General features: G+C 38.5%; 3 protein-coding genes and 2 pseudogenes across 3 annotated transcripts; 1 reads left to right on the top strand and 4 right to left on the bottom strand.

Moving 5' to 3' along the window:
- Nucleotides 1–1,751: 1,751 nt before the first annotated feature.
- LOC104417660 lies at nt 1,752–4,808 on the bottom strand (annotated as a pseudogene).
- A 12,457-nt stretch (nt 4,809–17,265) lies between these two features.
- On the bottom strand, nt 17,266–20,384 carry LOC104417659 (calcium-transporting ATPase 12, plasma membrane-type). The gene is given in 2 exon segments (XM_010028897.2): nt 17,266–18,362; nt 18,365–20,384. Coding segments are annotated over 2 exon segments (3,117 nt in total).
- Nucleotides 20,385–25,066: 4,682 nt separating this feature from the next.
- LOC104417658 lies at nt 25,067–38,131 on the bottom strand (annotated as a pseudogene).
- An 11,995-nt stretch (nt 38,132–50,126) lies between these two features.
- Nucleotides 50,127–52,521, bottom strand: LOC104417656 (neo-calmodulin-like). Its single transcript, XM_010028895.3, has 4 exons — nt 52,434–52,521; nt 51,340–51,497; nt 51,156–51,236; nt 50,127–50,349 (listed from the first exon to the last, which is right to left on the bottom strand). Exons 1-4 carry the CDS (start codon nt 52,519–52,521, stop codon nt 50,215–50,217), a joined length of 462 nt encoding a protein of 153 aa, XP_010027197.2. The 3' UTR covers nt 50,127–50,214.
- Nucleotides 52,522–62,202: 9,681 nt separating this feature from the next.
- LOC104417655 (calcium-transporting ATPase 12, plasma membrane-type-like) lies at nt 62,203–65,706 on the top strand. Its single transcript, XM_039299480.1, has 2 exons — nt 62,203–63,013; nt 63,062–65,706. The coding sequence occupies exon 2, from the start codon at nt 63,460–63,462 to the stop codon at nt 65,536–65,538; it is 2,079 nt and encodes a 692-aa protein (XP_039155414.1). The 5' UTR covers nt 62,203–63,013; nt 63,062–63,459; the 3' UTR covers nt 65,539–65,706.
- The last annotated feature ends 6,383 nt before the right edge of the window (nt 65,707–72,089 follow it).

Genomic DNA, 72,089 nt, shown 5'->3' with positions numbered 1-72,089 from the left:
ATTTCCATCCCGAAGCGTCCGATGGCAACGTTTCTCAAAATTTCGGCCAAAAATAGATTACAAAACATCAACAATGATAAAAAAAAACATGAACAATATCGCTCTAATACCAATGTCGAAAACATATTCCTAAAATTGAATTGATACTCGAATGAACAAATACTGAAAATGAATGCGGAAACGTGCTCGGGAAAACATGTTGCACCCATCAAAAGATATATCATGAAGACGGACATACCTTGTTTGCCATAGATTAAGTATCGTTACAATCTCAGAAGAATGAATCAAGGCCCTGGAATTCCGTTCGTTAAGAGAGAAAACATTGTTAGCCAAGGAGGGAACAATACATTATGTTTTTCTTCACACTGTTTCATATCCAACGTTCTCCTTTTTATATTTATACAATACTAACTACACTTTCTCTTATGGGCTCTTCACTTACGGGTCGGGTTTGATCCAATCTAGACGAACAAGCTTGACTTGGTCTATCAAATAAATAAATAAATAATCATCACCCCAGATACGGACAACGCCCTTCTCACCGCTCTTGGGATGCCATGCCCTTGTCCCAGGGTATGCTGTCGTCCCTGATGGTGGCTAGGGCCTCCTCTTTGGAGGCCAGCATCTTCCTTCTTAGGAACCTAGTGACTTGGTCGTCATCAGGTCATATTTCTTTTTAGCAACTGCCATCTTTTCATATCTGGTAGCTAAAGAAGATAACCACTTCTTTTATTATTCCTAAAATTAGCAAGATAAAGCTGTGCCAGGAAAGTGGAACTGAGAAAATATTGGCTGGAACTGAGATTCCAACGTGTCAACCTACTAGTCCACTTACCAGACGACACATGTCATCCAGGCCCCACCGCGTCAGAACCTGACACATACTCCTCTCACCTCTGTCGCCACTCTCTCTTCCTCTTTCTTTTTTTTCTTTTATTTCTTCTTCTTCCTCCTCCCTCTGCTCACGGTGGGGATCCCTGTCACCGCCAACCCACTCGCTCCACCGTTCGCCCTTCCTCCTCCCCCTGCTTCTTCTACAAGATCAAGCTCAAGAGCTTCCCCCTCTAGATAGCCCTCGTCCCGTACCTCCCACCGCCGCCGTGTACCCCCTCTATGGCGTCGCCGCCGCTGGCGCCACCTTCCACCTCAGCAAGTCCGACCTCGACAGGCTCGCCGGGAAGTCCATCTTCTCCGGCAAGGTCTGCTTGAAGGTCTCCATCTACATGGGCCGGCGTGGGGCGGCCTGCGAGGTGAGCTCCAAGAGGCTGCTTGGGAAGGTCTCGGTGCCCCTGGACCTCGCGGTGGTGAGTCCAAGGTTTGCGTGCTCCGCAGCAAATTGAAAGGGAAGGCCAGAGGGAAGAAGGAGACTAAGAAGAAATGAAAGAAAAAAGAAAAGAGGGAAGAGAGAGAGGCGACAGAGTTGAGAGAAGTGTGGGTCAGAGATTCTGACGCCGTGAGACCCGGGCAACACGTGTCGCATTATGAATATAATGGACTCGTAAGTTGACACGCTGGTATCCCAGCTTCAGCCAATATTTTTGCAGTGGAACTAGGAATGAGAACTGTTGATTTGCTTCAGCAGCCAATGGTAATTTGACACGTCACGGAGAAAGATACTTGCCATGCATAAAATCTAGAAGTGGAACTTACAATGCAGATACTCTGAAATTTAAAAAACAGTTTCCTAAGCCCTAACCATTTTTATAGTAAAAGACAAGATTCTCTTCGAGGCGTTTAACGTTGTGCTCAGTTCAGGATGATTCTTCTCTGCGGGAAAAGAACAATATTTTGCCCGAGACTGGAATGCACTTAACAAGCCAACCAATTGGCCAAGACAAAGCTGCGAGTCCGATGCAACCACCCCATTGTCCCCAGTCCAGCCTCTCAGTGTTGGCAAACCTCTTCAGAAACTCAACTATCACCACCTGAAGAATTATCGTCATGCTAAGGATGCCCAAGAACAACTTGTTCTTGTGTATTTCTTTAAACACATTCTTGTCCTCCAGCTTCCTGGCATTGAAAACGTTGAAGACCTGGCAGAGGACGAAGCAGTTGAAAATAATTGTGTTCCTCACTTTCTCGTCCACCCTATAGATGGAACTCCCCTTGAATTGCAGTGTCAGGAGGACGATAACTTGGTACGAGGCCTGAGATACGAGATTCCTCCACATGACTCTGCTTATAAGGGGCTCCATTCGTCCAACCAGTGGCTTTAGCATGAGATCATTTGTAGGTTGCTCTGTCGCCAATGCCAAAGCTCCCAGGGTGTCCATAATCAAGTTCACCCAAAGAAGCTGGACAGCCGTCAAAGGGACATTGCCAGAAGAGACCGCAGCAACGAAGTTGATGACGAGTGCAGCCACATTCACAGTGAGCTGAAACTGGATGAACTTTTGGATGTTGTTGAAGACGCACCGTCCCCACCTCAGCGCAGTCACCACGGAGGCAAAATTATCATCAAGGATGACGATATCTGAGCTCTCCTTTGCCACCTCAGTGCCTTGGATTCCCATGTAGAGGCCGATATCCGCTTTTTTAGGGCTGGCACGTCATTCATGCCATCGCCAGTGACTGCCACCACATGCCCTTTCTGCTTCAAGCACTGCACCATCAAAAACTTATCGAATGGGGATGATCTAGCCATTACCCGGATTTTCTCGATTGCTGCCGCTCTCTGTTCAGGCGAGTAGTTGCGAAACTGCACGCCCTCCACTATGGCTTCATGTTCGAGATCTTCCTCCGGATTGAATATCCCGCATTCCAAGGCTATATCTCTTGCAGTGTGCATGTTGTCTCCTGTGATCATCTTGATGTTCACCCCAGCGCTTCTACAAGACACCACTGCCCTTCTGCATGGGTCCTTTATCCCCACTATCCCCAGCAGGGTAAGTCCATCTTCCTCAAGTTTCCCATTAAATTGAGCAAGTGACCCATCGAACTTTTTGTAGGCGAATGCGATGCAGCGCAGGCTTTTGTCTGCCATATTTTTAATTACTGTCCCGAAATTAGACCTTGCTTCATCAGTCATGACATTCACCTTCCCACTTTGGCTATAATAATCTGAATACATTCGCGAGATCATCTCAGCAGCTCCCTTCCAGTGTATGTGAACTGCCTGTGATCCTCTCCTCCTCACAGCGACCCCACTTCTCGTTTTCTCAGAATTGAATGCATCGACTTGGACTATCTCCCATTCTTGCTTCAGCTCATCCATCGTCATACCCAATTTGGATACACCCCAAGAAAGTATCGCCTTTTCAGTTGGGCAGTCTAAAATTTCAGGAACAGATTCAGAAGGTCGCATGTGGACAGTACCTGTCGTGTTCAGTCCGATTCCTTGTAGTAGGACTTCAACGATGCTGGTGGCTATTTCTTTGGATGCATCTACACTCACATGTTCTTTTCCCATTCATAACTCTGTCACTCTCATCTCGTTTGAAGTGAGAGTCCCTGTGTTTTCCACGCAGATCGTTGTGGCAGAACCCATGGTTTCACAGGCGGAGAGCTTCTGGACCATGGCCTTGTCACCCATCATGCGGTTCATGGAGTAGAACAGTGTCACCTTGACGGCCAAAGGCAAGCCCTCAGGTATAGCCACCACCACAACGGTCACTGCTGCAGCAACTATGCGCACAACGGCGTCCATCCCGTCCCCAGACTTGGTCTTCCCGCTGGTGAATTCTCTGTTTCCAACATCATCTTGGGTGTGTCCAGTGAAGCTGCAGATCATCAAGACGAGAAGTACCAGCACAGCCACCGACACCCCGACCTTCTTGATGAAGAAAGTTAACTTGTTTAGACGAGCTTGGAGCGGGGTCTCTTCATCTAAATCATGGCTCACGGAGCTCATCATCTCGGACCATGCAGTGTTCTTGCCGACAGAAGCAACCATCATCTGACCATCGCCATCTATCACATTGGTGCCAGAGAGCAAGAAAGGCTTCTCGTTATTGACTTCAATGTAATCGCTTTCACCAGTCATGCTAGACTCGTCAACTCTCAGGGAATGGCCATTAACAAACAATCCATCAGCCGGAACCTGGTCGCCAATCTTCAGATACACGACATCCCCTACGACAATATCAAATATGGAAATCGGTTGCCTTCTGCCATCTCTTACTGCCTCCACTCTTGAAAGTTTCCAGAACTGCCTTCCTTGCTTATAGTTGCTGACAGCAGAGACGATGACGGCTAAAAAGATGGCCATGATTAAACTCCCACCATCATACCAACTTTCTTCAAGGCCGTGCTCTTTGATACCCACTGCTAGAGAGAGAGCATCGGATGCAATGGCAATGATCATGATCAAATCTTTGAACGGAGCAAGCGTGAAACTCAGAAAGCTCTTTGCCAGCGGCTTATTGTACTCGTTTGCACCAAAAACAGTGGTTCGAAGCTTCAGGACGGTTTCATCCCCGCTCAAGCCATTTTCAAGATTCGTCTTGAGAACTGAAGCGACTTGTTCAATGCCACCAAGTTTATAAAGAGATTCGAAATTTTTCTCTCTTATCAGGTTACTCAGGATCTTCGGGTCGACGTCTTGAAGCAAAGGGCAATCTCCTTCACGTGGATTGTTGCTGCTCTCGACGTCGACATTGATGACGACATGGGGGGGGCGTTTGCAACAGGTCCGTCTTCTTCCCGAGGACTTGTTTCGACGGACGCTTGAGAACCCTCAGGCAGTATATGACCGTGAAAGCCAGGTCCCATCTTCGTCTGTGGATGATATTTGTCGGGCTATTGCAGCAGAAGAGCACCGCATCGGTTGCTGCTTCTTCGCTAGGTTTAAGGAGCCTCAACAACGACATGGATGAACAACAGAGAGGGAGAAGACAAAAGGGTGTGCTTGGATCAGCAAAACGAGTCGGGTTGAGAGGACGAAGATGAGTCTAAGGGAATCAAAACACTGATTGACTTGGGTAAAATTGATGAATTCGGTTATGAGATTATATAGCGCAGTGTAACGAGATTTTTCATTGCGCGGGAAATTCCTGGAAAGTTCCCGGTAGCTTCTTGGATGATATCTCCACGAAGTCGTTTCCAGATTTGTAATCAAGTTGCCCAAAATTTAATGGGAATTTGCTTAATGGTGCCGTTGTAATTTTGGTAAATTATTTAATATTTCCACTTCATTAATTATAACTCACCTTCTCAGAAATTACCACTGATTCAGTGCTCGGCAAAAGATTCGAAAAAATGTGTTGCCCTTCTGAATTTCTTCAAAACCTTTATAACAAATGAAATTTGAAAAGAGCTGTCTGGAAACTTTTTCCTGCAGTAACTAATTTTTATTTTTTGTCCCTCCTCTACATCTACTTTAACTCATACTTTCAAAAAGTGAGAATTCAAACCTCCCATCTCCCTTTTCCCATAGGACAAATCCCAACAATTTATTAATCTCCTTACACAATTAGCTACTACAACAATAATCGAGCAATAAATATATAAATTTAGACGAAGAATCAAATGAATTTTGAGGTGCTTTCTTCAATGTGTGTTTGGTCTACACAAGTCAATCATTACATGTCAAGTATTAATTTCTTACTTAATTTTGTTTCAGAATATTAAATATAATAAGAATGCATAGGAAATCGTCATATACTACAAGAAAAAGCAGACACTTAAATAAATCACATTCAATATTTGCTAAAGTTAAAATTATCACATTTAAAAAAAAAAATTAGTTAATCTTTATCTACCTACAATTACTTATGGATATAATATAATTCATGTTATCTCCATAGACAAAGAGTGAAGAAGAGTTGACTTGGTTTCCCACTCCTTAAGTTAGTGTTCTAAATTAGTTTAAGGACGAAAGATCCACTAGCAAACTTTACATGTGTTAATAGCGGATATGCATGACTTCTCTCTTGTGTGTCACCTTTAGTGTCACAAAATCAGTCATTCGATCCCTTTCAGCTGCATTCTTGAAAAATACTCGCTGAGATCACGGCAAGTCCAACCAAGCATGATCACAGCCATTTGATTTTGTGAAATTTACATACAATACATGCGATGGGCAGATGTGATTGATTCGGTTTATATGCATATAAGTCTAGACAAGAATTTTTCGCGAAAATCTCTACGCGTAAAAGTTCAGTCACAAGGATCTCATTTTCCCTTGCAAATGACGCTTGGATGGCAAACCCACACAAAGCGTGAACGTAGGGCATGAAAACGTTCCCGTGTAACCAACTGAATTATTTCTGGTTTTCTTTGTTGGCTGCCTTTCAGTTTTCATTTTTTGCCATTGGAGATCTCAATATTTAATTATGAGAAGCGAGTGTTCTGACTGAATCAGAAGACAAACATTTATCATCAGGCCTTTACCAAAAAAAAAAACATTTATCATCAGGCAAATAATTTCTATTTTTGTTGTTGTTGCATTATTATCATTTACCATTAAAAAAAAGATTAATTCTACTTATACTTCCACTACTTTCACAATTTTATGGAATTCCTTTCACCTTTTGGTAATTTGTGCTGTTTCCTCTCCATTACTTTGCTCTTGCTTTGATCCATGCGGTACCGCGTGGCTTCTTTCCTGGACCATTGTTGAACAACAATGTGTTTAACAGTTTCACCGCAACCTCGGATACTCTTTCTGGGGTTTTTCTTTGTGTATGGACAATCTTAGATTCAAAGGAAACTCTCCAATGAATCTGATTCCAAAGCATAAAAGATTAGGTCGGGATGACTAACATGCAAAGAAGGTAGGGATAAACCCTTTAATAAGTGATTTTAGATTGCGAAAGGCAAGTTATATTAGTGACACCGACTTAATATTTCATATGTGATTGTGCAATTAAAGAAATTTGAATAGTTTGCTTTGCGGCCACAGAAATTCCCAATTCCCTCACAATTACATTTTCCTACATTGGCGCCAGGTTACATTGATACCATCACCTAAGAACCCTCCGTCTTAAAAGTAATTTTGTTAAATTTACTCCGTCAATTTACACATCTATATCATACTTTCTTTTGTAGCGCAACGGATCTAAAACTTCAAGTTGATCTCAAAAGGAGGAAGAGAGTCGGTAAAAAGTTTAGCACAATAGAACAAGGTAAGTAGATTAAAAAAATTTACTAGAGGTGTTTATGGCTGGCAATTATCAAAACAATCTTCAATTGGATCCAGTGAAGTTGTGAACTATTATCACATGCCATTTTCATGGCCTAATTCCCTAAGAAAAACCCAACTTTAGGTGTAGTTCCAATTTTTCCATGAATTTTGTTATCTATAATAAAAACCTCAAACTTTAATACATTCCAAATGTGCTCAAATTTTTCTCTGTCTAAAAAAAAACCTAACTTTAAATTTAATCCTAAATCTACCCTCAAAATTTTTTTTGTTTAAAAGAAAAATCATCAATTTTTACTATGATCTCAAATATAGCCCCATTAGTCCTCCTCCATCCAAAAAACCTCATTAGTTATCTCCAATTTTCATATCCTAGAAATGGTTTTATTTTTTAAGATAATTTTTCATGTCATCTTGCTGATGTAGATTTCTTATTGACGTAAAAATGCCACATCAAGTTGGGTGATAAATGGAAAATTTATGATTTTTTAACGAAACAAAATTTGAGGCATATTTGGAATTTGACCTTAAGTTTGAAGTTTTTTTTTTAGAAAAAAATGATGATGATTTAAAACTGAATCTAAAATTTAGAATTTTTTTCGAGATAAAAAATTTAAAATAAAATTGAAATTGAATCATGGGAGTTGCTAGAAAAGTAGGGCCCCTTTACATAGAAAACGATGAGGTCCTTTCGAGTCATAAATTAAAAACCGAATGGAGGGCCCTGCTCTCTCACCTGAAGACCTTTGAAAGTAAAACCATGGGGTCCAATTATTATTTCCGAGTGAGTACATGTCACTAAATTTTCGTTTAGTGTGGGCCAATTTTATTTAATCTTTTCTGGCAGCAAAAGTCTAAAAATTGAATCGCGAGTCTTTAACAATTCGTCAACCGAAGAACCAGTTGATCGCAACTATAAACTTCAGGGGTGAGCACGATAAACTGTCCAAACTGAGAATCATCCGGACCGTACTGAATTGGTCAATTTAGTCCAATTCCAGATTCAATAAAAATGAAACCGGTGATTATCGGTCCGGTTTTCAGTTCAAGAGGGAACCGGACAAGACCGAACCGGAACCAGATAGGATTGGATCAAACCGACCTCTTTTTAAAAAAATATTTTTAAATAATAAAACTTAAAAATAGTAACAATTCTTGTATTTTTCTTAATTTTTCAATTTTTTTGCTAAGTAATCGATTTCATGGGACTAGATCAGACCGATTTCCAATCCTAGGTCGGTCCGGTCTGATTCTCGATTCTTAAGTAGAGTCGAATCGGACCGAGAATCAATTATTTCTAATAAATTTTGGGATAATAAGCCGTTCTACTATGATTATTTCTTTTGCCGATGAGGGACGTACACCGTCGTGCACGCCACGTCTCAGTCTTGGTTTAGTCTTTTCAGATGAATATGGAGGCATTTGCTTTGACGGAGAAAGTGCGCCAAAGAGGACATAATGTATGGAATAGTTCATTTAGTCAAATACTCGAGGCATGTTCCGCTATTATAAGCCACTTGTCGACCTTGCAAGCAAACCCAAGTGACTTGCCCTTTTTCTTTCGACCTTAACTTGAATAGACACGACTAAATGCAGTAATATTTATTTATGATATATCGTCCTCCTTAGAAAGAAGGTTTCTCATTTTCTTTTAATTATTTATCGATAAATTACTGAGTTCACTCCACCTATGAATTTAAATTTTTAGAATGAACAGTATCGGATTCTGGTTTTGTTTCCATTTATTGGCATATGCAATTGTTAAATTTAATTCTTCTTATACATGAGATAAAGTATTCAAATATTTCATATCTCTCTTGTGGTTCTGTATACACTTTATACATGTATGGTCAACCTCAATTATTAATCTTAATCATTTGCATTGGACATTCTAACAAGTTATGTTATTTCCCAAACACTTTGACATTAATAAAAGGGAACAAGAATATTCACGAGAAAAATAATGCCGGATTGGGAAGTTGTAATCCGCGTCAATTTAAAAGGATAATGAAGGTGCCTTAGAAATAAATACAAATTTATGTGGGTTGAGATTTATCGAGACATCCAAGAAAAATAAGAAGGAACATTTCCAAGAAAAAAATATTGATAAAATAAGGCAAGGAACCTTGATTTCTCAGGGGGGGGAAGAAAATATTGATTGGAAAATATTTTGTCTAGTGTTCACGTCAAGATCAAACGACTTATCACACACCATTAATCTTTTAGGTGAAGAAGGAGATGTAAAGAATCAACAAATGTATATGCAATTAGTTGTTCTTTTCAAAATTGACTACTGAATATTAAGTCAACATAGTAACTCAAAGGAGTCAAATTTATTGTCCAAATAGCATCTCGACCTTCAAATCATGTGAGAATCACCATCACTAATTATCGTGTTGACGTATTTCATTGTAAACCTAGTCCACATAATCAATTCACGAGAAATAGTCTACTTTAATGAATACGAAACCCGTCTCAGATAGAAGTTGTAAAAACATTATGAACCAAATATGGAAAAAGCCTGATGTGGCTCATTGGGCTTGTGTCTCATAATGGGATCAATCACTTTATGGTGGAGAGAATTTCAACTTCATAGAGAAGACAAAAAGCGTTATGTCTTGCTAAAATTGAAGACGTGCACTAAATTTGCTTCTTCACTAGTTTACAACCACCTGAAACTGCTTCGAGTTATTCGTTTACGTTATTATAACATAAAGTAAAAAGATCCTTCTAATTTCAAGGTATCTCAGTCATTTTTTCTTCCTCCAAACATACTTGGCTATTTATTTACGAAAATTGTCCCCACGAAAGAATTGTGTAAATTCATCATTTTCCAACATTAGAATCGGACATTATTGGCTGCATTTGAGAACTGCATTCTCAATAGGTTTTGGGTTCCAAAGTCCCTTGGGCAATGCAAATACCGTTTGACAATTTTTTTAATATTATTTTGGAAAGATGCAATTGGATTTCGAAAGCTCTCAAAAGGCCTTTAGGCTTTTAGCTCAAGGTCGATCCAGAAGTACTTTGAACTTTGAGCATTTTCTAAATACAAAATAAGCTTTTTTCCCTTCCAACATTGCCCCCGCTATACTTTCATAATTACGGAAATGTCCTCCAAAATCTTAACGTTGTCAGTGAAGGCCTTAGCAACTAGCAATCGGCTGGCGAAGGCGTCGCTGCCCAACCTTATGTGAGGCCTAGGTCGCATGACTCAAGTGAGGTTGGTCAATGGCTAGATCTAGCCACCGATAGTCGATTTCGCTCGCCAGTGGCTTGAATTCCATTGACAATGTTTGAAACTTTTATTTTTTTTTTTAAAAAAAACTAGGTATTTTTATCCAAATATTATTTACATCAAAATTGTTTTTGCATGTGTTTTTAAATTATATTTTACCAAATATTATTTGCATTTTGAAAAATCATTTCACCTAAAGTCGTTTGCATTTTCCCTTTCCTCAAAGTGTTTCTAAACACACCCATTATCCTACAACAACCTTCTTAACAAGTTTTCAAATCACAAATAATTCTCTTTTCATAGATACAATTTATTTTATTGTATATTTTATATCAATATTATTATCCCATTGTTTAATGATTCAAATATTATGTAACAAACTTACTCTTTCATATATCAATATCTTGCGCACACAACACGTGTGCATATTTGCTAATTCTACACATGGAGTGCAATTGAGCAAAAACTATAAGCATCACAGATTTTTATTGTAATCATCTCTTATAAATTAAAAAAAAATGTCATATATTATAGTAAAATTGACTTTTTCCCCTTATATGTATTCATATTTCATAAAAATGATTATTTTTTCTCCCAATAAAAGTCGAAGAGCTTTGTCTAGAAAAAGTGACAGTCAAGTGGGAAAATCTCTCCATAATATATTTTAAATATCGCATCTAATAAGTTATGCATTCAAAGTACAAAATGATTAAATTCACTTTACGGGAATGAAAAACTATTAATGATTGTAAATTCAAGTAAAGTAGACTCTATCATGCACTCCAAATTCAAGAAAAAAATATTGTGTGCATAAGATTTGTCAACGCAACAAATTGAGAAGAGTCTGAAATTGCGACATAAGTATTCTTACCAACTAAGTTAAAATTTTAAAATTCAATACATCCACGTCGTAAATGTTTTTAAGGCCCTTGATCCAAAGTTCCTTACACATCACCAAAATTGCATCGATGAATAAAAAAAAAAAAATCCTTAGGAAGCTTCTACACAGGTCAGTGGAATTTCTTTGAAGGCTCGTGAAGTTCGAAAGAAGTGAGGCAGATATTCGAGTATTTCGAGTATTGACAGAAGCCATTACCTGGACTTTGATCCTTTCTCTCCCTTCTTCATGTTAATTTCGGTGTATAAGGTTAATGTTCGCTTCTCATATTAGTCTAATCCCAAAGATGGAAGATAAGTAAAAAGATTTGCAACTTTTAGACAGAAAACCAAGACTAAGTGGATTGTTGTTGAAAGATCCTACATAAGACAGAGACATCAAGCAAAATAAACTAACCCCAGAAAGGTCGTTCAATAAAAGTTGAGTGACTAGAGAAGAGAAGAAAAGCACTGAGAGAAAAGAAATGGCTCATTCTTGGGATTTTATTGATAGTATTGTATTACCAATGAGCCTATTGACACCTAAATTTTAATTAATAATTTAGTAATTAATTGCATTAAAAATTAGAGATTAATCTTTAATCCCTAAACAAAAATAGCAAAATTGCATTTGCATTAGACCGGCGGATGTGTTTGAATTAATACTTTTGATTTTTAATTTAGTAAGTTGGGCTAAGCCCATAGTGAGAGAGAATTTGGCCAAGCCCATCACTCTTTAAATGCTGAAACTTAACTTGTGAGATGTACAAAGTTGGAAAATTTGTTAATTTCAAAATAAGATTAGTATTATTCTTCCGAAATTCGGTTATAGGAATAGGCAAGATTCGGTGGAAAACTCAGCCAACAAAATGGGAGGGGAAAGATATTGGGAGCAGGAATTTCTGGAAAAAAAAAAAAAAAAAAAAGAGAGAGAGATATTTGGATGCATAGCAATAACCAGCCATATTCTCATAAAAAGGAAATAGAAGATAGCTAGCAATATCGAAGAATGTGGAGATTATTAAAAAAATATCTCAAGTTTGAACTCGTCAAAGAAAACCAAACTGAAGAGAACATGTGAACTCCACCATGTGCGAGTCAAAAAAATTGGCATACGAGAATTGATCATCCGAAATTGTCGGAAGAAGAAGATTTCATGTGGATTTCATGAACCACAAGCGTGAAGGGATTAATCACGCGGGGTTCCTTTTGTTGTCTTCTGCTCATCTCCTTGGATTTGGGAAATGATTATTTATTTGTCATAATTGGGCGAAGCTCACTTTAACATACAAATGAGAGAAAGTCAAAGAAAGAGAAAAGAAGAGTCTATGTACGTCTATTTTGTTCTCTCCCTCATTAATGCATTCACATGAATGCACATAAGTTTAGGGGGGCATTGGTGCTGATTGAGGGCGCCTGTGCCGCCAATTAATGAGTTCACATTTGCCATTGTCCTGACTGCCTGAGCGCCGCCACGTCAAACCGAGACCATCGCGGCGTCACCACTGCCGTCGCACCCTCCGCGATGAGCCGCTGCTGCTTTGCTTGCTGTCCCGACTGCCGGAGCTTGAAGTGGGCTGCTGCGCCACGCCTGCTGCCCTACGACGCCTTCGCCGGCCAACGCGAGTCACCATACTGAGTTTTGCCGCTGCTCGCCGCCTGCACCGGCGACGACGAAGCTGCTCTGTTCCGTTCTCCAGTCGGTCTCAGGTTCTCCAGCGCCAACACAGCCCCCAACGTGCTGGATTTTCTCCTCTGCTGGTCGTCCATAGCTTCCAACACGTGAGCGACACCACCACAGGCTACCACAATCTCGTGCACCACCCAACCGCAATTGATGAAATGGCAAGCGGTGATTACTTGGATTATTCGACGGTTTGGTCAAAGTAAAAGTCAAAGCTTTGAGTGGAGGTCACGCTGAAAATCCTCTCATACGTTCTGGCTATTGTCCGACGCCCAGTAATTCACACCGGGCTTCGATATTTCATCGACCATTCCTTCAAAGCCGAAAACCACCTCCACCGCCACCGCGCACCATCGCCAATCACCATCCGACCCGCTATCCACTGGTTCGAGTTTGGGAACAAATTCTCCAAATTAGACAATAATAGTTATCCCATTCCATTGAATATCTTACTGTCCAATTTGATCATTGCATCCAAATAATATATATTTTTGAGTGATAAGCTTATCCCCAAATTAGGATGTTTTTCCTAATTCGTAGCCGCAAAAAATCTTTGATTCTATTTATAAGGCTTTAGATGAAATTGTTGATTTCATGAGTATCCTTAAAATTTATATTTTGATTTTTAGGACTTGAGATTAATTTGTTGATTTTATTCACGAAATTTCAAGTCGATGATTAGATGTTAGTTCCGTATTTGAATCGATTGGATGATACCTTTATGGATTGACTGGTTTGAATATTTTAATTTAATTGCTTTCCTTGTCTAGAAAATATAAAAAGATTGCATTGCATATCATGTAGATTAATTAGGTCATATTGCATGTTTAAATAGATTTTATAATATTCCAGATAAAATTCTAATTTAAATTAGGAATTAACACAGTTCAATACCTAAATTGAATTAGATATTATCTTTGTTCTGGATAGTTAATTTCCCTCATTTTTAATTACGAATTTAGAAAAAAATAAAAAATATATATCATGTGTATGTCATGTAGAGTATTTACATATTAATCATTGCCCGTCATTAAAGTTAGGCCATTTAATTAAAATAGTGTGCCATAAAGTTCGCACATTAGGATTATTTACTTAAAAGTCGCATGTCATATAAACTATTTTTGTACGTCATAGTCTAGCTTTTATTTAAATAAATGAAAATCCTAAAAAAATGCTGAGTGAATTCCATGATAATTAGAAATCATATTTAGGTTGAATATGTAATTCTATGTATTTCTAATTTTAATATTTGTTGCAGTTGCTTGTGTTGCATCTAGGTAAGTTTTTCTCTCTACTTGCAATTTATTCATCGCTTCGATTATTGAGTCTTGGATGCACACCTACATGACCATCTTGCCGATTAGAGATAGCTTAAAATCAATTAAAGCTACTTGAAAAATATTTTTTGAAAATAAAAGAAAAAAAGTACCGAAAGGGCATTAAAATAATCTAGTATAATCGAGTCCTTGAACTCATTTAATCTCTAGTTCGTCGAAATAAGTTATTCCTCCCAATGCTTTACTTGGTGTATGATCGATCCATCATAAACCGATTAGTAGCAACTCCTTGATAAGTTGCGAATTGATATGCACTTGGTTGAGCCCTAAGTAAGTTAAGAATTAGTATTTCATTAGCCGAACTCTTAGATAGTGGACAGTAAGGGTATGTCACGATAGCTTAGCAAAGCCCTATCTTGATTGATATGAGACTACTTATTATGTACTTATGAGCTAGGTAATGAAGTTAAACCCTATACAATCAAATGATGCTACCTGAAGCATTTTATTTTCTGTGGCTTAATAAGCTATTCAAGTAAGTTTTTTTTTTTTGGGTAAAGGTAAGAGCTATTCAAGTAAGTTCTCGGCCAAGTATCGGAGAAAAAAAAGATTAACATGTCTATGCCTTGAGGATGGAGCCGATGGTGGTTTCTGTCACAATCTAACATAGGAATTTTGACTACCTCATTCTATTTCATTCCATTCCATTATGTTCTTCAGTTCCATTTTCACTCGTTCCACACATTCTTTTTCTGGGAAAACATGCCCTTGGAGATCGGGTATGTAAACATGCCCGCCAGCCCAAACCGGCCCAATTGTCCATCATTGGCACCACCCCTTCATAGGCCCAATCCCCACTGCCCGAAGCCCATATCAATCAACGGGTCGAAGGCTCAAAGCCCATTCTCGTTCGGAAAACCCGTTTTCTTCGCAGAAGAAGATTTTCTTGGAAAGCGCAGACGCAAGTCCACCATTTTCGCAGCGCTTCAGCTAACAAGCAGAACTGGAATAAAGCGGAAAAGCAAAAATTGGGTCCCTCTCTCGCCAACCCCGAAAGCCAGATTCAGTGCACCTTTGACAGTGAAACGAGAGAGATGGGTCAGCATGTTTCTCTCTCTAAAAGCCAGGTGTGTACGGATTGCTTGTTCTCCGCAATTCGGACAAATTTTGTTTTTATGGGTCTTCCGATGTTTATTGTTCTAAAAGACGAGCTGGGTTCTTGTTTTTTGCTTTTTTTGTCTCCCAATGTCATTATCCTAGAAGACGAGCTGGGTTCTCTCCCTCTGTACTTGCTGGTTGGTACGTGAGATAAAGATGGAATAGAAGTTCAGATCAGTGAAGTCTGGTCTATTTAATAAGGGAGCCCCACATTTGACATTCATCGTTGAAAATTTTTAATTTAAGTTTTTACGGGTAATCGGAACGTGTTTTTTCTTGGCTCTGTTCTTTTATAATCTCAAGTTTGTTTTTCTTGGTCTTTTTTCTGGTTGCCCTATTTGTTTATTCATGGAAGTACTACTGTTTGATTACTTTATATTTGCTACATTGCTGAGAAATTATGGTAATGAATGAACTTAAAATTACCGCTGCAATCTGAGAAACCCTTTTCTGGGAAAGTCAGTTGATTGTATGAATTGAGAAGAAGCTAATTGAACATTTTTAAGGTAGTCTAAATGAGGTAAACCGTACGAGAATTTGACTATTGTATTTCACATTGGCAATGCCTTGCCTCGCCTTTAATCAGGTCTCCTGCTGGCCAGCACAAATCAGGTTTGGAAGTTTGTTTTCCACTTGTCAACCAAAGTCTTTGTTACTTTTTGTCTCTATCCTTTTTCCATAGTCTATCGCCTTTTTTTGGTTGTTGCGTTTGTGACATGAAAAGAATCGGCTAATACTGGTGATGCTTAGGTATGAAAGCATTGGAAATCGATATGCTTGTGTAAGTTTCTTTTTGTGAGTCTTGTTATTACTTTGTCAACATGGTCATATAAATCGAATATAATCTATAAGGGTTTTGCCCATGGAGTGAGGTGAAGGATTGAACGCAAGATGTGTGCAGACAAGTTGTGATGTTGATTAAAGACAGTTATTCGCATTGATAGGTGAATTGGGTTGTCAACTCGGGATCCTCCTATGAAAATTTATTTTCTTCATCCAAAGAATCATGTCATATTGTTTTTTCCTTTTTCAAAGTGGTGCTGTTTTGCTGCTTCTAGGCAATCAGATTTATGTACTTATAAGACAGCTACAGCCATCTTATGATTTGCAGGGACAATCCTTAGAATATTAGCCTCTAAAAGATGTCACATTTCCATTGAAATCTTTATCCTATTTATGCAAAGCAAGCTCCATCACGTAATGATGTACTGCATTGCTTCTGTCAACTTTTTCCTTCGGGTTGTTTGCTAGAATATTTGGTCATGCTTTTTCAGGACATGGGGAATTTAGTTGAAGATATCTAAATAAGTTATGAGGAAAAGATGATAGCATCTCAACTTTAGTTGGAAGCTAGCAATCTTAAGAATTTCAAGTTGTGTTTACTTTAAGTGACTTGATTTGTTTCTCGCCATTTGCATCAAATAAAATTTGTTCCATCGCGTGGGCCCATGTCCTTTGTGTTAATATAGTAAAGGAGAGAGATGATGTGAGAAAAGAACCGAAAAGGCAACCTTGCATTAACATTCGTTTCTCGCCATTTTTGGGTTTTTACTGCCTCATCACAAAGCTTGCTGGGAACTGGCTAATTGTTTTTTAGTTTTCCTGTAGGATAACTTTTTGAATGCTAGTTTAGAGATGAATGTTAGAGCAGGCATATAGAATGATCACTGATTAATAACCTCATCTGCAAGATTATCCAAACTCAACAGCAGCTCACCAAGCAAGACCTAAGTACTGAGGTTGAAATAATGGATGGCAATAAACTGTTGATTTGATTCAATAGCCAAAGGCAATTTGACACATCATCTAGGAATATACTTGCCATGGATAAGATCTAGATTGGTACTTACGATGCATATAATCTGGAATTTAAAAAACAGTTTCATAAGCCCTAATCATTTTTATAATAAAAGACAAGATTCTTCTTGAAGCATTTAACGTTGTGCTCGGTTCAGGATGCTTCTTCTCTGCGGGAGAAGGACACTTTGCCAGAGACCGGAACGCACTTAACAAGCCAACCAATTGGCCAAGACAAAGCTGCAAGTCCGATGCAAGCACCCCATTGTTCCCAGTTCAACCTCACAGTGTTGGCAAACTTCTTCAGAAACTCAACCATCACCACCTGAAGAATTATCGTTATGCTAACGATGCCCAAGAACAACTTGTTCTTATGGATCCCTTTGAATACATTTTTCTCCTCCAGTTTCCTGGCATTAAATTCGTTGAATACCTGGCAGAGGACGAAGCAGTTGAAAATAATTGTGTCCCTCACTTTCTTGTCCACCCCAAAAATGGAACTTCCCTTAAATTGTAGGGTCAGGAGGATGACAACTTGGTACAAGGCCTGAGATATGAGATTCCTCCACATGACTCTGCTTATAAGCGGCTCAGTTCGTCCAATTGGTTGCTTTAGCATGAGCTGATTTGTTGGTCGCTCTGTCGCCAATGCCAAAGCTCCCAGGGTGTCCATAATCAAGTTCACCCAAAGAAGCTGGACAGCTGTCAAAGGGACATCACCAGAAGAGACCGCAGCAACGAAGTTGATGATGAGGGCAGCCACATTCACAGTGAGCTGAAACTGTATGAACTTTTGAATGTTGTTGTAGACACACCGCCCCCACCTAAGCACAGTCACCACGGAGGCGAAATTATCATCCAGGATGACAATATCTGAGCTCTCCTTTGCCACCTCAGTGCCTTGGATGCCCATGGAGAGGCCGATATCTGCTTCTTTTAGGGCTGGCGCGTCATTCGTGCCATCGCCAGTGACTGCCACCACGTGCCCTTTCTGCTTCAAGCATTGCACCATCAAAAGCTTATCAAATGGGGATGATCTAGCCATTACCCGGATTTTCTCGATTGCTGCCGTTCTCTGTTCGGGCGAGTAGTTGCGAAACTGCACGCCCTCTACTATGGCTTCGTGTTCGAGATCTTCATCGTGATCGAATATCCCACATTCCAAGGCTATAGCTCTTGCAGTGCGCATGTTGTCTCCTGTGATCATCTTGATGTTCACTCCGGCACTTCTACAAGCCGACACTGCCCTCCCACGCCTGGTCTGCATGGGTCCTTTATCCCTACTATCCCCAGCAATGTAAGTCCATCTTCCTCAAGTTTCCCATGAACTTGAGCAAGTGAGCCATCGATCTTTTTGTAGGCGAATGCAATGCAGCGGAGGCTTTTGTCTGCCATATTTTTTATGATTGCCCCGAAATCTGACTGCGCTTCATCATTCATGACATTCACCATCCCGCTTTGGCTATAATAATCCGAACACAATGCCAAGATCATCTCAGCAGCTCCCTTCCAGTGTACGTGAAGGGCCTGCTCTCCTATCCTCCTCACAGCAACCCCGCTTCTCTTTTTCTCAGAATTGAATGCCTCGACTTGGATTATCTCCCATTCTTGCTTCAGTTTATCCATCGTCATACCCAATTCGGACACACCCCAAGAAAGTATAGCCTTTTCAGTTGGGCTGCCAGAAATTTCAGGAACAGATGCAGAAGGTTGCATGTGGACAGATCCCGTTGTGTTCATTCCGATTCCTTGTAGTAGGACTTCAACAATGCCGGCGGCTATTTCTCTGGATTCATCTACACTCACATGTTCTTTTCCCATGCATAATTCGGTCACCCTCATCTCGTTTAATGTGAGAGTTCCGGTTTTATCCGTGCAGATCGTTGTGGCAGAACCCATGGTTTCACAGGCGGAGAGCTTCCGGACCATGGCGTTGTCACCCATCATGCGCTTCATGGAGTAGGCCAGCGTCAAAGTGACGGCCAAAGGCAAGCCCTCAGGTATAGCCACCACCACAATGGTCACTGCTGCAGCAACCATGCGCACAACAGCGTCTATCACAGCCCCCGACTTGGTCTTCCCGCTGGTGAATTCTCTCTGTCCAGCATCATCTTGGGTGTTTCCAGTGAAGTAGCGGATCATCAAGACAAGAAGCACCAGTACGGCCACCGACACCCCGACCTTCCCGATGAAGGAAGTCATCTTATTTAGACGGGCTTGAAGTGGGGTCTCTTCATCTAAGTCACGGCTCACGGAGCTCATCATCTCACCCCACGCCGTGTTCATGCCAACAGAAGAAACCATCATTCGACCATAGCCGTCTATCACTTTGGTGCCTGAGAGTAAGAAAGGGTTCTCGCTATCGGCTTCGATGTGATCGCTTTCACCAGTCATGCTAGACTCGTCAACTCTCAGGGAGTGGCCATCAACAAACAACCCATCGGCCGGAACCTGGTCACCAATCTTCAGATACACGACATCGCCTACGACAATATCAAATATGGAAATCGGTTGCCTCCTGCCATCTCTAACAATCTCCACTTTAATGTTGCTGCTCTCTTTGGAAAGTTTCAGGAACTGCCTTCCTTGCTTATAGTTGCTGACAGCAGAGACGATGACGACTAGAAAGATGGCGATGATTATACTCCCACCATCATACCAACCTTCTTTAAGGCCGTGCTGTTTGATACCAAATGCTAAAGAGAGAACAGCACATGCTATGAGAATGATTATGATCAGGTCTTTGAACGCATCAAGCACAAAACTGAGAAAGCTCTTTGCCGGCGGCTTATTGTACTTATTCGGCCCAAAAAGATTGGTTCGGTGCGTGAGGTCGGTTTCATCCCCACTCAGGCCATTTTCGAGATTTGTCATGAGATTTGAAGCGATTTGTTTTATGCCACCAAGTTGAGCAAGAGATTCAAAACTTTTCTCTCTTACCAGGTCACTCAGGATTTTAGGGTCGACATCTCGAAGAGAGTGGCGACCTCCTTCACGTGGATTATCACTGCTCTCGACATTGATGGCAGTGTAAGAGAGCGTCCGCAACAGGTCTCTCTTCCTATCGACGACTTGTTTCGACATAGACTCGAGGGCCCTTGTGAAGTATATGGCCATGAAAGCCAGGCGCCATCTTCGCCTGATATTCGTCGAGTTATCGCGGTGGTCGACCACTGCATCAGTTGCTGCTTCTTCGCTAGGTTTATGAAGCTGGTCGACCGCTGCATCAGTTGCTGCTTCTTCGTTAGGTTTACGAAGCCTCAACGACGACATGGATGAACAACACTGACTGACCTGGGTTGAACGGATGGATTTGGTTCTGATAGGTTATTTTGTCGTGTAGTACATTATATAGTGCAGTGTGACAAGAGCTTCCGTATCGCATGAAGATCCCGGAAATTTCACTGCAGCTTCTTTGGATGGTTTCCACGAAAAGGTTTCAGATCCGTATGTAATCACAATTACCAAAAATTTGATAATTACCTTCTTTCTGGGGCGTACTTGTTATGGTAAGTGATCTTATATTTCCATTTTAGTAATTATAAATCACATTTTCAGAAATTACCGGTGCTATCAGTGCTGTTAGATAATATCCTTCTAAAATAAGCTATTAAGCAATGAATTTATTTAAACGGAAATTTGGGCGAAGGACAGTATGAATTTCGAGGAGCTTTCTTTAATGTGTGGTCCACACTAAGTTAACCGTTATGTGTCAAATATTAATTTCTCATTTAATTTTGTTTCGGAATATCATTTTTTTTTTGTTGAATTTGTTTCAAAATATTGCGCATAATAAGATTGTGTTTGGTCGTCCGGACAATTTTATTAGATAAGATAAGGTTGGTTAGGACAAGCATAGAATAAAGTATGATTTGAAATATCCTACACAACATCTGGTAATGTTCGGATATGCAGAAAAAAAAAAAAAAATCTGATTATCGGAGCCGTGAAAACTGTATATGATTACTGCCCAGGCCTGCCACAACCCCCTCCGCCGCTTGGAACATCGACCGACGCCGTCTTGCCTCTGCTCCAGTCCATATGGTCAGCATAAACTTGTTAAGTCCCTCACTCGTCTCCTCTCATCTGCCTCGCACTTCTCACTTTGCACTGACCTTGATCGCACCCGTCATCCATCCTCTCCGCCTCGTTGTCTCTCTCTCTCTCTCTCTCTCTCTCTCTCTCTCTCTCTCTCTCTCTCTCTCTCTTAATCCCATTGATTAAGTGTCCAGACGGAAAGTCAAAAGTTTCAGGCCTTCCTCAACCAAACCAGAATGCTGAGCATAGTTAAAGCATCTAGATTTGATATACATATGGATCATCCGTTCTCTACTTGAAGATCCCACAAAATTTCCAGTTTTACCAGATATCCATGTACAGATTTTCCTTTAAACGATGATGCTAGCGATGAAATCGCAACAAGTTCAGTAACACAAAATCTGGGGCTGCGATCGAGCACAAGTCTCAGATTTCGACTGGTCAGTGCTCGATCCTTGCCCTCAGGTCCATTTTGGCCTGTTGGTGCTCGACGTCGATCCTAGACGTGCCTGGCAGCTGCATGTGACAAAGCTAGAAAAAAGGGGATTGAGGGCGGTGGTGAGAAATCAACTGAGAGGTGCAAACTTGGCGGGGACGATGGTGAGTGGGGCGGCGATGGTGTAAGACAGCGGTGAGATGGCGGCAACGAAGGTAGCTGCGGTGAGATGATGGCTGGAGGCAACGACGACTGAGCGTGTGAGAGAGAAACTTCAGGAAAGCTTGGACTTGGCTCACATTTTTCTTTTATTATTTTTTTAATCCTTTTTAATGATAAATATCCTATCTTACTCTATCCCACTCTCTATGTGGGAATTTTTTTTTTTTTTTGAGAGTTATATCTAGACTATATCCGGTTATATTCGGATTTTGCGACACTCCAAACACCGAATATGATAAAAGTTATCCTATCTAAAGTTTTATTCGATCCACCAAACACAACTTAAGAGTGTATATGAAATTAGTATATGCAATAACAAGAAGCAGATACTTCAATATTCGTTAAGGTTCTCTGATATCGCTTTTTAGACAAACTTTCAGTTAACCGACCAACAAAAAAAAAAAAAGAAGATAAACTTTTAGTTAATTTTTATATTTCATGTTACGTCCATGGTCAAATATTGAAGAAAGGTTGGGTTAGTTTCATACTCCCTTAAGTTAATGTTCTAACTTATTTTTAGGGCAAAAGCTCAACCAGCAACATTTACATGTGTTAAGAGCAGATTTGCATGACTTATCTCCTGGCACCTCAGTGTCCCAAAATGAGAAGTTCGATCCCTCACAACTACCCTCTACTTTCCCTTTTCTTCCCCATTTTTATATGAAGTGTTCCACCAGCATTCTTGAAAAATACTCTCGGAATCATGGCCGATCCAACCAAGCGCAATCACAGCCGTTTGATTTTGTGAAATTTATGTACAATACATGTAATCTGCCGATGTAATCGATTCAGTTCATATAGATTTGAGTCTAGACAAGCATTTGCCGTGAAAATCTTTATGCGTGAAAGCTCGGTCACGAGGATATCATTTTCCCTTGCCAACAACGCTTGGATGGAAAACCCACACAAAACGTCAACGTGTGAGAAGCGATGGGAGTTTATTAAACAAGTGAAGACTGTTCACGACTGAATCAGAAAACAAACATTTATCATCATGCAGATAATTTCTATTTTTTTGTTGCATTGTTATCTACTTATACCCCCCATTACTTTCACAATTCTACGGAATTCCTTTCACCTTTTGTCAATTTGTGCTGTTTTGTCACTATTACTTTGCTCCTGCTTTGATCCATGCGGTCCCGCAGGGCCCTCTTGCTCCTGACCATTGTCGAAAAACATTGTATTTCAAGCCCCTTGAAATGAGGAAACCTTAAAGTCACTCATCACAACCTCGGACACTCTTCCTAGGGTTTTTCTTTGTACATACACAACCTTAGATTCTGTTAAATTATGTTTCAAGTTTGAGTGTTTGCAAAACTTGATTCGCTTGATAAAATTTTTATTATTTGATCGTGCAAATATTTTTTTGATGAAGATAATATTCAAGATTACGCATAAGAAAAGAAATTCAAAATTCTATTTGGGTCTTGGATGTCTTCAATTAACAAAAGAGATTCGTAGACTCCATAAAAGTTTACAGAAGAGGAAATAAAATAAAATTAGAAAAAGAGCAAAGTTTCTTTTTTATTTGCAGGAGCCGAATAAGATCATCTACATGGGGCCCAAAGTCAAACACAATATAAAAGCTAAAAGGAGATAAAGAAAGAAGCTCTCTGCACGTCCACGCCACTGAGAGTGGAGCCACGAAAAGAAAACCTAGAGAGCACCACACAATGAAAGAGAAAAAAAACAAGCAAGAGCCGCGGGTCCAGGAGAAGAGTCACACCGCACGAAGCTTTAAACAAAAATGCGAATCCATACGTATGCGGACCAAAGACAAATGCCGGAGTTCTTGATTTTGGCGTACATAGAGCATTTGTTTAAGCTTGGACACATGATGATTTTGTACCGTGAGTTTATGTTTAAATGAGTTGTTTATTTATAAACATTTTGGGTTAGAGTTAAATCTAAGTGTGAGAAACACTAGAGCACGTGAGCAATTGTAAATTCTAATTTTCCGATTATAGTGAATTATTTATTGTTGGCTCTCTCTGTGACCAGTAGATATTGATACTCGGACTGAACCACGTAATTTCTGGTGTTCTTATTCTTTCTGGTTTATTTTTCTGGTGATTTCGCATTGACGTAAATTGTAATATCCCATCATTTCCGCGTATTATATTACAACAGATTCGAAGGAAACTCCCCCAATGAATCCAATTTGAAAGCTTGTCAAAGCAACGACCGCACAAAGAAGGTGGGGATAAACCCTTTAATAAACAATTTCTAATTGCAAAAGGCAAGTTGTGTTAGAGACACCGGCTTAATGTTTCATAAGTGATTGTGTAATTAGAGGAATTTGAATAGTTTGCATTATGCCTTCAGAAATTTTAATTTGCTCAAACTTACCTTTTCTTACATTGGCCCAAGGTAGAGTAATTAGGTTTATACTATCACCTAAGAACACTCCATCCTAAAACTAAGTTTGGTACAATTTTTACTCTGTTGATTTACACATCTATATCATTCTTTCTTTTGTAGCATAGTGGATTTAAAACTTCAAGTTGATCCAAGAGGAGGAAAATAGTCAGTAAAAGGTTTAGTACAATAGAAACAAGGTATGTGGGTGAAATTTTTCTACTAGAAGTGTTTATGGTTGGCAATTATCAAAGCAACCTGTCAATTGGATTGGGCGGAGTTGTGAACCATCACATACCTTTTACATGGCCTAATTACTTAAGAAACCCCAACTTTAGGTTTGGTTTCAATTCTATCCCGAATTTGATTTATAAAAAATAAAAATAAGATCAAAGTTTAAGTCTATTCCAAATTTGCCCTAAATTTTTCTCTGTCTAAAAAAACTTAACTTTAAATCTAGTCCCAAATCTTCCCCAAACTTCTTTTTGTCTAAGAGAAAAATAGTCAATTTTTACTCTAGTCTCAAATCTCCCCCCCCCATTGGTCCTCCTTCATCCAAAAATCATCATTAGTCATCCTAGTTTTCATATCCTAAAAATGATTTCATTTTGAGGATAATTTTCAAGTCAACTTACTGATGTAGATTTCTTATTGACGTTGAAATGCCTCGTCAAGTTGAGAGCGGACCATAAGGGTGGATTTGAGAATAGATTGAAAGTTGATGATTTTTTTTATTTTTATTTTTACAAAAAAATTCGAGACAAATTTAAAACTAGACTTAAAGTTTAGGGTTTTTATTAGACAAAAATAGTCGGTATAGATAAAAACAGTCTCATAAGCCCTAATCATTTTTATAATAAAAGACAAGATTCTTCTTGAGGCGCTTAACGTTGTGCTCGGTTCAGGATGCTTCTTCTCTGCGGGAAAAGAACGACACTTTGCCCGAGACTGGAATGCACTTAACAAGCCAACCAATTGGCCAAGACAAAGCTGCAAGTCCGATGCAAGCACCCCATTGTTCCCAGTTCAGCCTCTCAGTGTTGGCAAACTTCTTCAGAAACTCAACCATCACCACCTGAAGAATTATCGTTATGCTAATGATGCCCAAGAACAACTTGTTCTTATGGATCCCTTTGAATACATTTTTCTCCTCCAGTTTCCTGGCATTAAATTCGTTGAAGACTTGGCAGAGGAAAATAATTGTCCCTCACTTTCTTGTCCACCCCAAAAATGGAACTCCCCTTAAATTGTAGGGTCAGGAGGATGACAACTTACAAGGCCTGAGATATGAGATTCCTCCACATGACTCTGCTTATAAGCGGCTCAGTTCGTCCAACTGGTGGCTTTAGCATGAGCTCATTTGTAGGTTTTTCTGTCGCCAATGCCAAAGCTCCCAGGGTGTCCATAAGCAAGTTCACCCAAAGAAGCTGGACAGCTGTCAAAGGGACATCACCAGAAGAGACCGCAGCAACGAAGTTGATGATGAGGGCAGCCACATTCACAGTAAGCTGAAACTGTATGAACTTTTGAATGTTGTTGTAGACGCACCGCCCCCACCTCAGCACAGTCACCACGGAGGCGAAATTATCATCCAGGATGACGATATCTGAGCTCTCCTTTGCCACCTCAGTGCCTTGGGTGCCCAAGGAGAGGCCGATATCTGCTTCTTTTAGGGCTGGTGCGTCATTCGTGCCATCGCCAGTGACTGCCACCACGTGCCCTTTCTGCTTCAAGCACTGCACCATCAAAAGCTTATCAAATGGGGATGATCCAGCCATTTCCCGGATTTTCTCGATTGCTGCCGTTCTCTGTTCGGGCGAGTAGTTGCGAAACTGCACGCCCTCTACTATGGCTTCGTGTTCGAGATCTTCATCGGGATTGAATATCCCACATTCCAAGGCTATAGCTCTTGCAGTGCGCATGTTGTCTCCTGTGATCATCTTGATGTTCACTCCGGCACTTCTACAAGCCGACACTGCCCTCCTCACGCCTGGTCTGCATGGGTCCTTTATCCCTACTATCCCCAGCAATGTAAGTCCATCTTCCTCAAGTTTCCCATGAACTTGAGCAAGTGAGCCATCGATCTTTTTGTAGGCGAATGCAATGCAGCGGAGGCTTTTGTCTGCCATATTTTTTATGATTGCCCCGAAATCCGACTGCGCTTCATCATTCATGACATTCACCATCCCGCTTTGGCTATAATAATCCGAACACAATGCCAAGATCATCTCAGCAGCTCCCTTCCAGTGTACGTGAAGGGCCTGCTCTCCTCTCCTCCTCACAGCAACCCCGCTTCTCTTTTTCTCAGAATTGAATGCCTCGACTTGGATTATCTCCCATTCTTGCTTCAGTTTATCCATCGTCATAACCAATTCGGACACACCCCAAGAAAGTATAGCCTTTTCAGTTGGGCTGCCAGAAATTTCAGGAACAGATGCAGAAGGTTGCATGTGGACAGTTCCTGTTGTGTTCATTCCGATTCCTTGTAGTAGGACTTCAAGGATGCCGGCGGCTATTTCTCTGGATTCATCTACACTCACATGTTCTTTTCCCATGCATAATTCGGTCACCCTCATCTCGTTTAATGTGAGAGTTCCAGTTTTATCCGTGCAGATCGTTGTGGTTGAACCCATGGTTTCACAGGCGGAGAGCTTCCGGACCATGGCGTTGTCACCCATCATGCGCTTCATGGAGTAGGCCAGCGTCAAAGTGACGGCCAAAGGCAAGCCCTCAGGTATAGCCACCACCACAATGGTGTTGGTAATTTGTTTATAAAACAAATTGAGAGGTGCCTTGTCCCACATCAAAAAGATGTGAGTGCGCACGTGGACGAGATTTGGCATTAACCAATAATCATTATTTTATTTATTGAGAAAATTCGGATTTATTTATATAAAATATTAACTACAAAATCTTGTTGAAACAATGCGACTGTTCATGAAAAGTTACAATTATTTTTTTATTTTTTATTTATTTAATTCCGAATTTTTTATGTCTTTTCAACGTAACCTTTGAGACGTACTTTTTCACAAAAGGTTGTCTTTGTTCTTTTGCAACCTTTTGAAGAATTGCCTCTATTCGAAAGAAAAGATAAATACGTTTGTTTTGAGATCAAACACATATCTTCTTCCATCTTTTCATTTTTCTTTCGAGAGAAACTACAGCCACTGTTTCTAATTGTTTCCCATGAGAGACCCCGGAGAAATACTAGAATTGCTATCTAGTATTCTCATTTTTGAGACTTTGTTGTATCCTGGAGGAAATTTGTCGGTGACCATTAGCAACTTTGTGGGGCAAATAAATCCTTAAAGAAAGTGATACCACGCTTTAAAGTCCGACTTGATTACTCGATCCGACTTCATTGTTCTACCCAATACGAAGCCATATTTTCCTAACAATTTTAAGGATTTATTTGTGCAACAATGGAGTTAAGGATTCGGTTGATGGTGGGTTAAGCAAAGGATGTGCGAAACGCAAAAGGAGCCCTCTTCTTCGTTCCATGGACAAATCTCTCTGGTTATTATGGCATTTATCTCCACTCATGTTGGCAGTCGTGGCTCTCTCTCTTCTCTCTAATGGCCCTCACGTGTCAACCCCAAGAAATAGGACAGCCCACTTGGACAGCAACCCATTCCGAGCCGGTGATATAGCAATCATCAACATTGAAGTTATGGCCAACGTTGTGCACTGAGACAACACCACATCTCTTCGTCGAATCGGTCTATTGAAGCATGCTCTTCTCTCGCCTGTGTTCGACTCTGCATCGTTTGCTTTTAGTGATACCAAGTCGTCATCTAGTCTCGCAATTGGATCTGGTTCTCTCCTTACCATCGCCGAGATTAGCACGCCCGAAACTTCCGTTTCGGGTCATGATTGTAAGTTTCCGGGTGGGTAAGATGAGCAATCCACAAATAATCGCATTCAAGGAGGTGTTTGTGGATCCGAAGTACGCCGATCACTCGTGGGAGGTTCTGGAAAACGCTATTTATGAGATTTACAAACACAATGCCAGTGACCTCTGCATGAAAGAGATCTACAGGCTCTCTCTCTTTTCTCTTGAATTCTCTCTCTCTGTTTTTTTTTTTTTTTTTTTTTTTATCTGTCCATTTTTGGTTCTGTCATAAGGATAAGATGGCGGAGTCTTGAATTACGACGCTAATTTCCCGGAGCAAAAGGTGATGGACGAGGCTCTTGCTCACGATGCGAAATCCATTGTGGACATATCATGCGAGATGGCATCGCATCTCATAAAACGACGTCAAGGATGCCGAGACTCTGATTCGTGAGATCAAGTGCAAGAAAAAGGGTGCTCAGGATCGAGGATTCTATCGCGCGGGTGATGCATGGGGTGCAATCACGGCGGCACGTCAGGCACAAGGTGGCCTGATCCTGATCATCGTGCTCTCGGTCTTCCTCAAGGTGTCGCTCTTCAGCGGCTATGTCGCCGAGAACAGTGGCGGTGGCAATGGCGGTGACGGTGAATATATGCCGAAGCGCATTTTGAAGAAATTGTTAACTCCAGAAATTTGGATGAAGCCAAACAGTGACAACTACTACAAGTGCGTCACTCGGCTGAAGAATCGAATAAGAACGGATGCAAAAACCAATGGTTATCTGTTAGTTCATGCTACTGGGGGTTTGAATCAGATGAGGACAGGAATCTGCGATATGGTTGTGGTCGAAAAGATCATGAATGCCACTCTGGTTCTTCCTTTTCTGAATCACAAATCGTTTCGGACCGATCCCAGTGACTTGAAAGATATATTCGATTGGAAGCATTTCATAGAGGTTCTGAAAGACATCGAGATTGTCGAGTCCTTACCGCCCAAATATGCTGTGAAGCAACCCCTATGACTAAGATGTCGAGTCAATTACGAAGCTCTTAGTTATGCAAAGGAAACGGAGGAGGTTTGGATTATGAGGTATGATGTCAAGCATTGGAAGGAGAAGGAGATAGATGGCGTGGCGCGCCGTCTGCATGGAGGGTGCCCCATGTCTCCTCGTGAGGCCGCTCTGAGCTTCTAGCACATGAATGCATAACTTTGGTCATCAGGACATCTGATTCTATTTTGCTAACCATTTCAAAATGTTTTTACACTATTGATTTCAAAGGACACTAAGGCCTCGGAAAGGCAGTATAACCATATTGTTTGATATGCTCGGGTTCATGTCCCTTGCTTTTGGCGGGACGCTTATCACAGGTATGTTGTTCCTCTACATGATTCTTGATGTAAAATGAAACGAACTTTTGCATGACCCTGTGGATGCTGTGGTTGGTAATACTTGACTTTTTATGGTTTTGAAATTGAGTTGGGTCATTCATGGATGTTTTGGATGATTACTTGAGAGTGTACTGAGGTATTGCCTTTTTGCTTATCGGCTTATATGCTAAGGTATGCAATATTTTTATCTCCATGTTTAGCACATAAACTGCTGCATTATTTGTCATTGAGGTCTTTAGTCATCTTTTGGCATGTGTGTTCAATTCCATGTGTGGGATCATGATAGAATTGAACAGATGCGATATGCCCCTATATAAGACTTCAGTAACAAGAAATTGGTACGCATGTGTATGCTTGAGCTGTTAATCGTTGTAGGCGGTTGACCAAGAAAAGTGAGTTCAATCGCAATGCATTACGAGATTGACACAAGCGTGTGAATTTTGAACTAGAATTGGAAGATGTCTATAGAATTTTGGTATCGTGTGATTGAGCTAGACTTTTGGTCTTGATTAGTTTCATGCTTTAGTATTTTTGAGCCATGCATTCAAGCACATGATTAATTGGAATCAACTTGATTGCTTGATGTCTTGGATTAATATGTGCACAAATGTTTATGTTATTATGGGCTTATGCGAGCACATAAGTAGTGGCATGAAAATTTGATTCAATCATATTATCTAATGGTTTCAAGCATAATAATGTTAAATTTATGGTTTTGCCCTTGCATGCAATTTGATGAAGAAATGAGGTATGGCTCTGATTATACCTTTTAGAAGATTCGGATTATTCAGTGTTGTTGATTCCATTCCTAGAATTGCCGGTATCTTCTTTTCGCCTCTCTCAATTCCAGTTTATGCACTTTTGATACCTCGATACTTGATTCGCTCGCATTTACTGACTTTTTAGAGAATGTTCTTACATGCATGGGATGATATGTAGTGCTCTATTTATGGAGGCAATCTAGAGATACTTAATGGGTTTTTTGGGTGTCCCTTGTTTGGTTCTAATGTGTTCTATTTGCTGTCCTTGCCCCTCGTAGATTTGATTCTAAGGAATAGCATAAATGAGCCAAGAGAGTAGAATTGCATTGGCTTTCTATTTTGATGTATGTATTTCATTGAGCATGAAATTTGACAATGCATAGTTTTGATTGGATGCCTCATGAAATATTCTTGTGGTGGGGGTTATCCGAAGGGGACTTGAAGTCATTGAGACTAAGAAGTATTTAGATTTCATTTTCAAAATGAAATATTTAGGAGAAGCAGATACTATCTTAAGTATTAAAATTAAAAAATAGTGGGGGTTATTCTTTGAGCTAAAGTGATTACACGGAGAAGATGTTGCATAGATTTAAACATCTTGTTTTCAAATATATGAGTACTCCATTTGATTCTTGGTGGAGAGTTTTTAATGTGAGTGATATTGGTTTTTGATGTACGCGATACATTATCTAGACCTGATATTACTTTTGTATATGCAAGTTAAGTAAATACTAGTAATCCAATATAGAACATTAGAGAGTTATCTTATTGTTCTATAATAATTCGGCTATATTAGAAAGATATACCGATGCTAGTTAGATTGCAAGTGTGAGAGATAAACAATCCACTAATGGATTAATTTTCACATTACGTGAATGTGTTGTTTCTTGGGCGAGCAAGAAACAAATGTGCATAATTCACTCAACTCTGGAATTTGAATTGTTGCTTTAGCAAAATTTGGGAAAGAGGCTAAATGGGCTATGAATTTGTTGTTGAATATCAATTCATGGCTTAGTCCTATGGCTCCTATTTCTATCAATTGTGATAGTTAGGCTACTTTGGTAAGAGCCTATAGTAGAACCTATAATGGTAAGTTTAGACATATTAGTCTAAGACATGAATATGTGAGACAATTGACTAAAGATGGTACCATAACAATTGTCTATGTGAGGTCAAGTAATAATCTTGCCGATCCTTTGACGAAGGCTTTACCAAGACATATGGTAATAATGACCTCACAAGAAATGGGGCTGAAACCCTTTAATTGAAATCACCAATAATGGTAACCCGACCTTTTTCTAGAACATCACTAGTTACAAGGTTTACTGGGTAAGAACAAGTTATTGAATGTGGTTGTTTGATACTGACGTAGCCCTGATATGAGAAGTCAGTATCGTCTGTTACGTTTTGTAGGCTGAATTAAATTCTTAATGAAGTATGATACAAATTTGTAATGTGTTGATAGTAACAGAAACACATGATAGATACTTCACATATATGAGCTTAGAAGTGGTGCCGCTTCTTACAAAAGTTAGGGTTACTTTCTAGAGAGCTCATGAAACAGGATCAAGCACAAGGCCATAATAGTGCGGAGTAATATAGAACTTCTCGCTGAAACAAGAGGTTAGTGTATGTGCGGTATGTCCAGTTCTATTATATAAAAGTACAAGTTTAAAGCTGAGCTACTTGTCACTTCGATAGAGCTTTGAGATGCTTGCACTAAGTAAAGGTTTAACTCGAAAGAGACCTATATGTATGTATATTAATCTCACGGAAATTTTGGCTGTATATTTCTAATGTTTTATTTATTGTTTTGTTTTATAAACAAAAGTGGGGGATTGTTGGTAATTTGTTTATAAAACAAATTGAGAGGTGCCTTGTCCCACATCAAAAAGATGTGAGTGCGCACGTGGACGAGATTTGGCATTAACCAACAATCATTATTTTATTTATTGAGAAAATTCGGATTTATTTATATAAAATATTAACTACAAAATCTTGTTGAAACAATGCGACTGTTCATGAAAAGTTACAATTATTTTTTTATTTTTTATTTATTTAATTCCGAATTTTTTATGTCTTTTCAACGTAACCTTTGAGACGTACTTTTTCACAAAAGGTTGTCTTTGTTCTTTTGCAACCTTTTGAAGAATTGTCTCTATTCGAAAGAAAAAGATAAATACGTTTGTTTTGAGATCAAACACATATCTTCTTCCATCTTTTCATTTTTCTTTCGAGAGAAACTACAGCCACTGTTTCTAATTGTTTCCCATGAGAGACCCTGGAGAAATACTAGAATTGCTATCTAGTATTCTCATTTTTGAGACTTTGTTGTATCCTGGAGGAAATTTGTCGGTGACCATTAGCAACTTTGTGGGGCAAATAAATCCTTAAAGAAAGTGATACCACGCCTCAAAGTCCGACTTGATTACTTGATCCGACTTCATTGTTCTACCCAATACGAAGCCATATTTTCCTAACAAATGGTCACTGCTGCAGCAACCATGCGCACAACAGCGTCTATCCCAACCCCCGACTTGGTCTTCCCGCTGGTGAATTCTTTCTGTCCAGCATCATCTTGGGTGTTTCCAGTGAAGTAGCGGATCATCAAGACGAGAAGCACCAATTGTTGGTAATTTGTTTATAAAACAAATGAAGAGGTGCTTTGTCCCACATCGAAAAAATGTAAGTGTGCATGTGGACAAGATTTGATACTAACCAACGATCATTAATTTTATTTATTGAAAATTCGGATTTATTTCTATAAAAATCAACTATAAAGTCTTGTTGAAACAGTGTGACTGTTCACGAAAAGTTACGATTATTTTTTATTATTTATTTATTTATTTAATTCCGAATTTTTATGTCTTCTTAACGTATCATTTGAATGTATTTGTTCACGAAAGGTTGTCTTTGTTCTTTTTTGCAACCTTTTGAAGAGTTGCCTCTATTCGAAAGAAAAAAAGATAAATATGTATGTTTTAAGATCAAACATATATTTTCTTTCATTGTTTTAACAACCGTTATTTCCAATTGTTTTCCATGAGAGATCCTAGAGAAATACTAGAATTGCTATCTAGTATTCTTATTTGAGACTTTGTTATATCTTAGAGGAAATTTGCCTATGACCATTAGCAACTTTGTAGGGCAGATAAATCATTAAAAAAAGTGATATCTCGCCTCAAAGTCCGACTTGAAGTATTCTAAAGATCCGACTTCATTGTTCTACTCAATTCGAAACCATATTTTCCCAACATTTTTAAGGATTTATTTGTGTAACAATAAGTTAGAGTTGGAGGAAGTACCAGCCCGTGGTGGCTCACCATTAGCGGTCCTTAGGATGTCGTCCATGAATCTTGAATCTTCCTCTTCTTTTGCCCATCGCAACATGCCTCTCAGAAATTGGAAATGGGATGGATGGACTGCAGATTATTATTATTTGCTTGTTCTTCTCCACCGCCTCTGTCACCTTGAAGTTAAAGACAAATCCAGAATCATTATATGTGTGTAGACCTCTCCATCCCATGTGGCGGATATGGCCTGGACTTCAAAGTTTACGCAGGAGAAGTCGAGAAAAAACGCCAAAGCAGAATAAGATCACACCCGCAACAACAAGCACCGGTCAGAGACGATCTCCCCAGCGAATTACCACGACGCTTTGCCATACACACAATTGCCATTGAAGATTATCGTCTCTATATTCAACTCGCAATGATGTCGGCACTGATTACCTCAGTTCGTCTCGGTCTTTGTGTGAGTCCGGCGGCAAAGACGACGATGAAAATCCTGCTTCTAAAGATTTGGGGCCTTTGGCGGTTTAGGATCTATCTCCATGCAATTCCCTAAATCGAAGGCCGGTTGTAGCAAAAGCAACTTAAAGGCCTCCTCGAATTTGCTGAGATTTCTATAGGTAATGCCTCACATACATGTTGCGCTTGATGGCTACACCATGCAAAGCATGTTGAGTGCTTGCGCTGGTGCGGCTCATTGGGGATGGCTAGCAAATTTTTCCAGAGGATCAACCATCTCTCACCTTCGTGCCCGACATTGATGATGTCGAGACTCTGATCCACGAGATCAAGCGCAAGGTGAAAATGGTAATTCAATCTGACACCCGAGAATTGGGGCGGTACGTGACTCCGTGGGTGACCGAGATTGATTGTGCGGTCTTTTGTTTGATTGAAGTTGCTTCACCTTTGGCGCATGATAGTGGGAGATTCAGACTTGGCACTACTTGCGAGATCGCAGGGATGTGTTCTGCGAGTGCTCAAACTCCACAAGTACTCTGGTTTCTTGATGGATTGGTTTTACACGTGGGACATTTGCGCAGGTAATTTAATTTTCTACGCTTGTGTATAGTAACGAAAGACTTGCAATTGCGGCACTATGTTGATTTGCTTACGGTATGCATGGTGCATTGATGAAGTTCTTGTCATTTCGTAAATCTACTTTACACCATAATATTATTTTCTAAAGAAATCACTCGAGAGGTGATAGCATTGTCTTGGTTTATGCACTTCCTGAAGTTCTTATGTAATGCTTCGATAAGTCCCTAGTGTATATGGTATATGTTGAAGTACAGATTTTGCATCTGTTTATTTTCCGTCTTAAGATTTTGGACAACACGTAAGATGAAATTTGATTGCTTGCTCGAGATGCACGAGTAATTTGTAAGATGGAATCTTAATTTTGACAATCAGTTAGATAAATAAATAAAAATGATAAGTTTGGATTAGTTTGGTGTGTGATGTTTTTCTGGCCTCTCGTCTTTCAGTAATTTCACTTGCACCAAAGTACTTTTTGGTTCTGCATTTGGAAAATTGTGATTGTGCATTTTCTTATATTGTAAAGTTGATACTCCAAACATAAAGACATGTGCTTTGGACTCCGTTACTGGGGATCCATATTTTAGTTGAGTCTGAGCCACTTTGCACTTGCTTGTTTTACTGGAAATGCTACATTCAATTGTACAGTTATGTTTGGTGTATATGTTAAATTTTGGGTCATTCAAGGATGTGTCGGAGGATTACTAGAATGAACTGAGGTATTGCTTTTTTGCTTATCAGCTTATATGCTAAGGTATACGATATTTTTATCTCCATGTTTAGCACATAAACTGCCACATTATTTGTCATTGACGTCTTTAGTCATCTTTTGGCGTGTGTGTTCAATTCCATGTGTGGGATAATGATAGAATTGAAGAGATGCGATATGCCCCTATTTAAGACTTCAGTAACAAGAAATTGGTACGCATTTGTATGCTTGAGCTGTTAACCGTTGTAGGCGGTTGACCAAGAAAAGTGAGTTCAATCACAATGCATTATGAGATTGACATGAGCATATGAATTTTGAACTAGAACTGGAAGGTGTCTATAGAATTTTGGTATCGTGTGATTGAGCTAGACTTTTGGTCTTGATTAGTTTCATGCTTTAGTATTTTGAGCCATGCATTCAAGCACAAGATTAATTGGAATCGGCTTGATTGCTTGATGTCTTGAATCATTGCTTTAGTAGAATTTGAGAAATAGGCTAAATGGACTATGAATTTGTTGTTAAATATCAAATTATTATTTCTATCCATTGTGATAGTCAGGCTACTTTAGCAAGAGCCTATAGTAACACTTATAATTGTAAGTCTAGATATATTAGTCTAAACATGAATATGTGAGACAATTGATTAAAGATGGTACCATAACAATTGTCTACGTGAGGTCAAGTAATAATTTTGCCCATCTTTTGACGAAGACTTTACCAAGACACATGGTAATAATGACCTCACAAGAAACTGGGCTAAAACCCTTTAATTAAAATCACCAGTAATGGTAACTCGACATTTTTCTAGAAACTCACTAGTTACAAGGTTTAATGGGTAAAAACAAGTTACTGAATGTTATTGTTTGATATTGACGTAGCCCTAATATGAGAAGTTAGTATCGTCTGTTACGTTTTGTAGATTGAATTAATTTTTAATGAAGTATAGTACAAACTTGTAATGTGTTAATAGTAACAGAAACACATATAGATACTTATATGAGCTTAGAAGTGGTGCCACTTCTTATGAAAGCTCATGAAGCGGGATCAAGTGCAAGGCCATAATAGTGTGGAGTAATATAAACTTTTCGCTGAAACAAGAGATTAATGTATGTGCAGTATGTCCGGTTCTATTATATAAAAGTACAAGTTTAAAGCCGAACTACTTGTCACTTTGATAGAGCTTTGAGATACTTGCATTAAGTAAATGTTTAACTCGAAAGAGACCTTTATGTTTGTATATTAATCTCACAGAAATTTTGGCTTTATATTTCTAACGTTTTATTTTTGTTTTTGTTTTACAAACAAAAGTGGGGGATTGTTGGTAATTTGTTTATAAATCAAATGAAAAGGTGCTTTGTCCCACATCGAAAATATGTGAGTGCGCACGTAGACGAGATTCAGTACTAACCAACGATCATTAATTTTATTTATTAAAAATTCAGATTTATTTTCTATAAAAATTAACTATAAAGTCTTATTGAAATAGTGTGACTGTTAACGAAAAGTTATGATTATTTATTATTTATTATTTATTTAATTCCGAATTTTTATGTCTTCTCAACGTATTCACGAATGTTGTCTTTGTTCTTTTTTGCAATCTTTTGAAGAGTTGCCTCTATTCGAAAGAAGAAAAGATAAATACGTATGTTTTAAGATCAAACATATATTTTCTTTCATTGTTTTAACAGCCATTATTTCCAATTATTTTCCATCGAGAGATCATAGAAAAATACTAGAATTGTTATCTAGTATTCTTATTTAAGACTTAGTTGTATCCTGGAGGAAATTTGCCGGTGACCATTAGCAGCTTTGTGGAAGATCCGACTTCATTGTTCTACCCAATTCGAAGCCATATTTTCCCAACACCAGTATGGCCACCGACACCCCGACCTTCCCGATGAAGGAAGTCAACTTATTTAGACGGGCATCTAAGTCACGGGTCACGGAGCTCATCATCTCACCCCAGGCCGTGTTCATGCCAACAGAAGAAACCATCATTAGACCATAGCCGTCTATCACTTTGGTGCCTGAGAACAAGAAAGGGTTCTCGCTATCGACTTCGATGTGATCGCTTTCACCAGTCATGCTAGACTCGTCAACTCTCAGGGAGTGGCCATCAACAAACAAACCATCGGCCGGAACCTGGTCACCAATCTTCAGATACACGACATCGCCTACGACAATATCAAATATGGAAATCGGTTGCCTCCTGCCATCTCTTACAATCTCCACTTTAATGTTGCTGCTCTCTTTGGAAAGTTTCTGGAACTGCCTTCCTTGCTTATAGTTGCTGACAGCAGAGACGGTGACGACTAGAAAGATGCCGATGATTATACTCCCACCATCGTACCAACCTTCTTTAAGGCCGTGCTGTTTGATACCAAATGCTAAAGAGAGAACAGCACATGCTATGAGAATGATTATGATCAAGTCTTTGAACGCATCAAGCACAAAACTGAGAAAGCTCTTTGCCGGCGGCGTATTGTACTTATTCGGCCCAAAAACATTGGTTCGGTGCGTGAGGTCGGTTTCATCCCCGCTCAAGCCATTTTCGAGATTTGTCATGAGAATTGAAGCGATTTGTTTTATGCCACCAAGTTGAGCAAGAGATTCAAAACTTTTCTCTCTTACCAGGTTACTCAGGATTTTAAGGTCGACGTCTCGAAGAGAGTGGCAATCTCCTTCGCGTGGATTATCACTGCTCTCGACATTGATGGCAACGTAAGAGAGCGTCCGCAACAGGTCTCTCTTCTTATCGACGACTTGTTTCGACAGAGACTCGAGGGCCCTTGGATGATATTCTTCTTGCCTGTGGATGATATTCGTCGAGCTATCGCGGTGGTCAACCACTGCATCAGTTGCTGCTTCTTCGCTAGGTTTACGAAGCTGGTCGACCGCTGCATCAGTTGCTGCTTCTTCGCTAGGTTTACGAAGCCTCAACGACGACATGGATGAACAACACTGACTGACCTGGGTTGAACGGATGGATTTGGTTCTGATAGGTTATTTTGTCGTGTAGTACATTATATAGTGCAGTGTGACGAGCTTCCATATTGCATGAAGTTCCCGGAAATTTCACTGCAGCTTCTTGGATGGTTTCCACGAAGAGGTTTCAGATCCGTCTGTGATCACAGTTTCCCAAAATTTGATAATTATCTTTCTTTTTGGGGCCGTACTTGTTATGGTAAATGATCTTTATATTTCCATTTCAGTAATTATAAAACACATTCTCAGAAATTATCGGTACTATCAGTGCTATAGATAATATCCTTCCAAAATAAGCTATTAAGCAACGAATGTATTTGACCAGAAATTTGGGCGAAGGACAGGATGAATTTCAAGGTGCTTTCTTTAATGTATGGTCCACACAAGTTAACTGTTACGTATCAAATATTAATTTCTCATTTAATTTTGTTTCAGAATATAATTTTTTTGGTTGAATTTGTTTCGGAATGTTGAGCATAATAAAACTGCATTTGGTCGTCCGAACAATTCTATTTGATAAAATAAGGTTGGTTAGGACAAGGATAGGATAGAGTATGATTTAAAATATCCTACATCCGGATATGTATGAACAAAACTAGATTAAACGTAAAACACAAAAAATTAATTATTTGAGATTTGCAAAAAAAAAAAAAAAATCTGGTTATCGGATTTGTGAAAACTGTATATGATTACTGCCCCGGCCTGCCGCGACCACCTCCGCCTCCTAGAACATTGACCGACGCCGTTCTGCCTCTGCTCTAGTCCATATGATCATCATAAACTTGCTCAGTCCCTCACTCGTCTCCTCTTATCTGCCTCGCACTTCACGTTGCACTGACATTGATCGCACCCGTCATCCATCCTCTCCGCCTCGTTGTCTCTCTCTCTGAATCCCATTGATAGAGTGTCCAGACGGAGAGTCAAAAGTTTCAGGCCTTCCTCAACCAAACCAGAATGCGGAGCATAGTTAAAGCATCTAGATTTGATATACATATGGATCATCCGTTCTGTCTTGAAGATCCTACAAAATTTCCAGTTTCACCAGATATCCATGAACAGATTTTCCTTTAAACGATGATGCTAGCGATGAAATCGCAACAAGTACAGTAACACAAAATCTGGGGCTCAGATCGAGCACAAGTCTCAGATTTCGACTGGTCAGTGCTCGATCCTTGCCCTCAGGTCCATTTTAACTTGTTGGTGCCCGAGGTCGATCCTAGACGTGCCTGGGGCTGCATGTGACAAAGCTAGAAGAGGCGGGATTGATGGCGGTGGTGGCGAGAAGAGAAATCAACTAAGAGGTGCAAACTTGGCGGGGACGACGGTGAGAGAGGGCGGCAATGGTGTGAGACAGTGGTGAGATGGCGGCAACGAAGGTAACTGCGGTGAGATGATGGCTGGAGGCAACGACGACTGAGCCTGTGACAAAGCTCACATTTTTCTTTTCTGTTTTTTTTTTAAAATTTTTTAATTATATATATCCTATCCGAGTCTATCCCATCCCTTAGGTGAGATTTTTTTATTCACACTATATTCAATCATATTCGGATTTCAAGATACTCCAAACACCAAATAAAATAATAGTTATCTATTTAGAGTTTTATCCGATCCATCAAACACAATCTAAAAATATATATGAAATTGGTATATACAATAAGAAGAAGCGGATACTTCAAATAAATCATAATCAATATTCGCTAAGGTTCTATCCTAAACTTTTAGTTAATCGACCCCAAAAAAAAAAAAAAAAAAGAAGAAGAAGATAAACTTTTAGTTAATTTTTATATTTCATGTTACCTCCATTGTCAAATATTGAAGAAAAGTTGGTTTAATTTCACACTCCTAGCTAATGTTCTAAAGGGAAAAACAGCCAGCAGCATATACAAGTGTTAAGAGCATATTCGCATGACTTATCTCCTAGCACCCTCAGCGTCTCAAAATTAGAACTTCAATCCCTCACAACTACCCTCTAATTGTCCCTTTTTTTCCCCATTTTTATATGAAGTGTTCCACCAGCATTCTTGAAAAATTCTCGTGGGGATAACATCTGATCCAACCAAGCACAATCACAGCCGTTTGATTTTGTGAAATTTATGTACAACACATGTAATCTGCCGATGTAATTGATTCACTTCATATAGATTTGAGTCTAGACAAGCATTTGCCGTGATAATCTTTATGTGTGAAAGCTTGGTCACAAGGATGTCATTTTCCCTTGCCAACGACGCTTGGATACGTAGGGCTTGAAAAAGTCCTCTGTATAACCAACATAATTATTTCTGATTTTCTTTCTTGGTTGCTTTTCAGTTTTCATCTTTTGCCAATAGAAATGTCGATGGTTAATTGTGAGAAGCGATGGGAGTTTATTAAACAAATGAAGACTGTTCATGACTGAATCAGAAAATAAACATTCATCATCATGCTGATAATTTTTTTTTTTGTTGCATTATTATCTACTTATGCCCTCCGTTACTTTCACAATTCTACAGAATTCCTTTCACCTTTTGTCAATTTGTATTCTGTTTTGTCACCATTACTTTGCTCTTGCTTTGATCCATGCGGTCCCGTAGGGCCCTCGTGCTCCTGGACCATTGTTGAGCAATATTGTTGTTGACACCTAAATTTTGAGGACTTAGTTATCTATTTATTATAGAAAAGTTAGAGAATAATTTTATTCTTGAAAAAAATATTAATATTAGAATGCATAGCATATAATTTTAGGTATACTTATTTGTTATTATTGCATTTTGCATTGAGCTGGTAATAGGTAGGTTTGAATTTGTGATTTTGAACTTTAATTTGTCGAGTTGGATTAAGCTTATGAATGGAGCAAATTAGCCCGAGCCTATTTTTTTTTAATGACAAAAATTATCTTGCGAGAACTAAAGATTTGATATGATATTATGGTGGATTTTTAAAATTTGAGGAAATTGCATTGCAATATTATTTTTAGTATTATATGATAAAATCAATGGAGAATATTCAGAAGATGAGGAAAATAAAAAGATTTTTGTAATCGAGAGGTTATAAACAATTTTCGTGTATATTAAAATAGAGATGAAATATTTCATGAAGGTCATATTTTTCTTTTTACCTACAAAAGGAGCCATGTAAAGGGGGCTTCTCTCCGTTCGAGGGAAAAAACAACAGATGTCAAAAAGTGAAGGTAAGCGAGAGAGGGGACGTGCGGCAGGGAGAGGGAAAGCAGAACAGAGAGAAGTGAAGTGACGTGAGAGACGTGAGGTGAGAGGGAAGAAAAAAGAAAAAACAGAGAAAAACAGAAGTACTGTTCTTCTTCTTGGCCGATTCCCTCGCTCGCCGCTCCGCCGCTGCCGACGCCTCGCCTGCAGCCCGCGCCGGCCCTCGACGCCGCCTCTGCTCCGGCTCTGCCCGCTCGCTTGTCCCCGCTTCCACCGTCGCTGCTGCTATCTCCGTCGTCGACGCCAGCAGCCGCGACCCAGCGCTCGACGCCCGCCGCTGCTGTCCTCGCCCGCGCTCCGCCTGTAGCCCGTTCGCCGTCGTTGCTCCCGTCTGCCTCGCCCGTCGCGTCTCCACCCACCGCCTCTGCTCGACGCCAGCAGATCCCGAGCCGGTCGTCGCACATCTGCCTCGCCGCTCCGCCTGCGATTTTGCTCGTCGTCACCGCCTCGCAGCATTCGCGCCGCCAGCCCGCTCGAGTCAGCCGCCGAGCTCCCCTGCCGCTGAGCTGCCTTCCGTCCGAACACCACCGCCGCTACCTCTGTTCCGGGTCACCTTGCTGCCGAGCTTCCCTCTGCCGGCCCGCTGCAACCCGACGTTGCTGCTCCTGCCTGACCCCCGACCAGCCGCGGCTGCTGCATCTGCCAGCCGCTGCCCCTCGTCGGAGCTCCGGCGACCTACCATCACAGCAACCCATCCTTGAGCCATACCGAGCCCCATCGCGATACACGATCCGCCGGTCATTAAATCTCATTTGAAAAATCAAATTAGGTAGTTTTTTTATTTATTTACTTTAGTTTATTCTTTATTTTAATACTTTGATCATTTGTTTGAAATAAATGATCGAAATTCCCGACATTAAAGTAGCCTCTTAAATTAGGGATTGATGGTATGATTTTCGCCCTTGAAATTCGACTCGTAATAGTCGGAAAAATCGCCGATCCAATCTCGTGCTCAAAATTTGATTCGCGATTTTATTTAAAAATTGGCCAACCAATCTCATGCGCGAGATATGATTCGCCAATTTATGAATATCAATATTATCTTGTTTGATTTGGTGTTGTGTTGTTTGAATCAATTTTACAATATATATGAGTTAGGATTAGGTTCATTTTAGAATATTTCTTGTTTCTTGCATATTTAGAATAATGATTTTATTTCGAATTTTAAAAAAAATCCAAAAAATGCATTAATTTAGGATGTTAGTTTTTTTTTTAATATTTAAGTTGCACGTTTAATTATGTGGCAATTTTAATTTCAAATTTTATAGAAAAGAAAAAGAAAAAAATAGAATTAGAGCATTCTATTGCATATTAGAATAAAATTGCATGTTTAATTTTAAGATTAGATAAATCTTTTAGATAGATTGCATTCTTTTTAAGAAAATAAAAATGCCATGTGCACGTCATATAGAATTAGGTTTATAAAATATAGGTCATTTATTGATAATTGCTAAGTCCATTTAATTAGAGATTGTCTGTCATTAGAATTAGGTCATTTGCTTATATTGCATTGTATATGGATTAGATTTTATTAAACGAGAGAAAATTCTTTTAAAAAAAAGATAGTGATTGCATGTTAATTAGAAGTCATATTTATGATTGTTTATATGAATTTTGATATAACATTGCAGATGTTTTTGATGTAAGTCCTATTGCAATTTATTCACTGTTTTATTTGGGAAGTGAATTAAAATTAGTGAATTAAAATTAATTCAAACTGCATGCAAAACATTTTTTTGAAATAAAAGAGAAATATACTAAAATGGCGTTAGAGAAATCTAGCGTAATCAAATCTCCGAACTCACAAATCTCTAATTCGCACAAAAAAATAAATTAGTGGTGACTCCTAATTGAAAAATCTAGCGTAATTAAGTCTTCAAACTTATAAATCTCTAATTCGCACTAAAAAATAAATTAGTGGCGACTCATAATTGAAAAATCATTTTCATCTTACAAACTTAAACCTAAGTCGTGAATTGGTATGAGTTTTGGAGAATCCGAGTTAAATCTAGATTTAATAATCTATTAGCCAAACCCTAGGTGGTTCACTTGAAATTTTCGTCGTGACAATTGTATTTCAAGCCCCTTGGAATAAGGAAACCTTTGAGTCACTCATCACAACCTCGGATATTCTTCCTAGGTTTTTCTTTGTGCATGCATGACATTAAATTTTGTTAAGTTATGTGCGTTTATAAAATGCAATTCACTTAGATAAAATTTTTATTATTTGATTGTGAAGATATTTTTCTGATGAAGATAATATTCAAGATTATGCACAAGAAAAGAAACTTGAAATTTTTTTTGGGTCTTGAATGTCTTCAGTTAATAGAAGGAGATTTGTGGACTCCATGAAGGTTTACAAAAGAGGAAATAAAATAGAATAATAAAAAAAAGAGCAAAGTTTCTTTTTTATTTGCAGGAGCCGATTAAGGTCATCTACGTGGGGCCCAAAGTGAAGAAGTCTTGACTTTGGACACACAATATAAAAGCTAAAAGGAAGTAAAGAAAGAAGCTCTACACGTCCACGCTGCCGAGCCACGAAAAGAAAACCTGAGAGCACCGCACAACAAAAGAGAAAAAAAAATGAGCAAGAGCCGCGGGTCCAAGAGAAGAGACAATGTACGAAGCTTTGAACAAAAACGCGAATCTGTACGTACGCGGACCAAAGACGAAAGCCGGAGCTCTTGATTTTGGCGTACGTAGAGCGTTTGTTTGAGCTTGAACACGTGGTGATTTTGTGCCATGAATTTATGTTTAAGGGTCCGTTCGTTTCGCGAAAAATTGGCCATTTCCGAAAAATATTTTCCCATAAGTCATTTTCCAGGAAAATGACAATATTTTCTGGTGTTCGGCTAAAACCTAAAAATGTTTCGGAAAGTATTTTCCGATGTTCGGTAAGGAAAATATTTTCTAAGATTTCACCACTTAAGCATGCATCACTTACCAACCTATACATTCATCAAATATGAACTTGCCTTTAAATCCGGGCAAACTTGTTTCATATCTTTATTCCCTTATTGTCGCAAAACGTTCATCTACTCTAAAAAATGTTCCTATGGATTTTAAAAAGAAGCAAAAGAGAAAAGAAGCAAAGCATATACAGCCTTAATGAGAATCTTCAAATTGAGTGGTATGTTCTTCCCCTGCGTCTTTTTTTTTTTTATGTGGGTAAAAGGTAAGAATGTTCCCCTGCGTCTTTTGTGTTCTAATAAACAAAAGAAAAAAAGAAGCAAAGCATGTAGAGCCATTTGCTTGATCAATGTACAACTGCATGATAGAGTAAATAAAGAAAATGATAATCAAGAGTGCAGAGTGCGAGCTTGAGATCAACGAGCTCGAGGTTTGCCTAGCAACGGCCGACGACTAGCCAAGAAAGAAGAAGATGGAAAACAAAGATTAAAAAAATAGAAAAGAAAAAGGAAATTAAAAATAATTCGAATTAAAAAAGAAAAGGAAAATTAAAAAATAATTTGAATAAAAAAAGAAAAGAAGAAGAAGAAAGGGGGGAAGAAAGCAAGGATTTGTAGAAGTGTGAGATAAGAGAGATCAAGTGAGAAAAATGTTTTCCATTTTTCAAAAGTGGAAAATATTTTTTCCTGATTTAGAAGACTTTTTTCTTTTCATGGAATACATTTTCCTTAAGAAATTCATTTTCCGTGAAACGAACGTTGGAAAATCCGAAAAATGTTTTCCTAGAAATTATTTTCCACGAAACGAACGGAGCCTAAATGAATTATTTATTTATAAACACTTTGGGTTTGGAGTTAAATTTAAGTATGAGAAACACTAGAGCGTGTGAGTGATTATAAACTCTAATTCTCCGATTATATTAGATTATTTGCTGCCGACTCTTCCCGTGAATGGTAGGTACTGATACTCGGACCGAACCACGTAAATTTCTAGTATCCTTATTATTTCTCGTTTATTTCTTTGGTAATTTCACGTTGATGTAAATTACAATCCTATCATTTCCGTGTATTATATTACAACATATTCGAAGGAAACTCCCCAATGAACCAATTTGAAAGCTTGTCAAAGCAATTAACATACAAAGAAGGTGGGGATAAACCCTTTAATAAACAATTTCCGATTGCAAAAGGCAAGTTGTGTTAGAGACGCTAGCTTAATGTTTCATAAGTGATTGTGTAATTAGAGGAATTTGAATAGTTTGCATTATGTTTTCAAAATTTTTAATTTGCTTAGAATTACCTTTTCTTACATTGGCCTAAGGTAGAAAATTATGTTTATACTATCACCTAAGAACACTCTGTCCTAAAATTAAGTTTGGTAAAATTTACTCTGTTGATTTACACATATGTATCATTCTTTCTTTTGTAGCACAATGAATTTAAAACTTCAAATTCCTCCCAAGAGGAGAAAAATTGTCAGTAAAAGGTTTAGCACAATAGAAACAAGGTATGTGGGAGAAATTTTTTTACTAGAAGTGTTTATGGTTGGCAATTATTAAAGCAACCCGTCAATTGGATTGGGCGGAGTTGTGAACCATCACATACCTTTTACATGGCCAAATTACTTAAGAAACCTCAACTTTAGGTTTGGTTTCAATTTTGTCGTGAATTTGATTTATAAAAAAATAGAAATAATATTGAAGTTTAAATCTATTCCTAATTTGCCCTAAATTTTTCTCTATCTAAAAAATCCAACTTTAAATCTAGTCCCAGATCTTCCCCAAACTTCTTTTTGTCTAAGAGAAAAATAGTCAATTTTTATTCTATTCTCAAATCTTCCCCCATTGGTCCTCCTTCATCCAAAATCATCATTAGTCATCCTAATTTTTATATCCTAAAAATGATTTCATTTTGACGATAATTTTCATGTCAACTTACTGATGTGGATTTCTTATTGATGTTGAAATGCCACGTCAAGTTGAGAGCAGACCATGAGGGCGGATTTGAGAATAGATTAAAAGTTGATGATTTTTTTAACAAAAAAATTCAAGACAAATCTAAAACTGGACTTAAAGTTTAGGGTTTTTATGAGACAAAAAAAAGTTCGGTATAGAGTTGGGATTGGATATGAAACTTAGGGTTTTTGCTGAAACAAAAAAAAAAAGTTAAGACAAAATTGGGATTGAACCTAATGTTGGGTGGTTTTTTTTTTTTGGGGAAATTAGGCCCCATCTACGTAGAAAACGATGTCATGAATTGAAATGAATAATGTTGACCCAGACTTTCTTTTGTTAGAGTAATCATTTCAAATACTTATAATTTGAGAATAGAACAAAAAACCAGAGGGCGAGCCCCGTTTTCTCACCTGAAGACCACTGAAGTCACAACCATCGGGTACAATTTAAAAAAAAAAAAAATCAAAATCGGGTACTTTTATTATGTCCAAGTGAGTACATGTCCATATTAAAAAAAAAGAAAAAAGTGAGTACATGTCCATAATTTTTTTCTGTCGTGGGCTTCTTTAATTTTAATCCTCTTCATCGCAGTGTCTTATCATCCCAACTTTTGGATAATAAGTCGTTCTACTATGAATATTTTTCTTGCCAATGAGGGACGTGCCCCGTCGTGCGTTTGATGCAAGATTCAACACGCCACGCCTTTGTCTTGTTTTAGTCTTTTTAGACGAACGTGGAGGCATTTGCTTTGACGGAGGAAGTGCACGAGAGAGGACACAACGTATCGAATGGTTCATTTAGTCAAAAGACTCAAAAGGCACGTTATGCTGTTATAAGCCCATTGTCGAGCCATGTAATCCCATGTGACTTGACTTGGCTCGACTAGATGTGGTAATAGTTTTGGATTTGATATCTCGTCCTTCTTAGAAAGGAGTTTTCTCTCTTTTCCTTTTTAATCGTTTGTTGGTAAATTTCTATTGAACTTCACAGATGATATTTTGAGTTCTTTTCATACAAAGACATAACGTATTGAATAGTTCATTTAGTCAAAAACTCAAAGGCACGTTATGCTATTATAAGCCTCTTGTCGAGTCATGCAATCCCGTATGACTTTACTTGATTCAACTAAATGTGGCAATTATTTTGGATTTGATATCTTGTCCTTCTTGGAAATGAGGTTTCTCTCTTCTTCTTTTTCTTTTTAATCGTTTCTTGGTAAATTTCTATTAAACTTCGCATACAATACTCAAGTTTTTTTTTTTTATACGAGAAAATAGTCGTATTAAAATATTTTGCATCACTTGTCTATGGGATATGTGATCGCTCCATCTATGAATTTAAGTTTTTGGAATGATTGATTTAATGTAGTGTTAGATTCTAGTTTTGCTCTAGTTTATTTTGCATGTGCAATGATGCATTTGTCAAATTCCACGTTCTGTTCCTAGTTCTTCTTGCACATGAGATGAAGTGTTGAAATATCTCATATGGCTCATCTGTGGAGTCTATAAGTGTTTTATATGCACGCAGTCTACGTCAATTAATAATGTTAAGTTTTTGGAAATTATAACAAGTTGTATAATTTCCTCATCACTTTAACATTAATAAAAGGGAACAAGAAAAACAATGACAAATTTGAAAGTTATGTTATTTTGAAAGGATGTACGCACTATAGAAATTAAAACAAACTTATGTTGATTGAGATTTATTGAGACTTTCCGGAAAAATAAGGTGAGGAACCTTCATCTCTCAGGGGGACAAACGGAGTGTTGTAGAAAATGTCGATTGAAAAATATTGCGTCTAGTGTTCACATTAAGATCAAACGTCCTATCGCATAGCATTAATCTTTTAGGTGAAGAGCAAAACGTAAACAATCAACCAGTATATTTGCAATTAGTTGTTCTTTTCGAAATTGACTACCGAGTGCATATTAAGTCAACATCGTAGCTCACAAGAACCAAATATATTGTCCAAATAGAATTCGACCGTTAGATCATGTTGGAATCATTGTCACTGATGATCATGTTGACGTATTTCATTGTAACCTATTCCATATAATCAATTCACGAGTAGTCTACTTCATGAATAAGAAACCCCTCTCGGATGGAAGTTATAGAAATTTTTCCTAAAGACATATGGAAAAAGCCTGCTGTGGCTCATTGGGCTTCCGCCTCAAAGTGGGATCGAGCACTTAATCATGGAGAGAATTTCAACACCACAGAGAAGACGAAAAGCATTATGTCTTGCTAAAATTAAAGATGTGCACCAAATTTGCTTCTTTATTAGTTTGTGATCACCGAAATCTGCTAGAATTTATTTACACTATTATTATTACATAAAGTGGAAAGATCCTTCGTTTCTTATTTTACAAATTCCGTGCCTATGAAAGAATTGTATAAATTCATCATTTGTCAATGTCAAAACTCGAACATTATTGGCTGTGTTTGGAAATAGCATTCACAAGAAGCTTTGGACTCCAAAATCCCTTGGCAACTGCAAATACCTTTTGACAAAATTCTTGGAAAGTTTTGGAAAGATACAATTACATTTTGAAAAGCCTCTAAAGACCTTTAGCTCGAGGTATGTCCAAAGATACTTGAAGCTCTAAGCATTTTCGGAATGTCAATACACTTTTTTTCTTCCAATTTTCTCCTCGCTACTCTTTCATAATTATGGAAATGTTCTTGAAAACCCTAACATTGCCAATGAAGGCCTCAGTCACCAACGAGTAGCCAGCAAGCCACCACCAGCCTCACCTTAGGTCACTCGACCTTAGGTGAAGCCTAGGTTGCGTGACTCAAGCGAGGCTGGTTGGTAGCCAATTTCATTGGCCAACAACTTGAGTTCCATCGACAAAGGTTTGAAATTTTTATAAATAAATAAAAACTAGTGAAAGTCCTCTACAAGATGTAAATTTTTCCAATTTAAGTCAAACTTGCTTTCTAATGGGTTTTTAAATTACACTTTACCAAATTGCGCGGTCCTTTAAAATTGACTTTTTCCCTTTATATGTATTCATAATTCATGAAATGCATTTTCTCCTAATATTATTTGAAGAGCTTTGTCAAAAAAAAAATTGACAATTTAGTAGAAAAATCTCTCCATAATTTATTTTAAACATCACATCTAATCATTTCTACATTCAAAGTACAAAATGATTAATCACTTTACAAGAACGAGAAAATATTAATAATTGTAAATTCAAGTAAAGTTGATTCCATCATGCACTCCAAGTGATATGGTACATATAAAAATGATCACACTTGTACCTGTGCAATAGCATATAAAAAAAAGTGTTATTACCACAAAAAACTTCAGATATACTTATAATAAATTTATCTCAAATTTATTTTTTTTTATACCCAAAAATCTCAAATTGATACATTTATGATAAATTTACCTCCTTAGTTTCCATTAAATTAGATTAATACAATGAAAATGACAAACTAATACACTAGTTAAAATCCCAAAATTGGTATATTTGTTAATCGACACGTGTCATCCAATTTAACAATTTGATAGTAAAATTTTATCAAAATTAATAGAGAGTAAATTTGTCATAAATGTAACAATTTGGAATTTTTTGTTATATTAATCCAAATAAAAATGGCTTCATTTCTTACAATGCAATACATTATGAAGAGTTAAAAGTATTTTGATTCCATCCAATAAAACACATAGAGGTAAGGCACACAATTAGAGTTAATGTTGCTTAAAAAATAAAGATTACGTAAAAGAATATGACAGAACAATCGAGTTGCCCAAAAGATAGTCCATGAGAACTTCAATAGTTATAACTTACAGAAATGTTTGATGAGTGTAGAGTGATTTTACACTATGCACTTGGAAATGAATCCATGATAAACCCACGTGGCAAATGATATTACTATTGTAGCTTGAGATTTCTTTCCGTTTGTTATGTTTTATGACCATACAACGCTAAATATAAAATCCATACGAAGCACGAGCAGTCGCGTTAGTCCTTTCAGAAAGCTAACATCATCCTGATGAACTCTTCGTAATTAATTTGGCCATCGCCATCCAGATCCGCCTCTCTCATCATCTCTTCCAATTCTTCCTCCGTTAACTTTTCTCCCAGTTTGATCATCACACGCTTCAACTGCAGTTACCCAACATTTAAGAGAAGTTTCAAGTCTAAAGACATGGTATGTATAATAGTAGAACTGGAATCTCTCAAATTTCAACCAAACTGATACTAAAAGAGAGATCATCACAAGGGATAAAGTCAGAAGTATTCTTACCAACTCAGTCAACATTCAATACATCCATGTCGCAAACGTTTTTACCTTGATCCTAAGCTCCTTACACATTGCCAGTATTGCATTGATGAAAAAAAAAATCCTCGGGAAGCTTCTACGGAGGTCAATGGAAGTTCTTCGAAGGCTCATGAAGTTCGAGAGGAGCAAGACGGCTATTCGACTATTTAGAGTATCACTAGAAGCCATTGCTAGAGACTTTGATCCTTTCTTTCGCTTCTTCATGTTAATTTTGGTGTGTAAGTTTAACGTTTGCTTCTCATTTTAGTCTAGTCCCAAAAGTGGAAGATAGGTAAAAGGTTTGCAACTGTAAAATGATGTTATATCACAGAAGATGCCATACTCCTACATCTGCAGGTACTACAATGGATAAGAACATTTGACTAACTTATGTCGGCCTATATGTGGTTAATGAGATATTTCATGGGTCAAATAGTACTCACCTCATATGGGCTTCCATGTAAAAAAAATTGGAGATCTTACAATTGCCTTATGAATTTCATTCATAAAAGTTCATTCAAGATTTCTCTGTCACCTTCCCTTCTTTTTTATGTGGTTTGGTTAGAAGGAATTGCTCCAAGATACAAACAAGCTAAAATTAACAAAGTATAAGCTGAACATTGAATGTGGGGTTAGAAATAATTCATACCTCATTAGGAGATATATAACCATCTTGATCCTTGTCAATGACCTTGAAAGCTTCCTTTAACTCCTCTTCTAGTTCAGTCTCCTAAACATATATTATCATGCATTTACAATCATCCAGTCAAGTACTTGTGAATATGTGATTTAAGTGACACTAGCTATTTCAATATATATAAGTATGAAAATACCTTAATTTTTCTGGCCATAAGACTCAAGAACTCCCCGAATTCTATAGTCCCATTGCCATCGATATCGACCTCATTGATCATGCTTTGAAGTTCTTCCTCTGTGGGATGTAGGTCCAAGGATTTGAGTGCAGTTGCCAATTCCACAGATGTGATGCAACCTACGCATCAAGCAAACCAATAATCAATCATTTGGAGAGCAAACGCATATTAGGTGTCGATATATTTAATCAGAATATCTTAATCCCACAAACTATCTTCTCATATATACTTTAATATAAGCTCCAGATTCAGCTTCCATTGTTGTTTCATGCCACAATCCCTAGCCTTGGGTAATAAATTTTTTACTAGCTCGTATCTTCTAATAATTAGAACTCTTTTCTGACAGTCTATACAATTTTCTAAAATTAAAACGAATGGCTTTGATCTCTGATATCTATTGAGAACAATCCCATTCTTTTTGTTTCATCGTTATTTGACACGTGGTGTCATGTTGAATAATTAATGATTGGTTGATTCTACCGCTAGCCTTGTGTTACCAACGAACTGAAACCCCTGTTTGATTGATATGAAACTATTTATTATCTATTTATGAGCCAGGTAACGAAGTTAAACCCTATACGATCAACAAATGCTACCTGAACTTCAAAGAACATAAACTTGGAAGAATTCAATGAGAAAGCAGAAAATATTTTCCTATAAATCAGTCTTCTTCACTAAAAAATGAATCGAAGCAGTTGATTCACACAGTTGCATGGTGAGATCACCAAAGGCAGAAGCAATTGTTGTCTTCTCATGTAATAAGCACACGATCATTATATTAGTGTTAAGGTTTCACATCCATGAGAAAGGGAAAAAATGGCACTTCCAGTGCATTGGTCGATCTTTAACAATCAACGCTGCAATATACAGATTTTTATGTCACAAAATTAACATGAAGAACTGTATGTTAGATCTCAGGAAGAGGTAGATCAGGTATTAGCAATAAATTACAAAAAGCTAGCAAACAGAGTAAGAGGGTATATGAAAAGATTATTTACTAGGAAAGGTATATTAAGATAATAATACAAGGATAAAAACGAAAAACTAAGGGTTACCATCTCCATCCTTGTCCAGCAAACAAAACGCTTCTTGGAACTCATCAGTCTGCTGTTTAGTTAACACATCCCCTCTTCTTGGCTTCATATCGAGAGAGAGAGAGAGAGAGAGAGAGAGAGAGAGAAGCTCAGACGATATAACCCCAGTTAGATCTTGCACAAGTTCTAATTCTGAAGTCTCCAACGGTGGTCATCTAATGGGTTGTCTCTTTCACCAGGACTGGGAAAGTTGGAACAAAGAACATGTTTGAAATGGTCAAACACGCATGTACTAGAATCGATCTCAACGAATTTTCCGGAATTGTTATCTCAAGCTTTTTCTCGATGCCGTAATGGAGAAGAATTTTCAAGTAATCTTCTGTGCTCTTTTTCACCCACCAAACGTGACTTCGACGACGCAGTGGAAAGTGAAACTTAAAACGGGTTTGATAATTCACGGGAAGACATGGACTTTCTCGACTGGGACGACTCCAGTAATTTATTAGACAAAAGCATCTAAAATTCATTGCAAACACGGTTAATATCTACCAACAATTTCATAAATATGATGCAAATCCTTTCCGATGTAGCAACAGTTGAAACTGTTATATGTCTGTTGAAAGCTAACTATAATGATAACAATGATGCGCAAGACTTAAATATTTTGCCCTTCTTGCTTAAATTAAAGTGTAAGATTGACTTTCCTGTCGACAAATTAATAGATGAAGAATTTAGGAGGACGATGTGCACCACCAAGATAAAAAAAGTCAAAAATACTGCTGTGCAAACATCTTTGACTCTGTCGTTTCCGTGAATATTCAGATATGCTGAACAAAGGTCGTGAAGCTGGAAAAGTATGGTCAAAAGGAAATGAGAGAAGCAATACAGTAAAATTCTGGTGCCTGACCTATATTTCTTTTGTATTATATGTGAGAAAAGGCACAGATGTATCATTTTCTAGCGACATGAATGAGACTGCCAAGGAATTTGGTGTGTACTCTAAATGCTTTTCTAATCATTTTATTGCACTCTTTTAACTTATCCAGACGATCTGGTTATTTCGTTTCATCACTCGGATGGCCATTAGAGTTAGTGAGAAGACCGTGCACGATTTTTTTTTTTTTTTTTGCGCTTGTTTTTGCTAGCTATATATGAGGTTTTAGATATATGCGCTTGTAATTGAGGGATGACTATGGTATATATGATTTAATTATCATTATCTAATAATTAGCACATAAAAGTTTGTTGAAAGAAAACAGTTCCCACATCAAACTACATTATGGGTATGGACTGTTTTGAAAATATATCTCGAGTTTCAACTCAAAAGAAAAAAAAAAATTTCTAATTTGAACAATTTACTTAATTGGAGTTGGTTTTCTATTTTGAGCAGGTATTCCTGTTTTGGATCCAATTCTATGCTATATAAGAAGTTGGTTTTCTTAATGAAGAGTATCTAAGAGGGGCTTGTGCTCATGAAATCCATCCCAAGTGTTTGAAGCACGTGAAATTCTTATATGAAGATTTTTTGAAATTCTTATATTGATAGCGAGAGTGAGCTTTCGAGATCCTTTGTTGTCTCAATAGTCAGATCATACAACTACAACTCCCACCTATGGATACTAATCAATTGGGGTTGCCTCTTTCCTTTAGTTCGTCAATTCACCTGAGCCATCCGACAAGAGATCTTTGATCGAATCCATATATGAAGCTAGTTTTAAAAAAACTGCTCAATTTTTAGTCAAACCCGCTCTTGGCTATTGTATCCTTTACCAACCAAATGGCATATGCCTATAGATATATATACAAACCCACAAAGGTGAAATGTGGCTTCAACATTGTTTAAGGTGTGAGAAGGTTTTCATGTCCATCCAAATGTCTATGCTCAAAGAAAAAACAATTTTAGTTTGTTTAGAGAACAAATTGGATTTTTCCAGGTTGCAATTAGGTATCTTGAATGCAAAATTACATATTTGGGTAAATTTGGCAAATTAGAGCCTTTATGTGATGAGTAACTTATAAGGAAAATTCTCACGCAAGGACATGACTGAAAACTGTTCGTGCTCATATTTAACACAATGAGTGATGTCGGGAAGGCACCAACCCCATCTTGCAAAATTAAATCTTGTCCTCTCCCCCCGATTTAGCGAACACAACGGATAAATCTTATTTAATCCCGTGAAGATGGTCAGTCTCTATTAAACGTATGGTTTTTGAAAGAGACGAACAGTGTGAAAGCTAGATGCTGCCTTATGTCCAAAAGACAAAAAGAAATTCAAAGAAGAAATCTCAAGAGACAGGTTATGAAAATGAAAATGGTGCAAACTGCGCAAAACATAATGGAAAAAATATTTTTAAGGTGTTTCCAAAGCATAAGACCATAAAAGAGGGTACCACCGGCCACGATGGTTCCGCTAGTTAAGTCTTCCCCACCGTGGGGGGACCCACTGACCCCTTTTAGGAGGGAAAGTGTTCGACTCACCGCAAAACGCTTGGTGTCTTATCCGTTCCACGGGGGTGGTGGGTCCTCCTGTGGGGCCCCAGGGTTTACCCCCCGTCACCCTGGGCTTACCGAAACTGTCCGTGTTGGTACGGTGCGCGGGTTCCTTGGGTTATAAAAAAAAAAAAAAAAAAAGACTATAAAAGAGGGTAAGTATTATAATTTCCGCATATAAATGAATAACAAAGTTCATAGTCTCGACTTGTGATGATTATCTGGTAAATAAAAACTCCGTGCTCGATAACCTGAAGATTTGTCCTCTCGGACATTCCGACTTTCTTAACACAATAGATCAGACAAAATCCAAGGTCGAAGGCTTTCAACATGTGTTCATTGGAGGGTTCTAAGTCTAAACACCAACTTTTTGAAATGGCCACTTGATAATGAGTGACCGAGGTCAGAGGTGGAAGCCAAACTTTCCTTCATCAAGAGTTTAATTTCTTTTTCTTTTTTTTAAGAGTTTAATTTCTTAACGATCGCCAATTTCTTGATCACCTGCTTTGATTAATTGCAACTCTCTGGCCGCAGGGAATGAATTTGTGGGGGCAATCATCGCGTTGGAGACAACGACCATCGTGTTAATTTATTACTCTATACATAGAGTAACTCTGACGAAAAATTATCAAAAAGTCATAAATTTTTTAATTTACCCAATTTAATTTTAAACCTTTTAATAATTTGTAAATGTAATCATTCTAATAATTTTGGTCATAAATCGCTGACGTAGACACTAACTATTCTACATTGCACAACTAGGACTAATGGACAATTTTTCAATTTTTTTTTGTAATTATTCTGAATTTTTTTTTTCATATTTTTTCTTTTTCCATTATGACTAGTGAGGTCGCTAGGATTCGCCTAGATCTAGGCAAGACCATTGCTGTAGGTGAAGACAACATCACCCAAATTTGGGCAAGGTGGCCGCAAGTGAGAACCACAACCATCACTAGTGGCTCGTGAGCTCCGACAGCCCTCATTGGTCAAAGTAAAAAAGAAAATAACACTAAAAGAAAAAAAAAGGAAAAATTAAATAAAAATTAAATAGACATTCAAAAAATAATAAAAATATTTTAAAAAAGGTTTCCTATTAGTGACAATTGTGTCACGTAGGACGTGCAACATTCACATTAGTGATTTCCAGTCAAAATTGACTAGAAAGACTACATTAGAAAATCATCAAAATGTTTAGAATTAAATTAGCTAAATTTGAATGTTTAGAATTGAATTGACTCAAGTGTAGTAAGTTTAATTTTTTTTTTTAATAATTTCCTCGTAACTCCTAGGATGTGATAGTATCAAAATAAGCAAATGAATCATGACAAATATACAAAAATTCTAGACTATATTCACAAAACTAATCAACTAAGCTTTTTCTTGAATGATCTCGCCTCGCATCATATTGGCAATTTTGTTTATTCTAGGGTAACCAAAAGATAAATCAAGGCCCCCAGGCAACCGGTTTTCTTTCTTAGGCCAGCACCTGCCTAATAAGGCCTATTCAAACTCGATTATGTTGTACGTAAGAAATTCAATATTTTCTGAGCCACAAAAGAACCTTGATGAGGATTTTTAGGCTAGATACTTTACCTTCTAGTGTACTTTCACCCTTTGTCTCCTCAACATATTCTTTAGGAATGGATTAAACATTCAACACTTGTGTTACTAGATACACCCATTGTTTTTCTGACACAATCCAATGTAAGAATTCAATTGTCTCATTCCGTTCTGTTCCATTCTTCTTTCGTTCCATTTCCATCTCACTCCACATGTTTTAGTTTGGCAAAATGTGCCATTGGGTACCAAGTTCATGTACATTTTAGGGTGAGTATACTTTGAGTGGGCGGTTTCCACCCTAAAGTTGGATACCGCCCACTAAGGGTGGGTCTATAGAACTAGTCCCATCAAGCTTCACACGTTAGTACTGTAATATACAACAAAGAATCACACAACAGAATCACATCATCAAGTACACTCCCAATTAGAGCTAATGAACCAATAATATTAGTATGTTAGGAAGTGTGTAAGCAAGAGAGCACACTCACCAACTTGTTATGAGAAGGCAAAAACAAACAACTATCTAACAAAAAAACTAGTAAGTGGTCTAGGGATTTAGGGTTTTTCATTTTTTAAATTAAAAATTAAAAATATATATTATATATTATTAGTCTAGTTTGGGTAGATGAGTGGGCGGTTCCACACCTGGAACCAAAAACAGAACCAACACCCATCAGTTCCAATTTATTGGAACTAAGAATCGAACCGATTCCCTTAAAAATCACCGGCTCTTGGGAGGTCCAGTCTGATTTCAAGCAATTCAAGTGGTTCGTGAGTCTTTTGCACACCCTTCATGTATGTGCCTTGCCATCCCAAACCAGTCCAATTGCCAATCAATAGCAGCACCTGTGCATAAAGCCCCAAAGCCTGTTAATTGGCCAAGGGCTCAAAGCCCATTTTCTTTGGGAAACCCAATCTTGTTCCATCGAGAAATTTTCATGGAAAGAACAGAGGCGCAGATCCCCCATATTCCCCAGCGCGTCAGATCCCCAAGCAGAACTAGAAAAAACAAAAGGCGGAAAGGAAGAATGGGTCCTCTCGCCGAACCCCACGCCAGAACCATTCGCCTTTGTCAGTGAAACAAGCGATAAAGGTCAGCCCCTCCCCCTCTCTCCCTCTCCGTTTTGTACGTCAGCCTTCAGGATTGTTTCTAGTCCGCGAATTCGGACAACTTTCATTTTTTTTTTTTTTTTTTTTTTTTGGGTCTAATTATTGGTCCAGAAGACAGGCTTAATTCCTTTGAAAAATCTCACTTAAAGTTTCGTTTATTAGTAAAAAATAAATAATTTAAAAACATTTTTTCAAAAATAATTATTTGTACCATTTAAAGTAATATGTCATTGTCGATAATAACTTATGGTCTCTATCTCTCATATATTTTTTGTTAAATTATGTCTCAAATTTGAATTTTTATGGAACTTGATCCATAAAAGAATTTTAATTTATTCAAAATCTGTTATTTCCTATCCGAATAAGATTTGTTGGGTTAGCTCTTCGAAACAGTCCAAGAGTGCATTGGCGTGTAGGACTCCACCGTTGACCTGCAGAGGCCTCCGGCTAAAGGACAAAGGGTGGGGCACGCTTTCCTTTGTTATTTAACTTTTGAGGGCAAATACTTTTCTCCTTTTGCTGTCCTCGAATGGCAGTTGGATTTATTAAAGCAGGGGGCACAGGGTCAAATTTGTTGACTAACACAGTTTCTCTTCGGTGAGGGCGACGCCAGTTGAGGCGAGACGAGCTACCCGCCACACAAGAAAGAACAACGCGAAGCAGTACGAAAAGAAAAGAACGAGTTTTGTGTAAGTCTCGAACCGCATGGTGATTCTATGGTGTAAATTTACATATTTATTTACAAAATTATATGAAAAATATTCAAATGTATAAGCGACTATAAACTCCAATTTTTCGGTTATAGTCTATTATTTATTGTTGGCTCTTTTATAAATATATGTATCGATATTCGGACTAATCACATAAATTTCTAATGTCTTTATCGATAATTTCATGTTAATGTAAATTATAAGATCATGTTATTTCTATGTATTACTATATTACAATACTTTTCTCTTATTCTTACCTTACCAAAAAAAAAAACACTTTTCTCTTGGGATCTAGCGACCCATCAATTGAGGAGATCTACTTGCGTTGCTCTCATAAACTCTTGTTTGAATGGTTTAAATATGTCTTAAGTTTGAGCTGTTGAACGAACTCAATTCAAATTAAATTGCGAGTAAAGTTAAAATAAACTGAATCTCATAATATGAAATTTACTTCCGTGGGGAAGTCGTGCAGTGAAGCCGATATAAGGCCACCGTATTTCAGAGAAATAAAAGACGAAAAAAAGAAAAGAAAAAGGAAAGCCCATATGTTGACTTTGTTGACCGATAGCTTGATTCGGTTTCCTTCACGCGTGGAGTTCTCGAGTAGAGGCCCATATTTCAATTCTCAAGGTTTGTTCGTGAGCACGGAGGCTGACGTGAAGGTTTCTTGTAGCCCCTTTTCACAGGGGTGCTTGGCCTTGAAGTTTGTTCATGCAATTACACCAAGAAGGATTAGTATTTGTAGTCGTCAAATCTTACGGCAAGATTTGTGTATTTTTTTATGAGATTAAAAGATTCTTTCCTGAGAAATTTCAAAACTAAACACTCTCTGTGTTTTTTTTTTTTGGCGTGTTGGGACTTGTGAAACATCGAAAATATTTGAATAAATCAAGCCTAAAATCTCCTTATATTGCATTATCTATGATAAATTATTGTCTCGAGTTTAAATTTGAATAACGATTTGTCAAACTGAATTTATTGATAAAGATTTTCTTCCGAGCATTAGAAATTGGATGAAAAAACAATTCATTGTTAGACTTTTCTTTCGAATGTGCAAAATAAGTAAGGAAGATATCATGTGCAGGTACAGGACAAAAAGAGTCTCACATATTTTATTATCTTTATTTATCTTTATTCAAAGGTAGAAGTTATCTTTCTTCAACGGAATCCATGTAAAGGAAAAGCAAGGATTTCTTTTTTCCTGCAAAAGACTAGTCCACGTTGAAGTTAAAGTTGGTGGCCCAGGTCAAATATGTTGACTTTATTGGGCACACATACAAAACCTAACGTGGGTTTTTTCTTGGAGGTGTGCCACAAAAAGCTAAGGAGCGCCGCACACAAGGAAAAAAAAAAAGAACAACGGAGCCGTACGAAAGAAGAACAAGCATATGAGTTTTTATTGTTTGCGGAGATTTTTGTGTTGTGAGTTTACATTATTTATTTGTAAATACTTTGAGTTTGAAATTAAATTTAAATGTGGAAAATACTCAAGCGTGTGAGAAATTATACACTTTGATTTTTCTATTATAGTGAATTATTTACTGCTAACTCTTCCCGTGAACGTAAATATTGATACTCAGATCAAATTAGATAAATTTTTAGTGTCATTATTTTTTATTTATTTCTCTGGTGATTTTATGTTGACGTAAATTACAAGATTATGTCGTTTTCGCGTATTATATTTCAACAATCTATAATGAAATTCATCACTATTCTCCATGTGGATGTAATTCTTTACAATTGAATTACATAAATCTCGTATCCGATATATTGTCTTCTTTTGTTAATATTATTGTTTGATAACTCACTCTCCGTGATATGAACCATGAATGCTTCAAACAAAAGCGGACCCAATTCCAAGGTCTAAGCAATACAACTCTACCGAATTCATATTTTGTCAGTTTTCGTAGTGTTTTTCAAAGCAGGGACCGCTGAGAAGATGCCTCTCCAATTCTATACACTTGTCCCCTCAAATTTCTCCGTGAGCTCTATTCCTTTTCACATGTAACGTGGTAAGCTAGTGTGTTCTTTTGGCTGAAAGATAGAGCATACCAAATGTACATTAGGCGCAATAGCAGGTTGGATGAGCCAAGTGAAACTCATCGAGCAATTATATGCCATAGATTTAAATCATATATCCTCAATTATAGTGCTTCTTTCCTCAAAATCAAGCTCGAATTCAAAATTCGAAGTAAGACTTATTGACCGACTAAGTCGACTCGAGTCGAGTCAATGTCAAGCTTCCTCGAAACATATTCAACTTGAATTCTAACTCAAAATCAGCCTCAATCAAGCTTGGGTGGTATGTCGAGCCTTAAACATTCGATTACTTGTGCTTTAATTTTATTCTTTATTTTTGTCTTCCGATGTTCATTGTTCTAGAAGACGAGCTGGGTTCTCTCTCTCTCTCTCTCTCTCTCCATTTGTGCTTCTTGTGGTCAATCTAATAATGGAGCCCCACATTGACATTCGTCGTCGAAAACGAAATATTTTTTTTGTATTTTACGGGTAATTGGCCATTTGTTGTCTTGGCTCTGTTCCTTTCGCCGTCTTCTTTTTGGTTTTTTTGCCCCATTTGTTTATTCATGGAAGTACGGATGTTCCATTACTTTAACGTACCGTGTTGCTAAGAAATTGTAGGTAGAATAATCTTGAAAACCCTTTTCTGGGAAAGTGGGAAGCAATATATTTTATCAATCTGTATCAAAATCAATAACCCAAAAAAATTTATTATTTTGATAAGTAATTCTAAGTATGTAAGAATTGTTTTCAAAAGTGATAAGGGTAGATTTCCATTGATAATTCAATATAATTTATTTATTGAACCATCCACACTTCTTTTATACATCTACTTTATAAACAACTAATTTTATGAAATGAATCTATATGAAAAATTAATATTCCATATATGAGGATTGACTTGTATGGACTATAATTATTCATCATCTGATTTTTTGTCCTTCTGAACTGCTATTCTCACAGTAGATTAAATATTATCACCTAATCATTCTCTTCTTTTTTCCCTCATAATATGGTATTAAAGTTCCAGTAATATAACCACTGCCCTCAGCGGCGCAGCTGGCTCGGGCTTTCTTCCCCTCACGAAGGAGAGAAGTTCGAATCCCAGAGGCGTTGTTAGGGATTCTTATCCACGAGTACTATCGTGGTGGGTTTTGCAGTCGCTCTCCCACATGTGGTAGTACTTTACTAATAAATTTATTGATCGATAATCGATTGAATAGCTTATTTTTGGGTATAGATTAATACTGGACAAACATCTTTTCTTGACACGTCTTTAAAATTTTGGGTCGTTGGGATAACAGATCTGATACCTCTTCGAGGAAAGATTTTCGAAGTTGCTGTAGTGAACTTTCCCATAAAGTTCATGCGGTGGGAAAACTCTATTACACCGCCCTACACACATAAAAACATGAAAGGGACAACATAACCTATCAAAGCCAATCAAACCAAATCCATCCATATGGCCCCACTCAATTAGTATCATTACATTCTTTAATCCCACTTGGAAGGAGATTAATACTGCACAAACAAGTTTTTAGGCACTTTATTTTAAATGAGTTGTGTTAGCAATGATAGCTTTCGGGCTGTTATAAGAATAACAGTTTTGTTATGAAGGTTTTGAAGAATTTTATAAGGAATACAGATTCTTCCGGATCCTTTGGTAGCAGTGGTTATTTCTGAGAAGGTAAATTATAATTACTGAAGTGGGAAAATAAGATAATTACCAAGACTGCTCTTGAACACACGTACGCAGGAGCCTGGAGGTAACCTGAGATGCGGTCCTGGACATTGAGTCCTCTTCAGTCTTCAGTGCACTTTTGAATACACTTCATTTTGATCATTCCGGGTGGATCACCTGGATTAATTTATTATTTTGGGTAATTGTGATTACAGATCCGACGCCTCTTCGTGGAAAGATTATCCAAGAAGCTGCAGCGAACTTTCCTGTGAACTTCAGGCAGTATGGAAACTCTCATCACACTGCACTAAATATGTAGAAATGTGACAACATCACCTACTAAAACCAAATCCATCCGTTCAAACCCAACTCAATCAGTGACTCATCTTCATCCTCAGAACCCAACGCATTTTGCTAACCCAAGCAAACCCTTCTGTCGTTTCTTTGTGTTCTTCATTTATGTCGTCGTTAAGGCTTTCTAAACCTAGCGAAGTAGCAACTGATGCCGTGCTTGACTGCTGCGATAGCCTGACGACGAACATTCATAGGCGAAGATGGCGCTTGGATTTCATAATCATATACTTCACGAGGGCTCTCGTGTCTCTGTCAAAACAAGTCCTTGGGAAGAAGACAGATCTGTTGCAGTCACTCTCTTATGTTGCCATCAACGTCGACCTCAAAAGCAATGATAATCCAGGCGAAGGAGATCGCCCTTCACTTCAAGACATCGACCAGAAGATCCTGAGTAACCTGGTAAGAGAGAAAAGTTTTGAATCTCTTGCTCAACTTGGTGGCATTAAACGCCTCCCTTCAATTCTCATGACAAATCTCGAAAATGGCTTGAGCGGGGATAAAACTGACCTCATGCAGCGAACCGATGTTTTTAATGCGAATAAGTACATTGAGCCTCCGGCAAAGAACTTCCTCAGTTTCGTGCTTGATGAGTTCAAAGACATGACCAAGGTCATTCCCATGGCATCCGATGTTTTGTCTTTAGTATTTGGTATCAAATGTCGCGGCCTTAAACAAGGTTTTTTTTTTTTTTTTTTTTTTTTTTTTGGTAAAGACCTTAAACAAGGTTGGTATGATGGTGGAAGTATAATCATCACCATCTTTCCATTCATGGTCGGCTCTGCTCTCAGCAACTAAAAGCAAGAAAAGCAGTTCCAGGAACATTCAAATGAAAGCAGCAACACAAGAGTGGAGGTTGTGAGAGATGGGAGGAGGCAAACGATTTCTACATCCGATATCGTTGTAGGGGATGTTGTGTGTCTGAAGATTGGCGACCAGGTTCCGGCTGATGGGTTGTTTGTGGATGGCCATTCCCTGAAGGTTGACGAGTCTAGCATGACTGGCGAAAGCGATCACATTGAAGTCTGCAGCGAGAATCCTTTCTTGCTCTCGGGCACCAAAGTGATAGACGGCTATGGGCGCATGATGGTCGCTTCTGTTGGCATGAACACTGCATGAGGCAAAATGATGAGTTCCGTGAGCCGCGACTTAGATGAGGAGACCCCGCTCCAAGCCCGTCTGAACAGATTGACTTCCTTCATCGGGAAGGTTGGACTGATGGTGGCTGCATTGGTACTTCTCATCTTGATGGTACGCCACTTCACTGGACACGCCCAAGACAAGGCTGGACACAGAGAATTCACCAGTGGGAAGACCAAGCCGGGGGACATGATAAAAGCGGTCGTGCACATAGTTTCCACGACAGTGACCATTGCGGCGGTGGCTATACCTGAGGGCTTGCCTTTGGCCGGCACTTTGACGCTGACCTACTCCTTAAAGCACATGATGGGCGACAATTCCATGGTCCGGAAGCTCTCTGCCTGTGAAACCATGGGTTCTGCCACAACGATCTGCACAGATAAAACTGGGACTCTCACAATGAACGAGATGAGGGTCACGGAGTTCTGGATGGGGAAAGAACAAGTGAGTGTAGATGCATCCAGAAAAATGGCAGCCAGCATCCTTGAAGTCCTACTACAAGGAATCGGTCTGAACACAACCGGTACTGTCCAAAAGCGACCTTCTGTATCTGTTCCTGAAATTTTAGGCAGTCCAACTGAGAAAGCAATACTTTCATGGGGTGTGCTCGAATTGGGTATGACGATGGATGAACTGAAGCAAGAATGGGAGATAATCCAAGTCGAGGCATTCAATTCTGAGAAAAAGAGAAGCGGGGTTGCAGTGAGGAGGAGAGGAGAACAGGTCATTCACATACAGTGGAAGGGAGCTGCTGAGATGATCTTGGCATTGTGTTCAGATTATTATAGCCAGAATGGGATGGTGAATGTCATGAAGGATGAAGGGAGGTCTGAGTTCAGGACAACCATAAAAAATATGGCGGACAAGAGCCTGCGCTGCATCGCATTTGCCTACAAAAAAATCAATGGTTCACTTGCTCAAAATCATGGGAGAGTTCAGGAAGATGGACTTATATTGTTAGGGATAGTGGGGATAAAGGATCCATGCAGACCGGGCGTGAGAAACGCAGTGGCATCTTGTAGAAGTGCCGGAGTGAACATCAAAATGATCACAGGAGACAACATGCACACTGCAAGAGCTATAGCCTTGGAATGTGGGATACTCAATCCCGACAAAGATCTTGAAGAAGAAGCCATAGTAGAGGGTGCTCAGTTCCGCAACTACTCGCCCGAACAGAGAATGGCAGCAATCGAGAAAATCCAGGTAATGGCTAGATCGTCCCCATTTGATAAGCTTTTGATGGTGCAGTGCTTGAAGCAGAAAGGACATGTGGTGGCAGTCACTGGTGATGGCACGAATGACGCACCAGCCCTAAAAGAAGCGGATATTGGCCTCTTCATGGGCATCCAAGGCACTGAGGTGGCAAAGGAGAGCTCAGATATCGTCATCCTGGATGATAATTTCGCCTCTGTGGTGACTCTGCTGAGGTGGGGGCGGTGCGTCTACAACAACATTCAAAAGTTCATCCAGTTTCAGCTCACATTGAATGTGGCCGCCCTCATCATCGACTTCGTTGCTGTGGTCTCTTCCGGTGAGGTCCCTTTTACGGCAGTCCAGCTTCTTTGGGTGAACTTGATCATGGACACCCTGGGAGTTTTGGCGTTCGCCACGGAGCGACCCGCAAATGATCTCATGCGAAAGCCCCCTATTGGACGTTCGGAGCCGCTTATCAACAGAGTCATGTTGAGGAATCTCACATCTCAGGCCTTGTACCAAGTTGTCGTGCTCCTGACCCTACAATTCAAGGGGAGTTCCATCTTTAGAATGGACGAGAAAGTGAAGGACACAATTATCTTCAACTGCTTCGTCCTCTGCCAGGTCTTCAACGTATTTAACGCCAGGAAGCTGGAGGAAAAGAATGTGTTCGAAGGGATACATAAGAACAAGTTGCTCTTGTGGATCGTTAGCATGACCATATTTCTTCAGGTGGTAATGGTGGAGTTTCTGAAGAGGTTTGCCAACACCCATAGGCTGGGCTGGGGACAATGGGGTGCTTGCATCGGGCTCGCAGCTTTGTCTTGGCCGATAGGTTGGCTTTTTAAATGCATCCCAATCTCGGGCTAAAAGATACCTAAAATAACGTTTGGCTGCAGTATCAAGGGAACAGTTTATTTCCCTACGAAAATATTTAAGACCCTATCTTTCTATATACGGTGTACTTGTGACCACCCAATGTGTGTTCCTCCGAGGACAAATCACATATCGGTGTTGATATTTAATTTCATTTTTGTCTTCTTGCTCTTGGATTTTTTTTTTGAAAGACACGCGAGTTCACACGGGATTTTATGCATGACACATTTTGCATATAAATACAACCATATAAATCCTAAATCTATCACATGGGTACCTCTTAATTTATACTCGGACTCTATTTTTAATTTCCAAAGTCCCCTATTGTCTCAGTAGTCGAATCATACATCTATAGCTCCTGCCTATCAATACGATGTATTAGGGTTTCTCCTTCAGTTTGTCAATCGACATAAGCCATCGAACAAGAGATCTTAGGTTGAATCCATATATGAAGCTAGTCATCAAAAAACTGGTTGAGTTTAAGCCAAATTTGATCTAGGAATTGTATGATTTACCAACCAAATGACATACATATATACACACACAGAAAAGGTGAAACGTGGCTTCAACTTTGGTAAAGGTTTGTGGAGGTTTTAATGTCCATCGAAATGTCTATGCTCAAAGAAAACAACAATTTTAGTTTAGAACAAATTGGATTTTTGCTAGGTTGCAATTGGGTGTCTTGAATGCAAATTACATATTTGTGTAAAAACTGGTAAATTAGAACCTTTATGTAATAAGTAACATAAAAGGTAAATCATCACATAAGGACATGACTGAAAATTGGTAATGTCCAAATTTAACACAAAACGAGACTGCTTTCTCATGGGATGTACGATGGCTTTTATAATGACTCCCAAGTAGGAAAGAGTGATGTTGGGAAGGCACGATAAAATTGTCCTGTCTCCCGTAGTTAGCAAATACAATGGATGAAACTATTAAATCCCGCAAAGATGGTTAGTCTCAATTGAACATATGGTACCTTATTCTCCACTAATGACAAACCCCCTTACTTTTTTATTTTGGAGACGAGCAGTGTAAAAGCTTGCTGCCTTTGGTCAAAAAGACAAAAAAAAAAAAAATGTGTAATATATATTGACAGGAAGAGAGAGGGACCTGCTCGCCGCCCCCCCCTCCGTACCCCATCTGCCTCTCTGTCCCCGTCTTCCCTCTTTTGAAACTATCTGGTCTTTCTTTTTTTCTTCTCATCTATTTTGAGAGTTTGTACGTGAAAAAATTTCTACAGCTGATCTTAGGTGAATGTGAAAATCATTTCAGCCATCCGTGTAGTCAATAGCCATCGAACAAGATGCTCGTAACTTGCCTCCACAACCTTTTCGACATTAGATCGCTCTCATATTTCAATTTAGATTCAAGTCAAGTTTTTTAGGGTTTTTACTCTCTCGAATTAAATCTAAATATAGATATGGGAGCTCCTTTTAGGTATTTGATCTGTATTTCTTCAACATTTTGATGTCAATGTCTTTGCATGATGACCGTGATGAGGATGTTAAACTTAAACGTGCACTATGTAGTTGTAAATGAAATGAGAGATCTTGGTGAGAGCTCATCATTGAATTTGGTAATTGACCGTCGATCATTTACGATGTCATATCTATTCTTGAGGGATGAGAGTGTGTATCCAACTGCAAAACTATGCTTTATTATTTGCTTTTTGGCTTTTAATTTGTTCCACGGTTTGGGATTTATTAAGCTCGAAAGCTTTCTATGTGCTTCAAAATTATTATTCTAATATATGAATGTATTTTTCTTTTGACCAAAAAAAAATATCAATAGACATGTTATGAGAATGAAAATAGTGCAAATTGTACAAATCATGATGAAAGAAAAAATTCCATGTGTTTTTGGGAGCACAATGCTTTAAATGAGAGAAGCATTACAATCCCCAAATAAAAAATAAATAACGAAATTCATAATCTCGATATTTGATAATTGATTGGAAAATTTATCCAAAAATCTTAAACATATTATATTTTTGCCAATTCAATTGTAAATCTTTTAATTTTGTCATTTCAGTTATAAAACTTTTCATATTTTTCCATTTGAATCCATCTTTGTTAACATGGATATTAACCATTGTACCTGGCATAATTAATGTTGACGTGAATAATTTTTAATAATATTTTGATATATTTCGAATTTTTTTATTTAATTTTTAATTTTTCTAATTTTTCATTTTTTTTTTTCTCCATTTCTTCTTTCGTTTGCTAATGGCCCAACCACCTGCCATGGCCAAGTGAGCTGGCCTTGCCCTCCACAGTGAGGCCTTGTCGGGTGAAGGGAGCATTAGCCCAAATGAGGCCACCCTCATCGGGTCTTGCTCGCGCCCTTGCCCAGGCGAAGGCATCCTAGCTTGGGCAAGGGTCAGTGCCACCGTGCTTTGCCTTCGCCTAGCCAATAGCCTAGCCAACATGCAGTGTGACTACCTTGGCCTAGGCGAGAGCCGACCTCGCCAAATTTAGCATGGGCGAGGCTCGCCCTTGCTTGACCGCGCCTTACTTATGGCAAGCAAGGCCAACTGGTGACCGGTAAGAGAAAGAAGAAAAAAAAATGAAAAAATAAAAAATATTAAAATATTAAAATATCTTTAAAAATTATTTACATCGGTACCAACCATCTTACATGACATCGCTAGTGTCCATGTTAATGACTTCCAGTCAAAATTGATTGAATGGACTCAATTGACAAAAAATAAAAAAATTTATAATAGAATTGATAAAAGTGCAAAAAGTCAATGATTTTTTGGACTATTTTCCTTGATTGATTTGGGTAAATAAAACAATTCGGTGCTCAATCACCCAAAGATTTGTCCTTTGGAGCATTCCAGCTTTCTCAACACAATAGATCAAACAAAATCTAAAGTAAAGGCTTTCAAGATGTGTTCATTGAAAGGCTTCTAAGTCTAAACACCAACTTTTTCACCGCGAGAATCACTCAAAAAGATATGGCCCCTTGATAACGAGTGACCGATACCAACGGCAAGCCAAACTTTCCTTCATCAAAGTTGGGAAAATTCCAAATAAGAGTCTGAAATGCATTTATTTTCTCAAATAAGGATCTGAAATTGACTTTATTTTAAATAAAAACCTAAAGTGCCACTATTTTTTTACAATAAAGGCTTGAAATGAATATTATTTCAATTAAGTGCCTAAAGTTGCCATGTTAATCTTAAAGAATGGTCTAACTCATTAATTAATAAGAGCATTTTCATCCTTTGCATTTTTTAATATTTTCTTTTATAGTATTAGATAAAAATTATTTTTTTTAAAAAATGGAAGGGAAGGAAAATGGCTAGAGCTCTACAAGCCCTTGCTACCGCCAATGTCACCCCACCGTTGCCATGAAGGGCCAGCAATGGTGGGGAGAAAATATTGGGTGGGCCGGGCGCTCCATGTCACCGTATGCTTGCCCAATCAGGATGCAACACGTGTCGCCACCTGGAGCCTGGGTCCCCTTTTTTTTAGCCAAATTTTTGCTTTCTCATTCTCTCTCTTCATTAATTGCTGCGTCCTTTTCTATCTTCTCCCGCCTTCGCATTTGAAGCGCCCTCTCTCTTCTTTGTCTTCTCCATCAAGCTGCACGAAATTACTCTCCCTCTCTATCTCTCTCTCTCTCTCTCTCTAAAAAGTCTCTCCTTCCCAATAGCCCGCCGATCGCATCCGGCACGACGCCTCCGCCGCCTCTAGCACGATGCCTCCGCTGTCCTAGAGACACCCCCTCAGGCTACACGAGGCCCTCTTTCAAATATCTCTTGGGAGCCTGCCCGTCACATCTCAAGCTCCGGTCCGTCGCCTGCATCTCCGCCTCCACCATCGCCACTCCCTCAAGCAACGAAGCCCTCTTTAAAAAATCTCTCCCTCCTAGAAGCTTGCTCGTCGCATCCGAGCTCAGATCTGCGCCTTTGGCACATCGCCTTCGTCTTTGCCTCCACCCCTGCCTCTGTTGTCGCCACTCCCTCAAGCTGCATGAAGCCCTCTTTCGAAAATCTCTCCCTTCCAAGAGCGTGCTCATCATAGCTGAGCTCAAATCCGCCACCTCCAGCACATCACTGGTGCTTCATCATCTTGCCCTGCATTCATCGCTGGTGCTTCTATGCTGGGTCTATAATGTACTCATCCAACACCATGGTCGTGAGCAAACAAGTTGTGCTCACACAGGGTAATTTCATCACCATGTGCAAGCTCTTTGCAAGGTTCAAAATTTCTTAGTACGATTACTCAAACTTCGAGAATGTGTATTTCATTGTCCTACCAATTTTTCACATATATGGCCCATCGCTTTGTCTTGGGACTGTTGTCGTTAGGGTGTACACTATGGTTGTGATGATGAGGTTCGATCCCAACATTGTGGTTAAGGCCATCGATAGGTATGGAGCCACCCATTTCCCCATGGTTGTGATGAGGTTTGATCCCAATGAGGCTGGATCATCATTTTATTATGATCTTTGGAATATTAAGTATCTGAGCAAATTTAAGTAGGATGAACTTGCAAAGTTGAGCATGTATTTTTTAGCAATTCAAACCCGTTGTCTGTGGCCTATGTTTAGATTTATCATGGTAGGACATATTTCATTGTGGGAAACTTAGTCCTAGTTTAGGGACATGATGTACATTTTCCTTGCAGTCAATAGGAAAACTTTGAACTTGATTAATATGACATGTGCCATTAAACATGTCAAAGACAGAGAGATGCAGAGAGAAGCCAGTGAATATGGATTTATCCCAACAAATCTTGATGTAAATTTTTAATGGTCAAAATTTTGGCTCAAGAAAAATGAGTTGATCATTCATACTACATTGATTGATAGGTTGCTCTCACAAAGACATATCGGAATGCCTCCCATGATCTACAAGGGTGAGTAGCTCGTGCTCTTTGGGGATTATCAGTTTTAGAAGCCTATAGGTAGTCTCATATTTCTAAATTGGATATATAACTGTGCATGTGTGTGACAATGCACTGTTAAGTTCCTATGCTTGCCTTCATGCATCTTAAGGAATTAGATAGCATATGGTTCGATGCGTTCTGAAATTGCTTTGAAAATGGATTTTGGCATGATGTGTCTTACATCTAGCAAGAAATTGACATGCCCATACTTTTCATGCAAGCATGATTTAGTGAAATGTATCTATTAAATGTGGTTGATAATAGGTCAATTTGTTGGGTTAACTAATCGAACCGACTAGGAACTCTTCGAATGTCAAATTCCAGGTACCTGTGACAATATTGCAGAGACCCTATAGAGTTTGGACGGTTTAAGCCTTTAGGACATTTCGAATATTCAAACCCGTCTCAATAATTGTTATATTAACAAAGTAACATTGCTTAATGGTAATTCGTTAAATTTCTAGGATTTTGAGCATTTGAATGAGTTCGTATCCTTTCAAGAAAGGAAATGCCAAAATTTCGACTATAGGGTGGGTTTTTGGGAGATAGTTAGAATCTCGTTTTCTATTCATAGTTGGGTTTGGTCCCAAGAGTTGCTACCTTAATCAGATTGTTATGTTTGGGACCTAGTGGATTCTAGTTTGGGACCAATCTTCGTTGATGTAAACTCATCTTGCTGCCATCCCCACTACTAAGAAATTATTGAGACGAGAAAAAAGATCCTATCTCAGCTTTTTGAAATAGTCCTGAAGCAAAGTGTCATTATAGGGGTCAAGACTTGGCTCAATACAATTTATCCAACATTTAATTGAAGCTCGAAACCTCAAAATACGACATGGATGTTTCTGTGCCAGAAGAAAAGAGATTTAAGGGATATATATGTTGATGATGTAGCCAATGAGATTAAGTATGGATAAGTTTTACCGCAAGACTCATATGCATTAATTAGATACTCATATACATGGTTTCTATTGTTCTGTGAGTTAGCTTATGTCATAACACTGGATGTATAGGAAAACACGGTTTTGCTTGAGCTAGATATTGTTAATGCTCTGTCATTATATATAGCATGACGAAAATTATTCATTCTAACTTCCACAGTATGTAATTAATAATTTTCTCTTTTGCACGATGTGTCTTCCCTTAATAGTTTATTGGAGTGTGTCCAGATTGTTGCTCAGTGTCTATGTTTTCTGCATGAAACATTTGCTTTTGTTTTGTGTGATGTTAACTCGCAGACTTTTTTTGGTAGTGTTGCTATTGTGTTAGAAGGTGGTGTTCTCCTCTGATTGCTCTCACTAACTCTGATTATCACTAAGTCTTTGACCATGTATGCTTGCAATTTAATTTAGCCTTTGTGGGCTGCGCAAACTGGCTTTTCTTATGCCATGATTTTATCATGGCCATGTCTCTATATATGTATCATGATTTATCTTCCAATGTACATGAAAGCAGATAAATTGAATATGATTCAAAATGTTATTTTCAACATGTTCGTGGCTCTGCCTCTATGTAATGTCGCTTTCAATGTCGCTTTCATGCCTAGTAATGCTTTTCGCATATTAAAGGAATGGGGAGTTCCTACACTTGTTCATCTTTGTTCTTCATCGCCCTCCAAAATGATACATTTCATGGCTGCA

This window comes from Eucalyptus grandis, chromosome 8 (assembly GCF_016545825.1).
Source record: "Eucalyptus grandis isolate ANBG69807.140 chromosome 8, ASM1654582v1, whole genome shotgun sequence".
NCBI classification, from domain to species: Eukaryota; Viridiplantae; Streptophyta; class Magnoliopsida; order Myrtales; family Myrtaceae; genus Eucalyptus; species Eucalyptus grandis.
This window is presented reverse-complemented; position numbering and strand designations above follow the sequence as displayed.

Coding starts and splice junctions, on each gene's coding strand:
- LOC104417656 (XM_010028895.3), bottom strand. CDS start 52,521: ATGAAGCCAAGAAGAGGGGATGTGTTAACTAAACAGCAGACTGATGAG. Junction 51,498..52,433: donor GCTGGACAAGGATGGAGATG/GTAACCCTTAGT, acceptor CTTGATGCGTAG/GTTGCATCACATCTGTGGAA. Junction 51,237..51,339: donor TTATGGCCAGAAAAATTAAG/GTATTTTCATAC, acceptor ATATATGTTTAG/GAGACTGAACTAGAAGAGGA.
- LOC104417655 (XM_039299480.1), top strand. CDS start 63,460: ATGATGAGTTCCGTGAGCCGCGACTTAGATGAGGAGACCCCGCTCCAA.